Source organism: Mauremys mutica, chromosome 10 (assembly GCF_020497125.1).
Source record: "Mauremys mutica isolate MM-2020 ecotype Southern chromosome 10, ASM2049712v1, whole genome shotgun sequence".
Classification (NCBI taxonomy): Eukaryota; Metazoa; Chordata; order Testudines; family Geoemydidae; genus Mauremys; species Mauremys mutica.
In genome coordinates this window covers 68,096,645-68,168,733 of record NC_059081.1, presented here as the reverse complement: position 1 = coordinate 68,168,733, position 72,089 = coordinate 68,096,645, and positions in this window count along the sequence as shown.

The following is a 72,089-nucleotide window of genomic DNA, read 5'->3' as shown; positions in this document are numbered from 1 at the left end:
AATGGGACAAAATCTGACCATTGATCTGGCAATCATTTGTGCTAAAGATTTTTTTATGGTGGGAGCAGTGAACTAGGAATGACCAGCAAGTCAATGTGAATTTCTCTTACAAGGTCATGAAAACTTCCACTTCACACAGCTTCTTGGGTTTATCATCTTCATTTACTAACACTGAGCACCCTGAACACTTGTGTTTTTCACCTGTTTCTTTCTCCAAAATCTAGTGGTGTGGATGAGATAACTGAGTATTAGCTCAATGGGAGCTGGCTCAGGCTTTCTGTGCATTTCTGGGATGTCTTCTTGATGCAATAAGATCCTGCTCCTGAGAGGTGGTGAGCACTTGGAAACTGCTGGTCCTTCAGGACTTTTTGGTATCAATGGAACTGAGGATGCTCAGCGCCTTCCAACAGGGCTAAGCACCTCCCATTACCCTAAAAGAGAGTAGAATAAGCTAGGGAATGAAACCTTCTTCCTTTAGCTTTTCTTCTAACTTACTCTGGTACCAAACTGCCTCTCTGTTTTGTGAAAAGTAATGGGTCATGTCCTTGGCTGGTGTACGTTGACTTATCTCTATTGAAATCAATAGTGCTGTGCTTATTTGCACCCACTCAGCATCTAGCCCAAAATCTGGTATTTACATAGGTCTAGATCCTTACAAGTATTTAGCCACCTAATTCCCACTGATTTTAATGGGACGGGATCTGGGCCACAGTATCTTTCCTCCTGAACAATCCCCAGGACGGTTTACATCCTTTAACTGCACAGATTTAAATTCATCGAACAGTGAAGTGCAGAGACCTCTACAATAGCAGCTGTGTAACGGTTCTCAGTAGGTCTACATTAAGTGAAAGTGAAGTGCATCTGCTTGATCCTCAGCGGTAAGAACTCAACAAATCAGGTGGAGGGAGCACAGGTGTTCTTAGCTGTCAACATTTTAGTTCTGTGGAAATCTTTACAGCAGTTAAGAGAATTTTTAAATGTCTTTCCTGCTGCTTGGAAAGGCAGGAGTGTTTATACTGACTATTCATCTCTACAGCTGCTTCACCTGGCCTATTTCAGCAGCTCACCCTAACAAAGCAAATGGGATGAGGGGGTGTCCATCATCGTATCAAATCCACCCATGGGAGAGGACCAATTTTAGGCCATACACTTTTGGGCTTTAATTTAGTTTCATTCTTCTTTAACACTATTGCTATTCATAAAGACAAGAAGAATACCATGCCAGATTGAAGTTAATTAGAAATCTGATAAACAGAATTTGGGGGGGGGGAAATTGACCAAAAAGGGACATATTTTTCATGGAAAGTGTTCTCATTTTTCAATCAGGTCTAGGTAATAAGGATCAAGTTTAGTGAGTACACTAGAACTTAAGCTCTTGCTAAAAGTGCCATGAGGTCTTCACTACCCATGAGTTGTCAGTGTTACACAGGGGAAAACAGATATTTTCAGGTATAACGACCTTGGTTTTAGACTGAGGGCCTGATCCAGTTCCCAGTGAAATCAGTGGGGGCCTTTCCATTGATTTAATGGCAGTGGGATCAGGTCTTAGGAGAACAACAAAACAAGAAAGGCACGAGGTCTCCTCCCTCAAGCAGATAGGGTGCCTCCTTTGTCCTGAGCTCAGCTGTGGCAACACAAATGGCTGCAGAACTGTACCCGCAGTGAGAATGAGGATACATTTAAAGGCGCAGTACAAAAGGTGCCGTAGCTTCATGTTCCACAGTCACGCCCATGGGGGTTTACATCTTAGAAAAACAAATTAACTTAATCAGGCTGCTTCTCTTTTTAGACTCACTTCTCAGAATGGGACTTAGACGTCTCAGTCACTTACACCATGCAAGGCGGAGGGAAGCCAGGCCTAAATACTTTAAAAAACCTGGGCCTAGGTCTTTAGGACTAGCTGGACCAGCAACACCCACTTTGCTTTACTCCATTGTTTCCCTCTGTTTATTAAAAGAATCCTGGACATCCAGAAACCCCCGATTGTGAACCTGAACTACAAATGGCAGGCAAACTCCCTCAGTCAGGGAAGTGGCTATGATTCCTGCCATTTCGTGGGGTTGCTGCTCCCAGCCTACGATACCAGCTCTTCCATAGGCTTCTCTGCACTGAGTCTCAGCCAGCTAGCTTTCATCCCTCGCAAATCCTCCATTCCCCCTCTTGGTCTGACAGACCCAGGGGCGGCTCCAGGCACCAGCACACCAAGCACGTGCCTGGGGCGGCAAGCCACGGGGGGCGCTCTGCCGGTCACCGCCAGGGCAGCAGGCAGGTTCCCTTCGGCGGCATGCCTGCGGACAGCCCGCTGGTCCCTTGGCTTCAGCGGACCTCCCGCAGGTTGCCGCCGAATTCGCGGGACCGGGGGACCTCCCGCAGGCCGATGGCAGCCTGCCTGCCATGCTTGGGGCGGCAAAATACCTAGAGCCGCCCCTGGACAGACCTGGGATTTATTGAGTCTCACAAAACATTCAAGGCTTTTCTATTGTCCTCCGGGTTCTTTGGGGACAGCGGGCTTGAGTGGGGTCTTAGGGTGTTATTTGTATTGGGTTGGGTGGGTTTTTTGTGTGGCTTTTGATCCATTTATAATTGTGTGTGTGCTTTATTAAGTGTCTCAGGCACCTAGCTGCCCACATGGAATTGTTGTGGTTAAAGAATGGAACAGGGACTCTGCAGACCTGGATTCAACTCCTAGCTCAAGACCCCATGTGACCTTAACCAGCTTCTGTGGGTGGCATTTTCAAGTGCTCCCTACCCACAATTGGGGGCAGATTTCCAAAAGCGCTTAGCACTTGGCCACTTATCTTTTGATAATCTGGCCCTTAATCTCTCTGTGCCTCAGTTCTCCATTGGTAAAATGGGCCTTACAGTTCACACTGAGGCTGCAAAGATGGTCATGAATGTCTGTGCACCACAGAATAGTACAGAGATGGGTGCCAGCTTGAGCATCTAGCAGGAGGGTCTCATGTTCATCATTCCCATCATTGGGAATGGAATCAATATGAGCCTGCATAGGGATCAGAGGAAGTTGGTTAGGAGCCTGTGCATGGTACTAATGGGTAGATGTATGGTGCTTTCTGCCTTTGCATTGGTTGTCCCCTGTTGAACTGCACGTTATTCGCTTATTAGAGAAATGACCCTATGAAACATGTTTATCCATGTTTGTTTTCAACCCGTGTTCTCCCGGGCTGGAGTTTCATCCCTTACCTGGCTGGTTCCCAGTCCCCGGTGATGGAGGACTGGTGAAGAAAAGAAAATCCTGCCTCATCTCTTGTCTCTGCTGCACCTCGTTTGTACGGCAGATGCAGAAAGCTAGGGGCCAGACTTGACATCGGGCCCGAGGCAGGGGAAAGGAAGTACTATGCTGGAAAACCAGACCCCCTGGCCAGAACAAGGAGACTACCTTAAAATGGATAAGCCAGTTAACAAATCAGACAGGTGGGGCCAACAGCTGGAGCTACACCAATTTGCACCAGGCTTTGCTATTCAGGCAGGGGAGAAAGCAGAGCCAACGGCAAAGAGGAACACACATGGGATGTTATTTGAAAGCCATTTATTGAAATAATTGTTCAGTCCCTGCCCCTAGTCTCCCTTATCCCGGGCATATCTGATTCCGACCAGGCAGACATGCCTGATCTATCATTTTGGGGGCACTTGCTTGAGTTCTCCTACAGCACTTTTCCTGCCTCTCATTTCCAAATCAGGAGAGAATTTAGTCCTTGTTCCCTCCAGCTCATCACCTGACTGGTGCAACATGTAGTTACAGTGGCCCTGCTTTTCCGATCAAACCTCTATGCAAATAGGGGAGAGAGGGAAAACCTGGCAGCCTCTTGTGACCTGCTTGAGAGAGGGAGACACATACACACACACACAGAATCAGACTACACATAGTGTACAACCCCAGGAAATGAAGGCATCCCGTACCAACCCAGCCTGAAGCTGATCACAGTGAAATAAAGGAGCTTTCTGTCTATGCACTCGTGTGTGTCTGAGGGTAAGTGTTGGGTTTTATGCATTACGCAGGGGATGTTTTTTGGGAGCTCAAGGGGACACGCTCCAGCTGTCTGCACTGAGCAAGAGAGCGGAGCCAGCTCCTTCAAGCCACTGCTCTGGTTACTCAGTGTTTTCCTCCTCTCCAGACACCACATCTCATAAATCCCTTTGCTGTTCAAATCTGGAGCAGACCTGGAGGGTTTAAACAAATTTGTTCAGCGGTGCTCCCTGCTTCCATGCTAACAAGGATCACTTGAAACAAACTGGGAGGTGCCCTGATTCTGAGCATGCAAAGCCCAGAAGGGACATCACAGAGAAGCTTTCAAAGGGAGGGTTTGTTTAGGGAGCACATCTTTCAGCCGGCTCCATAGATACCGAATATGTAATTTCTAGGCAACCTTGAGACGGGCGGGAGGGACCACAGGCCCTGGGTTACCACAAGGTGAATACTGTACATCGGTTGCCTTGGTTGGCAGTTGGGGGAGATGAAATTGCGGTGTGAGGTCTGTTTTGTGTTCGCTCTGGCCTATCAGAACGACCAGGTTTACACTGTTGATTTCACACAGATGGAAGCATTGCTGTCAGCACCAGTTCATTCGCCGTACATCTGTCAGTAAAGACTCAGTGGTGGATGAAAGCCTGACAAAACAGATAAGATTATATAGAACTCATGTAAAAGCCCCCCACCCCATTAATCCCAATACTCCTGGAATATGTATACCAACAGCATCACTCTTGCACCCTATCTCCTGTGTCCCAAAAAGCAGTTTGGAGGCCTTGGGTTTCTGATGTGTCAGGGTGACACTTTGATCCATCCCTGTTAATGCATGGACAGAGAATTCTTGATTTTACAAAAAATATGCATCAGTGAAAAAGAAGAGATATTTCATGAGAGCCGAATCCTAATTTGATTCACTACTACAAATTCAATCATTAGAAATAGTTCAAATGTTTAACACCCTGGGAGGATACCAGGTGTTCCTGAATGTGCTTTTCGGGTAAGTTATCCAGAGAAATTACAGCCCATGGGTTATCCATAAACTGAGTTCTTTGATGATTAGTTGTGTGATTGGTCTCCGAAGTCACATGGTATTGTTTATGTTCCCTGACTTGATGATTTAAGTTCAATCAGTGGAGTTTGGCTATTACACGGACAGGAGCACTTATGGGAAAGCGCGAAGGGCTGTATTTGTGGCCCTATGTCCTTTACTGAGGTGGTTCACAGGAGAGTTGTCCCCAGATGCTGTTGTCTCTGCATCCTCGTCTAATCACCCTCTAGACACTTTGCTCCATGGTTTGGGGCTGGGGTAGATTCAAAGCCTTTCCTTTCCTTTCCGACCAGTCCCCACTCCTGCCTCCCTCTCCTCCTCATGCTGAGTGAATGGCAACTCAGTTTGCTAAACCCTGGCCTACATTCAGGTGGTTTGCACATTGGTGTACACACAGTGCTGTTGTAACCCCCACTTTGTACCACTGCCGTGTATCTACATTAGGGGTTGGCACCAGTATAAGTGGTTACCCTGGTACAAATTTCTGTAATGTACACAGAGCCTAAAGTTTAAATCTCTGACTCTCACAGAGCTAGTCATTCCCTGCCTCCTAATAGCTAACCCTCTTGCTTCCAAACGAACACCGTCAGTGGAGGGGTGTGGGGGGGAGGGGGACGTGCCAGCACTTCTGGCATGAATGGCCAGCATCGTGTGTGACTACTTGTACTGGAATGACTGACAGACCCTCTATGAATATTCACACACAAACACACGTGGTCATCTAAATGGACAACTGAAACAAAAGGGACACCAGTATGGCTGAATCAAACTGCAGGCTGGATTTGGTGAGCACACTCATGAATAGAGTTCTCCGTTACCATATAACAACATAGTCACCGCTCAGGTGAAATGGGGGCCTCTGCTCCGATCAGCCTGCTCAGTACTGTATGTACTTTGCTGAGAGCTGCATGTAGCTAGCTAGGCCTGGCTGTAGCCATCTGAGGTATTTGCAAGGTATCAAGACAGTTCCAAGTGGTAATGAAGAAGTCCTAAAACCTGAAACATTTCTCCATCTTCAGAAGCAAGAGTTTGGATTTCTAGGAACTCCACTGTACAGGTGGTATCTTAACAGTTTGGATTACAGATGGCTGCATAGCCAATAAAAGGAGATACACAGGAGCTGATCAAAAGCCCTTCACTTGTGGCAGTACGGGGTTCTACCCTTCCAGCGATCTGGGATCCCGAAGCTTCATTATCTAAGCCCACCACCAGGAATGACAATGTAGTTCAGCCTCCATAGACATACAGTTCTTGGCCTCTTTGCGGAGCTTCTCACTAATGATACTAAACATTATAACTGGCCTGATGCCAGTGACCACCAGCTCATTTCATTTCGGTCTCCAAGGAGCTTTCAGCGAGTAACAACCAGTTTGAATGGGACTCAAACCATTGATCTAAAAGTGAAAGCCGCTTGGTGCCTCATTTACGTCTGTTTTGGAAATACAATACCCACAATTCCCACTGCAATTGTACTGATGGGCGAGATTTTCAGAAATGAATCGGGATTTTCAATGCCTCAACTTCTGCCTGCCCAGCTGGAGACAGGGGTCTATAATTTAGAGAGTAAATGCTCAACACTTCTGACAATCAGGACCCGTAACTGTCTGCAGTTTGGCACCCTGCTCATCCACGGGTGAGCTAGGACTTTTCCCTAAGTAACAGGGAGCCCGTGTTCTAATGCCAAAGACCCACTAGTATAAAAGAAAATTGTATTCCAGGCTGGAGTGCAGGAAGATGCTCAACATCACAGATACTATAGGGATGGTCACTTGAAACATCCGTATGGTAAATATCAAGGAGAGCTGTGGACATGGAGCATGGCTACCTTATTAATGTGCGTAATAAGAATGAATAGAATTAAAAGGCCCTTGGTATCTCCTTTACCGGTTTATGACGTTACCAACTCTTAAATCAATTAAAGCAGCTGCCTCTTAATTGTTGATGTCAATGTTGGGTGATGGCAACAGCTGAAATCAGCTCTGATTATGAAGTTGTGTTTCAAAACATAGTTATTTGTTTGCCACTATATTCCGCCAAAGAAATGGTTTAGGAGCTCAAAAAAAAAAAAGAAAAAAGTTCACCTTTCCAGTTACATTTTAAAAAATAGACTGTAGGAAAGTGAGGCTACTAAATAATCTGCCCACAATTCCACTTTCAGCAGCTGCCTGATTCTTCAAACAGTGTACCCTGCTTTTCTCTCCTCTTGTTAAATATTTACTGTCTGTCTGAATTTATAAGGGAGATCTCATGCCCAAAACAAATGTTTGTCATTGTGGTGGTGTCTCCTCCTTCCGGGCCAGCCTGTTCTTTTGGGAGGTAACACTTCACACAGGCAGAAACAGTGTGCAGAAGAGCCAAACATAAGTCATGGCAAAAAATAAAAATTAAAAAAAAATAGTAAAAGTTTTATGCACAAAGGACGAGCAATAGATGCCCTATCTTTCAATGAGTTAGCAAGCACGCAAAGTCAAAACCCTGCTTGCTTTAAGTGGCTGCAACTCCACTGAACCCAATGGACCATGTTACACTAGGGTGACTAGATGTCTCGATTTTATAGGGACAGTCCCGATTTTGGGGTCTTTTTGTTATATAGGCTCCTATTACCCCCCGGCCCCTGTCCTGATTTTTCACACTTGCTGTCTGGTCGCCCTATGTTACACCCAATCGGAATTGGCCCTTTTTGTTTTTACAGCAGGGCTTATTAGAAGTTAACTTCCCAAATCCTCAGACTTACAGGCCTCTTTAGGCCCAAGATAATAACTGCTAAGAAAAATAAGAGCTGAGAAAGGAGCCATCTGTCGTTAGCCAGGGTTCCTTGCCCTCCCTTTGCTTTGTTACCATGTTTGCCTGCAGCAGAGCTGTGCAAAGCATTCAATCTGACAAACATGCAGTCAGTCTTGGTTCAAGTCAGGTGTGTTCATGACATAGCTGTGGCTTGCATTACCTTTTCTTTGGGTCTGAGGCCGCTGCAATACAACTAAATATGATTTATTTGTTTGCTCTGGATACCTGCGAGCACGGAGCGCTTGTCTACATGGGGACTTTGCCCAATCCCAGCAACCAGTCCCAATCCTAGTCAATTTCAAACAGGGCAGAGCTCCCTCCAGTGTAAATTGTGACTTTTTCTATTTGTGGGCTTTGCCCTGGTGCAGCTGTAACCCACTAAGGAGACCAGACAGCAAGTGTGAAAAATTGGGACGGGGGTGGGGGATAATAGGAGCCTATACAAGAAAAAGACCCAAAAATCGGGACAGTCCCTATAAAATCGGGACATCTGGTCACCCTAGTAACCCACACACCTTCTGGGTGTGGTGTTCTGTCCCATCTAGTGGCACTGAGACCATGTAGAGAGAGGGATAAAATGAGTCTGCTCTACAGGCTTAGCTAACAGCCATTTGGCTTTTAGCTCATGCAGTAGAGGCTCATGCACTAAGCTCCAGAGGTCCCCAGTTCGATCCCGCCCACTGACGACCCGGGGTCTGTTGGTGTTACACAGCCACATGGGGGGCTGACCATCAATTAGGGCAAATTCCCTTGTAGACAAGGCCTGAGGATCCTGTTTGCTGGAGCAATTCAAAACTGAACAAACATCCTGTGGGGGAGGAGAGGGAGCTGACCTTTCCCTGTGAGTGCACCATGCCAATATCTACCCCGTCTGGGGCATGCTGCTAGCACCACTGGCCAGACCCTCCCAAGTGTGCTCACCAGCATTCTGCTGCCAAATTACAGATGTGCTGGTACTCATGGGGGCGCCCATTCGTCCACTCTCTTTCCTCTAGTGCAGCTAAGGAGGCAAACACATGGGCCCTTCAATGACAAGCTTCCTGTGTGCATGGGTTAGTCTGTGTTTGTGGAATCAGACACTGCCGTGTAGCTTCTAAATGGGAAAGACGGATAACTTAACAGAATGGAACATACCCTCCTTCTTAGTTGCAAAATCAAACTGCTTTCCTAAGCTTTTCTCCCTCTCTTCTGTATCAATCCTTCCCAGGCTCTCACCTGGGTTTATCACTAATGCTGCAGGGTCTCAAAGAAAAGAGAAAGTGGGATCCACCCTAAGCAAGCAGCCTTCTAAAGTTTGAACCTTTCAACCCACAAGAGCCCGCAAAGCCTGGGGAAACAAACCAACAATCCAGGGAAATGTGTTTCCATGGAACCAGCACTTTGCAGAAAGAGGAGCAAATGCACGGTTGCTTTGCTTGTGTCAAAAATTAGATCGGCCATAGGAGTGCCATGGTGTTTTAAACTATAAAAAAAAAGAGCCTTCTGTATGAAATTTCGCATTCAGCTACTAATTGCTATTTTCATTTGTACTGTGGTGGCTGGGATCAGGGCCCTACTGAACTTGGCACTGTACAGCCATAACAAAAAGTCTTGTCCCAAAGTGATTGCAATCCAGGTTCATGGAGTACAGCAGAGTTCACCATTCTGAGTCTCGCTGTTATAAGAACTACTGGAGGAAAATTCTAACTGACCCCACTACTTCAGCTTGTTCAGAGACCCACTGAACTGGCTGAGTGAAGTTTACCAGCATGAGGCCTACACAACACTGAAGTCACTTATGACCTACAGTGAGGCACATAAGCTAATATATTTCCAAGTTCCTCTGAGTAAATAACTAACATACCCGTAACACGGGGATAAAATTGTTTTCAGTTTAAATAGCGTTTCCTTACTGTTTGACGGAGATCAGAGATTATTAGAAATGAGTAGGTCTAAAAGTTCTCTAGTGCAATGGACACTACAGGGTCATTCACACTATTACATTAAAGATAGGCAAAATACATCATTCTTTGTTGCTTTATCTTGACATGTTGTCTTTAAAAAGCCCACAGCAAGGACAGCATTACTCAGCAAGCAGCACAAGCAAGCATCTCCGCTGTCAACATCAGACAGCTGTAAAATATTACATGCTCTGTGCCCGGGTTTCCTGGACAGAGGGGCTTCCACAGGAAAAGGGGTTCTGAACTGGGTCACACAGGTCACTGCTCCTCGACCACACAGTTACTGAAATGTTTTGTGATGCTACTCAGGTCCTCTTTGAGTAAAGACAGATGCAGGTCATGGATCTGTTAGTGTACTAATTAGCAGAGTCTTTTTGCATGGTGAATTATATCCCATTCCAGGGTCTACTCCCCTATCACAAAAGTTCTCACACGTTAGTGAGCCCATCCTCAGTCATCTTGCATCCTACACGTGCAAGACTGGCCAATAGCCAGTAACCCTTCTGGCTCCTTTGCTGGTCTGTTGTTTGCAGCATCTGGTTCCAGCCATGCGCTTGTGCAGATGGAGTCCTTGGCCTGTGAGATGTCTGTCTGGGTCTTTCACCGCCAAAAAGGAAAGGAGGATCTGGCTCTTTATGAGGTAGTACTCCCACAGAAATCCTAACTGGGCTACAGAATCAAGCCAAGCCAAACACCCTTCCAGTCAATGGAATTGGGGGATGCAGATTGAGGGCATAACTGAGCTCTGAGGCCTTCTTGCATCACAGCACTTAAGTCGATGGGATCCCTATTCGATTGCACAAATCAAGTGAAAAATAATTCTTGTTGATCTCACAAAATACATAGGGCCAAACTTTGACATAAACTTCACTTGTGTAGCTGCACTAATTTCAACAGGATTGTCTGGGTGTAAACGGGGAAAATTTGGACCAAAACTGTGTCATGTCACTTTTCTGAAAGGGTCACAGTCCCTCACCAAGTTCTTTGGTTCAGATTTCCCACCCACAGGTAAGTAAGAACTTCAGCAAATGTATTCGTCGGTCAGCCACGTAAAGTGGCTCTAGCCTGTAAGCTCCCGGGGGCAGGGGCTGTCTTTTTGTTCTGTATTTGTACAGCACCTAACACAGGGGGGCCTCATCTGTGACTGGAGCTGCTAGCTGCTACCACAGTCCGAATACATAATATGCAATCAGCAGCAGTAGCAGCAGCCTCAAAAAGACATAGCAGTGTGGATAATAATTAAAGGGGGCAAAGCGGAATACACACACTAATTCCTCCAGCATAATGACCACCATGAAAGCTAGATATTGCAACAAACAATCCTCCATAAAGGGTGAAGTCCTGGCGCCCCTGCTAAACTCCCATTCAGCAGGGCCAGGATTTAAGGGCCCAAAGTGTTTAAGGGCCCAATTCTTAGAACATAAGAACATAAGAACGGCCGTACCGGGTCAGACCAAAGGTCCATCTAGCCCAGTATCTGTCTACCGACAGTGGCCAATGCCAGGTGCCCCAGAGGGAGTGAACCTAACAGGCAATGATCAAGTGATCTCTCTCCTGCCATCCATCTCCATCCTCTGACGAACAGAGGCTAGGGACACCATTCCTTACCCATCCTAGCTAATAGCCATTTATGGACTTAACCACCATGAATTTATCCAGTCCCCTTTTAAACATTGTTATAGTCCTAGCCTTCACAACCTCCTCAGGTAAGGAGTTCCACAAGTTGACTGTGCGCTGCGTGAAGAAGAACTTCCTTTTATTTGTTTTAAACCTGCTGCCTATTAGTTTCATTTGGTGACCCCTAGTTCTTGTATTATGGGAATAAGTAAATAACTTTTCCTTATCCACTTTCTCAACATCACTCATGATTTTATATACCTCTATCATATCCCCCCTTAGTCTTCTCTTTTCCAAGCTGAAGAGTCCTAGCCTCTTTAATCTTTCCTCGTATGAGACCCTCTAAACCCCTAACCATTTTACTTGCCCTTTTCTGAACCTTTTCTAGTGCTAGAATATCTTTTTTGAGGTGAGGAGACCACATCTGTACACAGTATTCGAGATGTGGGGGTACCATGGATTTATATAAGGGCAATAATATATTCTCAGTCTTATTCTCTATCCCCTTTTTAATGATTCCTAACATCCTGTTTGCTTTTTTGACCACCTCTGCACACTGCGTGGACATCTTCAGAGAACTATCCACGATGACTCCAAGATCTTTTTCCTGACTCGTTGTAGCTAAATTAGCCCCCATCATGTTGTATGTATAGTTGGGGTTATTTTTTCCAATGTGCATTACTTTACATTTATCCACATTAAATTTCATTTGCCATTTTGTTGCCCAATCACTTAGTTTTGTGAGATCTTTTTGAAGTTCTTCACAATCTGCTTTGGTCTTAACTATCTTGAGTAGTTTAGTATCATCTGCAAACTTTGCCACCTCACTGTTTACCCCTTTCTCCAGATCATTTATGAATAAATTGAATAGGATTGGTCCTAGGACTGACCCTTGGGGAACACCACTAGTTACCCCTCTCCATTCTGAGAATTTACCATTAATTCCTACCCTTTGTTCCCTGTCCTTTAACCAGTTCTCAATCCATGAAAGGACCTTCCCTTTTATCCCATGACAGCTTAATTTACTTAAGAGCCTTTGGTGAGGGACCTTGTCAAAGGCTTTCTGGAAATCTAAGTACACTATGTCTACTGGATCCCCCTTGTCCACATGTTTGTTGACCCCTTCAAAGAACTCTAATAGATTAGTAAGACACGATTTCCCTTTACAGAAACCATGTTGACTATTGCTCAACAGTTTATGTTTTTCTATTCTATTTTTATTCTATTCTAATTCTTCAGCTACCCAAGAACAGTACTGCTCCGACTGAATTAAGTGTGAGTTTACAGCCTGAAGTGCTTGTAGGATCTGGCCCCAATACCTTCAACTATAGGATAGGAATTAAATAATGTACATTTATAATCACAGCCCTTCACTCCAAAGAACTGAAAAACTCGGTTCTCTTATTTATCCAAAGAATAACCTTTGAGGTTTGTAATGCACCTTATAAAGAAATCCAATGGCTAATGTTAAAATACCTGTAACTGAACTGAGAGAGAGGGAGAGGTGAAAGTGGGCCGGTAGGGGTTGGTACGGCGTACTGGTAAGAAGTGGCCGCTGGTATGGGCCCGAACACAGCTGACATTAAAGCACTTCCTGGGGCAGCACTTTAATGTCGCTTCCCTTTTTGCGCCCCCTCCCCTCCCCCCAGGGCTGCCAAGGAGGGGTGGGGGCAAAAGGGGAAGCTGCCCCAGGGCCCAGTGATTTAAAAGGTGGCACGGGCCAGGCAGCACTGAAGGGCTGGCTGGGGGAGGCCGATTCCCAGCCCCTCCCTTTCTGCCTGAGACCCCGCCCCTTCTGCCCAAGGTCCTGCCCCTCCCACCTGAGGCCCCGCCCCTTCTGGGGGTCCAGGGCTGGGCCCCGGTACCAGTAAGACTTTAAGTTACTTTCACCCTGGAGAGAGTGTGTGTGTGTGTGCACGCATGATGTATGGTATGGTATGTATACATGCACAATGTGCGTGCAGGATCTATAGGCACTGGATAGTATTGCACTTTTGACAATTTAGATAGCGTTGGTGGCAGTGAAAGTAGCAGAGCAGCACAGAGCATGCAACATTAAGCAACATATTTCATTTTCTCTTTGGGAAGTGCATATATACAAGAACATACAGTGTGGAAATCTCTCTTGCATCATTAGTCTTTGCTTTATGCTTAAGACACTCACAGCAAGCTTGCTGTTTACTCTGTGGCAATCCTGTGGAGATGTTATAGATCATAGAATATCAGGGTTGGAAGGGACCTCAGGAGGTCATCTAGTCCAACCCCCTGCTCAAAGCAGGACCAATCCCCAGATAGATTTTTGCCCCAGATCCCTAAATGGCCCCCTTAAGGATTGAACTCCCAGCCCTGGGTTTAGCAGGCCAATGCTCAAACCACTGAGCTATCCCTCCCACCATCATAGAATACCTTTTGCCAAATGTTTTTGCTCCTTTCTTTTCCTCCTTCATTTAGCTCTGAATTGACACATCTCTTCCAGACCCATCAAACCCTTCAGAGAAACCTCTCAGCTTGTGCAGTTATTTACATGGAAAAGAGTTGATCTTCATGGAGGCTCATGAAAGCTGCTGAACAAAGAGCCAACCTCCCATTAAATTACACAGATGGCAGCAGCTGCCTCTGTAAATCCCATGGGGACAGGGTCGGCTCTAGACCCCAGCGCGCCAAGCGCGCGCTTCAGGCGGCGTCCCGCGGGAGGGCGGTAGGCAGCTCCGGTGGACCTCCTGCAGACGTGCCTGCGGAGGGTCCGCTGGTCTCGCGGCTCTGGTGGACCTCCCGCAGATGTGCCTGCGGGAGGTCCACCGGAGCCGCGGGACCAGCGGATCCTCCGCAGGCACGTCTGCAGGAGGTCCACCGGCGCCGCGGGACCGGCGACTGTCAGAGCGCCCCCCGCAGCGTGCCGCCCTGCTTGGGGCGGCGCAAATCCTAGAGCCGCCCCTGCGTGGGGGAGGGGATATCTTGGAGGAGTGAAGAATTATGTTGTTTGGGCTGGATCCAAACTGCTGTGATTTAATTGGGAAGCAGGTCCATCTTCCCAGTCAGGATTTCCTTTTCAGAGCTTGATTAGAAAGTAAGTTTGTACGGTGAGCATAGAGCCAGATTTGGAACTGGTGTAAATGGGCATTACTCCGCCGACTTCAATGCAGCTGCTGTAAATGACATCAGCTGAGAATCTAGCTCATATTTTTTCAGTGGGTGGGATGTTTTACACTGAAGCTTAATAAAAGCAGAAGGCAAAATCCTTTCTGGGCTCCTGTGTGGTGTTTGTGGACGTGTGTGTGCGCGCAGAGGCCAGCACTGAAAAGCAATCTGTGTAGCAGTCTGGAAGAGACTCGGCCCATGACAGTGTGTTACAACTCCTGTTACATAAGGATGTGGGTGTGGCTGTAGGGATCAAAGGTCAACCCCCACCGTGGAAGGGGCAGGGTCTGGATTGAAGGGCCCTTGTTACTGTGTTGTGTAATGTTTGAATAAAAATAATTGAACTGTTAAACACTAGGTCCCCATGTCTTAATAAAACGCCATGATGATGGCCAGTCCAAATTTCAATAAGCCCATATGAGCCAACAACTCTCTTAAAACATTGTGTGTGCACTTTAAAAAACAAAAACACATAGGACATGATAGATACCAACTGCCAAACTGGCTGATGTGTTTTCCCCCAGATGGAGCATGTAAAAACCCATATAAGCCTCGGATCGTACTCTCCAGCAGAACTGGCTGTATGTAATAGTGGGTTCAGACGAAATGGGGTCCCGATCCCATCCAATCAAATGGCCCTCCAACAAATCCAAGCTTCCCCTTCCTCAAATCTCCTCTGCCACAGATTTCCTGTCTGACCCAGAGCAGGTCACTCTACTCTCTGCTCTTCAGTTGCCCATCTGTAAATTGGAGACAATTGTTCCTTTCTCACCCTTTGTTTTGACCAGACTATAAGCTCTTTGGGGCAGGGAATGTCTGTTACTATGTGCATGCTCTGTAGCTACCACAATGGGATGTTTCAGCAGTACCATAATATAAATAATAGAAAAGAGATGAGTAGTGGGGATGGGGGGATATCACTATGGATACAATTATGTCACGGTGGTCACCACTGTCACGGAATCTGCAAATGTTGCCATTTATTTCAGTTTGACCATGAAAATAGCGAAAATGCCTTGAAATGCACCATTCCACCCATTTTTATTTTTTGTTATTTGTAAAAACTAGAAGTATCTGTAAAAAAAAAAAAGAAATAAACTCCCTAACATTTGTTTGCATTTACCACTGCTCACTTTGTTTACAGTCAATCACCTAGCAACAGTAACTAACGATGTTACATTATGTGGCCTTCATGGACTTTCACACGTCAGAGTCACGCATCTTGTAAAAGAAAAGATTGCAGTGATTAATTGGAAATAAGACCAGGAGAACAACAAACAAACAAATAAATTAGTAAGGTGGCAAAATTAAGTGCTAAGCAGAAAGTAGAGCAGTACCCTAAAACATTCCATGGAAGTGGAGGAAAGTTGTCTTTTACGGCATGCAAGTCATACGTGTGAACAAGAGACATTCAAAATGGCTGTAGATAGACATTTTTGAAAGCACAAAACAGTTACAGAGCTGTTTAATACCAAAACCAAGGGGCAGCTTTATAGGAGAAATGAAGTGTTCAAATTAACAGAAGCCTTTTCTGCTGCAAATATACCCTGGCACACCCTCGACGATCCAAAACTGACAGGGCTTTGAGAGAGCAAGGTAGGTGTTAAACCAAGTGCAGGTCAACTTTAAAAAGTTTTACCTACCCAAAGTGTTTGCCAGTCACACTGAAGAATTAAAGGAAAAGCTGCAGTCCTGCATTGTGGCAGATGAAACTACCAATGCTGAAGGCAGGTATGAGCTTAACATTCCTGCTGTCCCTGTCCCAACAAGCAGTGGCAGTACAGGCACTTCAGATGCAAGGGAACACAAGCTGGATTTTTGTTGTTGTTACATTGTGAAGTTTTGGAAGCAGTTATTTTAAAAGTCAGCAAAGCAATACTGTTGAAAAATGTGCAATACCATTTGATCGCATCATTGCATTTGTGACCGATAATGCCACATGAGGACAGCTTGGGCTCAAGGTTTGCACGTTTGTTTTTAGATGCGGTACATCTTACATACTCGGCACATTTGCTTAACCTTGTGGGCAATCTGTGGAGGAAGATACTTTGGAAAGTAACTGAATTCACTGTGGCTGTAAAATGTGCCTATCAGAGGCTCTAATGACCAGTTATTGGTATAATTTATAAGTAATAGCAGTAATTTATAATTTATTAGTAGTACACAATGCACAATGCAACGAAACAAAGACTGCTTCAAAAACATATCTTTTCCAGGGATAGAGATAGCAGTAGGTCATTTGGGGGTCTTTTTGATGTTTTCTTTATGCTGACATTTAGCTTTTCTATCAGCCATTGTTTCGTTGCATTGTGTTTGCTCCTCTAATACTCTCTGGGAGATAAGTGCAGGAAACTAATAGAAATCTGTGGAAAAGCAGTGACATCATACATTATTTCTGTGGTACAGCTGCAATCATACATAGAAGACTGAGGGTCTTATCACAGGTGACACTCTGAGCAATGGGCAGTGGAGAAAGACCAGATTTTGTCTCTTGGTAGTCCATCGATCTGATGATGACAAATCTGAGCAAATCATCTATTGTTGGTCTCATGGTGTGCCCTCTGATGGCAGTACAAGCCAATTCTAGAGGTGCACATTTGGCTGCGGATGGTGCATGGGAAGTTCGCGGTCAGTGGATTGTGCGCTGCTGGTGCTCTGTGACATCGTTCACATGCCTCTTGTAGATGCCGGCAGCAGTCTTCCTCAAAGGTGATGCAGGTATTTCTGACTGTTGCACGCCACTGTGTTCTGTCGCTGGCGGCATCCTCAAGGTCCCTAGGTTTGATACTGCTGTACTGCAGATTGGCTTTGATGGTGTCCTTGTAACGTTTCCATGGATGACCTATATGCCGGATGCCCTGGGAGAGCTCACCATAGAGAAGCTGGCGGGGGATTCTGTTGGAATCCATGCAGCTGACATGACCGGTCCAATGTAGCTGTGACTCCATGATCATCATTTCGATGCTTGTCATCTGGGCTCTCTCGAGGACCTCAAGATTGGGCACTTTGTCTTGCCAGCGGATCTTCATGATGTTGCGGAGGCAGCGCATGTGGAATGCTTCGAGCTGCTTGATGTGATGCCTATATAGTGTCCATGTTTCGCACCCGTACAAAAGAGATGAAAGAACAACAGCTCTGTACACAAGCAGTTTTGTTGACATCTGGATGTTGTAGTGGTTTAAAACTTTGACATGCAGACAGCCAAGTGCCTGGCTTGCTTTGGATATTCGTGCGTTGATCTCATTATCCATCACTGGACATGACACTACCCAAGTATTTAAAGTTCTCCACTATTTTAAGCTGAGTGCCGTCAATGGAGATACTCGGGACAGAAGCATTTGATCCAGGTGCAGGTTGATGGAGAACTTCTGTCTTTCCGAGGCTGATAGTTAGTCCAAAAAGTTGCGAGGCCTCGGCAAACTTGTTGACAATGTCCTGAAGATCATTTTCAGTGTGAGCCATGAGAGCACAGTCATCGGCAAAGAGTGCCTCAAGAAGGAGTTTCTGCACTGTCTTAGTCTTTGCATTCAGGCGACGGAGGTCAAAAAGTGAACCATCATGCCGGTATTTCAAATATATACCTCAATCCAGATCTTTCATTGCATGGTTGAGGACGCATGCAAAGAACAGGTTAAATAAAAAAAGAGCGAGAACACATCCTTGTTTCACGCCGTTGGTGATGTTGAAGGGGGTTGATGTGGCTCCATCAGACAATACTTTGCCTGTCATGCTGTCATGAAAAAGGCATATAATCTGGACAAATTTTCTTGGGCAGCCAAGTCGTGTTAGAATGGTCCAAAGGGCTTCCCTGTTGACGGTATCAAACGCCTTTGTCAGATCTATGAAGACAGCATACAGGTGCATGTTCTGTTCAATGCACTTCTCTTGTATTTGTCTGACAGCAAACACCATGTCGACTGTGCTCCAGCCAGGTCGAAAACCACATTGACTTTCATAGGTTTTGTCTATAGTGAGAAAAAAGACCCACACAGTTTGGCAGCATTAAAAGTCCCCCTGTCCTGCAGGAAAGGAATCTTTTTTCCTTTGGAGCCCGGTGTTATTTACAGCAAGTGGAAAAATGGGGGGGGTGCCCGAAGGAGGCATTTTGTGGATATTTTTGATAATTTCTTCTCTTTTCCTTGAAATTTCAAAAGTTTAAAACATTTTGACCAGCTACAGAGTTGGTTGTAAAATATTTTATCACATTTTTCCCCATTTTGAGGGGGGCTGAAATTTGAAATTTCAGCAACAACAACAAATGTAAGAACATAAGAATGTCCATACTGGGTCAGACCAATGGTCTACCTAGCCCACTATCTGGTCTCCAACAGTGGCCAGTACCACAACTCCAGGGGGAGGGTAGAGAACAGGGCAATTCTGGAGAGATCCATCCTGTCTTCCCCTCCTGCTGGTTAGATGGACATTTGAAACTCAAGGTGGTACACACACACTGAATGGACTCCAAAGGAACAACTGTGTGTCCTTCCTTGGTTTCCTGCTTTTTGTAAGCCTTGACACCCCACTACATTTAAAGAGACCCTGATTTCCTGTTTATTACAGCGCTGCTCAGCTTTACTAACTGCAATGAAAAACAGAGGTCAGTGAAGGAGATGAATGGGTCACGCAAGCCTTCCAGGGATGGTAAAGAAGACACACAAATCTATTTGTTTAGATCAGTGTCCATTACCAGAGTAGGGTAATTTCCATGCTACAATATCAGTGCACAGAGAAGAAAGAAACATAACAGATGACAAAAAAGGGTTGTTATAAAGATGATATATTTAACCACTGAGGCCAGGAGAAGTAGAAATGGGCATAAATTGCAGCAAGGGCAGTTTAGGTTGGACATTAGGAAAAACTTCTTAACTGTTATGCATTGGAACAAATTACATAGGGAGGTTGTGGAATCTTCATCACTGGAGGTTTTTAAGAACAGGTTAGACACACACCTGTCAGGGATGGGCTAGATCAGACTTCTCAGCCAGGGGGCCACCAAAATAAACCAGAGCCAGTGTTAGAGTCACTGGGGCCCAGGGCAGAATGCCAAATCCCAAGCCCAGCTGCTTGGGGCTGAAGCCCAAACAACCTAGCTTTGCGGGGCCCCCTGTGGCATGAGGCCCCAGGCAATTGGTCTGCTTGCTACCCCCTAACATGGGCCCTGGCATTTAATCTACTGAAAAACAATTGTGGCATTGGTGGGCCATAGAATTTGTATTGAATGTTGCGGGGGAAGGAAGAGGGGTCAGAAGGAAAAAGGTTGAGAACCCCTGGTCTAGACAATACATAGTCCTGCCTCACTGCAGGGGACTGGACTAGATGACCCACTGAGGTCCCTTCCAGTCCTACTTTTTTATGATTCTATTCTGCGCTTCCAAAATCATGCAACATTTCATGAGCCTCTGGTGTATTTTTTACTTTCCTATCTTCTATTTATCAGGAAAAGAACTCGAAACTGGCATGATGGATCCATAGAACAAAGCAACCAAGTGTGCAGTTGGGGAAGAGAACTCTGTCTGTTCTCTTCTGTCCCCCATTCAACAAAGCACTATATGACTCATTGACTGTAATGCAACTTATGAACATAGAATATCAGGGTTGGAAGGGACCTCAGGAGGTATCTAGTCCAACCCCCTGCTCAAAGCAGGACCAATCCCCAACTAAATCATATGCAAGTGTTTTGCTGAACTGTGGCCTCTGTCTAGGGCCCGAGGCTGGAGCCTTGAAGTCCAGGCTCCCCTCTACTCTCAGCGGGATGGAATTCTGGAAAGTGTGGTCTCAGGGCTGCGGAAGCATCTGGGATGGAGAAACCCCATGGGGAGCCGCTGTTTGGAGGGGTTTTTGTTTTATTTTTAATACAAAATTTCTAGTGTGTTTACTTTGGATTCAGCAGATCCCCAGCAGAAATGCCTGGGGAAAATGGCACCTCACTCCAGTCCATCCCAGGATGGGGCCACATTGGAGGGATTTTTGTTTGTTTGTTTTTAAAAACTTCCTGGGCATGGCCTTCTCCTTGCTGTGCCACCGAGCCGTTCCACTCAAATGCAGCTATGGCTAGGGCACTGATCTGTTGCTGCGCTACCATAACTCACAGCCAATATCACCTCACCCCAGCTGCAGTCCCTGATCCTTTGCATTTGCCATCCTCTCTCTTAACACTTTAGGCAAAAAACAGATGATACTCTCAGCTGTTCTGTTCGCATTTTGCCAAAATGTAGTAACTAAACTGACGCCATGTTTCCACTCAGCAGCTCCCAAATCACTTTGTTCTTTTACATTCGAAAGAGAAATCATGTGCTCGCTTAGTCTCTAGCCAAAGCCGACACAGCTGTATGATCAGATTATAATTACCCCTGATGCCCATCGCCTCGAGTTATTTTATTACTTGCCTCTGTGTACCCAGCATCGGCAACCCCAAGCATTCAAAAATCAGGAGTCAGCACCACACCCAAGTCATGAATTTTGGATTAAAAATCATGAGATTTAAAAAAATTCCTTCTTAGTTTCTGAGCCTTTGGGTCACATTTTTAAGCTTTTTCTCCACCACCATGAGAACTAGACATATATTTAATTTATTCATTTATGTATTTTGTAAAAAACACTGTGATTTTCACCTAATCAGCCCTCTCCAGAACCTTAGGCATTAAGCTAAACAGAACTGTGCTAAAATGGCGAAAGTTAGCCACTCTGACACAGGGAGCTGGCATTTGGTTGCGTGGCGACGGGTACCACTGACCAACTTGTCTCTGAATTACAGTGGGATGTGGATTCAAAGAAACGGAACATCTTTGCACGATTGCCTCCCTGCCACTTGCGCGTGGAAACATTTCCCTCTCCCTCTGCCAGCGCGGATCATTCTGTGAGAAGTAGGACACTTTGCAAAAATAAATATGATGGGCTGTGGTAGGAGACGGTAAAGGGGTGGGACTTGGCCTCCCAGAAAACCACAGCATTGTAGGAAGGAATAAACCCAAACCAAATCATTAGGGTGGTAGTGGGAAAGGAGGGGGAAATACACTATATCACTCTTTCAAACAATAGAATGAAATGTAACAAAAAGCAAGGCATATGTTTGTACTTACTGCAAATAATTCAAAATGTAGAAAAGGACATCTCGTTCGGTAAACCTAGAATGGCTGCACAGTGGAGTCTAACTTGAAACACATGTATCAGCCCATGGGCTCCCATGGAATTTACAGAAATAGCAAACTTAAATTTACTGCACTTCTCCTGGTTATATTTTAACCATCTGCAGCATCAGATTAACCCTCATGAGTCCCACAATGGATTTTCCCCCGCATTGTCTGCAGCTCTTGGTGCAAAATATTGCATGCAAGAATGTACTGCCTGGATCTTAGAGGACTTAGTCCTATCAGAGTAATAGCTTCTATTACCAGGGCTAACAGTGTAAGGGCTGATGCTGGAACCGTTGATGTCAATGGTACTTTTGCTATTGACTTTAATGGGAACAGGTTCGAACCATTAGTCTGCAAAGATTTGGGACTAAATATAAATTGCCCTTGAATACGGCACTATTAATGTATTATAAAGGGGGGGGGAAACTTCTAAAAGCTGGAAATTTAGTTAAGATTCCAACATGAACCTTAATACCGTCCCTGTGTCCCTGCCCACCTTTCACCTGTGGGTGGAGACCCTCAGTGTTTGCCCACCACTGCCCTAGGGATTTAAATGGTATATTCTTTAGCTGCAGAAGGATCTAAACCACACTTACCCTTCCAGACTCTGGTCAGGGGATGGTATAATGGGATAGCCTAATTTTGGCAATTAATTTGTCTTTGACTACTAGCGGTAAATATGCCCAATGGCTTGTGATGGGATGTTAGATGGGGTGGGATCTGAGTTACTACAGAGAATTCTTTCCTGGGTGTCTGGCTGGTGAGTCTTGCCCCCATGCTCAGGGTTTAGCTGATTGCCATATTTGGGGTTGGGAAGGAATTTTCCTCCAGGGCAGATTGGCAGAGCCCCTGGGGTTTTTTCGCCTTCCTCTGCAGTGTGGAGCACGGGTCATTTGCTGGAAGATTCTCTGCACCTTGAAGTCTTTAAACCATGATCTGAAGACTTCAATGGCTCAGAAACAGGTCTGATACAGGAGCGGGTGGGTGAGATTCTGTGGCCTGCATTGTGCAGGAGGTCAGACTAGATTATCATAATGGCCCCTTCTGACCTTAAAGTCTATGAGTCTCTGTGCTATGTACCAGGGAGTGTCAGAGTAGATTAAAGGCAGATCCTTGGGTTTGGACCAAATCATCCTCCCATTTCCATGCTATGGTCCCTTCACACATGCACATCCAGGTCCACATGTAAGAAAGAAATAGGCCAAGCATAGGATGGGGCATGTGGCTTGCAGATCCAGGGATATGGTGATGCTCCACCAACTGTCTCCCCAGAAATCCTGCAGCAGCAGCAGGTTCACATGTCTATGATATAGTGATGGTGGTGCTTAGAATGAACTTCCATCTTGAACAATCCCTTGCTAGTCTTCTTCTTTCAGCAGGGTCAGTATGGGAGGATTTGGGCAGCTTAAATCCCTCAAAATTGCATCTTTCAACCTCATTCATGATCAGCCTCATGCTCTACTTCCTTTGACCTCAGTCCTGTGAAAGTTCTGTGAAAGCAGACCTTCTTCCGCACGCTGGACGTGACCCCACCACTGCAGTTCTCTTGTTCACAACTGGTGCAAGACTGCAACTGGCCGGGATCATCTCAGCATCTCTTCATTTGCAACAAAAATCAATGGAGGTTAAGAACACACCATAACTTTTGACACTGAAAACTGTTTAGTTTCCTCTGTTCAGCTCTTGAACAGCCATGTTTCTACACTATAGAACAGGGTTGTCTGCACTACCACATCCTGCAGGGAATCTATTTAAAGGTTAATATGCACACACTCTCCTACACCTACCGACCCTGGGTGGCTGGCCCAAATTCTAAGTCAGAGCCCTTCAAAGTGCAGCAGCTACCCAGAACAAAGCACTCATCCTTCACTTTTCTCCTTCAGTTGTTTAATTGACCTAGTTGTGTGTATGCAGTTTGCCACATGCATATTGCAGATTTTAGAAGCAGGCGGGGCTCAGGGCCCAATTGCTTCCATTGACAAAACTGGCCACCTGATCCTGATCCCAATGTCCAGTAAGTTAGAGAATACTTGTATGAATTTTGTTAAATGGTTATGCACTGGAGGAGGGATTTGCTAGTGTATAAACAGAACTAGAGGGTTTGGATTTTTGCATGAATACTTTCACCGTATGGTATGATAAGTATAAGGATCAGATCCTCAGCTGGTGTAAGCCAACATTGCTCCATGAACTTCAGTGGAGCTACAGCAATTTACACCAGCTGAGAATTTGGCCTGTAAAATTTAGTGTAATAAAGGTCTGTGTTGTTTCCTGCTGGACAATTCTGCTGAGTGTGTTATTGAGAACGAATGCTGAAAATGAATTCATTTTGATGTGTTTTATGCCGATATTTCGTCAAGCCGATGAGTGTTAATTTTTGCATCATACCCTAAACTTTGCATGAAATAATTCCAAGGGTTGTACTACACTAATGCAAGGTGGTAAGTTAAAAGGAACACATTAGAAGCTGGCCATTCTGGTTACATTATGACAGAAGAAAAATGCAATATGTATATTTACATAGAATTAGGCATAGAGCAATATACACAGAAAACTGTTTTTGCCATCCCACAAAAAAGTTGAAAAAGAACTCTCATCCTCAGTTTGGGGTGGGGGAGGATCTTTGCAAACCACAATTCCAGAAAATTTTTGGTTCAGATCACAACATTTTAATTGTTTTCTTCTTCTTCTTCTTCTTAGTTTAAATTTCAAAACTGTATTTTTGAACCAGAAAAATAGAAAATGTTGAAACAAAACTTGACAAATTAAAAAAAAAATTCAAGCAGATCCTTTCCTGTGAAAAGGTTCTGTTTTGACAAATTGGCATTCTCCAACAAAAAAGGATTTCACTGAAAAATTCCTCACCATCTCAAATAACTAGGACTTGGGTTTTTACTCTGCTTCTGTGAAGTTCCATGGTTTCCTTTTATAAAATAACCATTAGCTATAGCAATGGTTTTAGTGGGTGGGAAAGTATCTTGTCTTGTTTTCTGGCAGTGAAACAAAGGGGAAAACAAAAACAAATGTTACTTGTTTAGCAGTTTTTTGTATAGAGACACCCACTCCAAATTTTCCTTGAGACCTGCTGATCATGAGGGTTAGTCAGCCAATGAAAATGTGTTACAGCCAGTGGAATTTACCCTTTGAACTTCCCCTCCCTGCTCCCGTCCATTACCCATGCACTGATGTTGGTATGAAGCCAAATAAGAAGGAAAACTGAACCAGTGAAAGTGAACGACTTTTTCACCTTTGTCGAAAAACAATTTTAAAAAAGCGAAGCTTCTCCCATCTCCTTTTGTATCTGAGACGTTTCACATCCAGCTCGTTGGATTCTCTGACCATAGGCTCTTGGTATACAGGTGAGGAGACTGCCTTGACCACAGCGTTGCTAATGATGACAGTACACAATTAAAAAACAGTGCAGGCATTATAGTTTTCCTCTGCTTCAAAATATCCCTCCAGTTTGTTTGATCATGTATTTGCTTTGCAAGCAGATGGCACGTGTCTGGCCATGAACTTAATGCTGTAGTTGAAGGGTATATCTGAAAGCTCTCAGACCTGGCCCTGTTTATCTTTTAGTTCAAGGGGCAGTTGATTTCTCATGTGCCAATCCAGCCTGGGCTTTTAACTTTCTCCACAGCCATAGCCCTTGTGTTTCAATCCTGCTTCTGGCTCTTCTATTCTCCTGGCTCTCCAGACTCAGATGCTGAGGTTCAGCCAGGGACAAAACTGGACCCAGGGAATGGACATTCAATCATTCAGGGAAGGGAGCTTTGGTGGATTATCTACTTTCCCGGCACAATGTCATTGTTTGTGTTAAGGCAGAACCTAAGGGTCCCAATCAGGGATTGAGACCTCATGATGGTAAGGGTTTGCTTGTACAGCGCATCCCAAAGAGACAGTTCGAGTGGTTAGACGCCGGCACCTTTGTGCAGCCCCACTAACATCAGTGGGCACAAATGGCCGGATTATGGCCTAGGTTACAAAAGAGTGGAGGACATAACCTAACAGTGAAGGTAAAAGGGGAGAGGTGGAGAAGATGGTGGCAACAGCGAAACAAGCATCTCTTTGCCCAAGGAGCATAGTCAGGGCTGGCCTCCTGCCTCGCTGGTGTCAGGTGGTCGTGTTTTGTAGGCATCACAGCACTAAAGATACATCAGCAAAAGTGACGCCACCAGGAAATAATTTCTCAAGGTCTTCCTGATATTGTAAGGCACTTGGGAGACCTCAGCTCTGGGAGAGAATGCTGCTTTAATTTTTTTTTAAATGATCACTGCACTTTATTTTAATTTTAAAAATAAGTAAAAGACTTGAACAGATTTGTTTGTTAGAACATAAGAACGGCCACACTGGGTCAGATCAAAGGTCCATCTAGCCCAGTATCCCATCTTCCGACAGTGGCCAATGCCAGGTGCCCCAGAGGGAATGAACAGAACAGGTAATCATCAAGTGATCCATCCCCTGTCGCCCATTCCCAGCTTCTGGCAAACAGAGGCTAGAGACACCATCCCTGCCCATCCTGGCTAATAGCCATTGAGGGACCTATCCTCCATGAACTTATCTAGTTCTTTTTTTTAACCCTCTTATAGTCTTGGCCTTCACAACATCCTCTGACAAAGAGTTCCACAGGTTGACTTTTAATATCTACTACCAGGGCCAGCTTTCTGACCTGTGGGGCCCGATTGGAATACTCGGCGGTGGTCCGGGGCTTCGGCGGCACTTTGGCAGTGGGGGGTCCGCTCTGGGTCTTCTGCGCCATGTCATAGGTCTCACCCCCACTTGGAGCTGTTGGGCTCCAATGTGGGGACCTGACTTGGTTTCCCTCTAAACTAAAATCCTAGTTTAGATCTAGTAAGCTGCCACCACTCAATCAGGAAATGTGGATTGAGACACAGTCCTTCCCCAAAATCCTAGGGGATTCCAAGAGCCCCAAATCCATGGAGTTCTTACACCCAGGAGAAACAAACCATTCCCCCTGCTTCCTCCCCCCTCCCTTTTCCTAGGAGAGATACCGGGATCTAACTACAGAGGGATACTTCCCTGCCGCCGAAGACCCCCGGAGCGGACACCCCCCCGCCGCCAAAATGCCACCGAAGACCCCCAGATCAGGGCCCCCTTAGGCGCGGGCATGGGGCCCTCTTCGGTGTAGGGCCCGATTCCGGGGAATCGGGGGAATCAGCATAAAGCCGGCCCTGTCTACTACACAGGAAAGGTCCAGTCAATCCGTGACTGAGAAACATTGTTTGAATTCATTCGTGACCTGATCCCAAGCCCACTGATGTTAATGCTTTGGATCAGGGCCTTTAAAACATGATCCTGCAACTCCACGGGCGGCGGCGGCGGCATGCTGAATCAGCACAATTCCTGACTGTCAAGTGCCAATTCAGACCTTCCCACCAGCCACCAGCGCTTGTTCTGCACAGCCAGCTGGAACCAGACACAGAATAAAGCAGAGCACTTGCAGATGTTTTACGCACTGGGTGATCACTGAACATCTCCCCTCCCATACTGGGAGCTGACCTGACCCGTGGGGCATCCCTAGAAAAGTGGGTGCAACAGCCACGCCCTTCAATGTAGGGCTTTGCATTAATGGCACCGCCTTTGCTAACCCTTCGATAACAGCCACACTTAACCCACTGGGGGTTGTTCCTCTTTTGGATATCGCTCTGGTTGCTTATGGGGGTGAGGGGACTGGCCGGAGAGGTTCCTTTGGGGTCACTGATAGCCTGTGGAAATGAGAGAATCATAAGGAGAATGGAGGGAAATTGGGGCATGTAAGGGTGGGAAGTGCCCAGGGATAAGAGGCTCATAAATACGTGGGCTGGGAGAATTGGCAGAATAAGGCTAGACCTGTCAGGGGGTAGGGTTCTCTGGTTGCAATGCAGGATGGATGGAAGAACTTTGGGCTGCCTTCAATAAAGCAGACTCACACCCTTCACTGGGGGAGTATATTTGGGCATACACCTGTGACCTTTCCACTTCCACCTAATGGTGCTGGGACCTGCTCACCACACACACACCACCACCACCACCCCAACCACGCCTGTGCCTCCCATGCCATTCTGCCACAGCAGAGTTCAATGGAGTCACTCAAGACAGAGCATGCTCAGTACAACAGGAAGAAAGCTGATATCAGGGCATTCTCCATGAAGGGTCCTCGGCTGGGAATTCACTCCCCCAGGCTTGCTTGCCAGAGCCCAGATCGGTCCCAGTTCAGGGAAAGCTGCAAGGCCCAAGTTTTCTCTCAAGCATTGTGAGGAGGGACTGAAAGCTGGAGAGGTTGTGTTGTTTGCTGGGGAGATGTACTGTGTTTGCCAGTGTGTCATTATTTTATGCTGGGGGGAAAACAGCCCCAAAAGAGAGGAGGTTTCACGATGCAGTTAAGTTGTGTCAGGATTCCCAGAATTTGGGATTACACCTATTTATGTCTCTCTAAATACATACAACAAGCCTGAACTTGAACATTCTGCTTGACAGAAATCAGAAAAATATGCAAGATTTTAAAAGGAATTCTCAACTGTTGTTTTACAATAATCTCCACCCAAAACCGCTTGACTTTGGAACTTTGTGAGTCTATCATCCCATATGATCCAAGTTTGTTCCTTGCCTGCGATTTTAATGCCAAAAAAATAGAGGTATTCTTAAATAAGCCTCCAGACCTTCCCCATCTACCCCACCATCTGTCCATCCCCAGGACTAACCCCAGCATGATCCATTCAATCTTAAATAAAATCTGAGTAATCATAGTAGCATGTACTGCTGGAATCCAAATTTATCTCTGAAGAAATAAAGACCTGATCCAAAGCCCAGTGAAATCAATGGCAGTCTCTTTGGATCAGGTAGTAATTGCCTTGCACTGGGAGAGCTATACATGATTTCCTTCAAGAATTGCAATGCTTAAGACTAATTTTCTCTTGTCTGTCTTCTGCTCTTATTTCATTACAAATGACATCATTGTCTGCAAGATGTAATTACAGAGGAATAAACATGAAGTGATTGCTATGTACAGGGGAAACAAAATATTGGTGTTGCTAAGAGAGGGCTGGTCATCCAGCACCCTTCTAGCATCAACGTTTTAACTAATCGCATAAGAAGCGCGACTGAGAAAACACAATTTCCCTCCTACAAATTCATTTCCATTTCTTAGTTTTGTAAATGGCACTCAGAGATCTGACTCTACCTAGCCCTACCATGGTGAATGGTTCCTTGGAATCTTTAAGGGCCATAATTAACTAAAATTTGGTTTGACGTGTCCTCTGAAACACAGTACCTCCAACACAACAATGTCCCTGACACCATGCTGACTGCGTTTGTTTAATACAGACACAAAGGAACAGGTTGTTAACTGATGAACTGTCACACCACTTTCTGAAGAACCCTGGGTTTTTCTTTTGTGCAGCTTGAGGGATAACAGGAGTAGTTGATATGGCTGAGTATTTATCTTTGACCTTTATTTTTGCTTGTCTTTGTATCCTTCCACTAATATCTTAGAGAAAAACATAGTATCTCTACCACAAATCATTCTTTGTGAATTAGAACTTTTCCTAGAAGTTGTCTTGTAGACATACTGTACATTGGTTTTGCTAAGGAGATATAAAACCACAAAAGAAAGGGAATATGAGGCCAGATTCTCAGCTGATATAAATGGGCATAACTATATATATATTGGTGGATCTATTCCAATTTACAGAAGGAAAGTTCTTTGGGAGTAGTTCCATTGACTTCATAGAGCTATACCAATTTACATCACCAAAGGTTTAGCCTACCCTTAACTTAGCCTTGGGCCAGTGATGTCTAAACATCACAGAATATTATTTTACAGAGTCACAGGAAGCACTGTTGAGTGCATCTCATACGATCGGAGTTTGGGTTCAGTTAGCACTCAGAAGTTTGGATGCCTAGCAAAAATTCAGGGGGACTTTCTACACTTCCAGGATGAACAAATTTGGGTAGCAAATCTCTTGAGAACAAGCAGAGTGTGAGATTTCTGGGACTTCCTGGTTTTGGCCAGGACGGAGATATTATTCCTGTGGTATGGTATTTCTGCCCTTGTCCCAACCAGGATTTGCCATGATGTTTTGGCACTTCCAGTCTCAGCAGAAATCTGAAAATTCAGAGTACGATGGATTTTATAGTGTATCTGATTTTGATATGCACCGAAGGCCTTGGAGGACATGTCAACAGGAATTTAAGCATGAAAAATATTGGGGAAAAAAAAAGAGTTACCTACATCTTCAGAGCCTCTAAGAAAAGCTATGGTTTGGGGTCAGTTTGAGTTCAGGTTATCAGTTATTTTAGCCAACCTTGCTCCCCTGAAACGCTTCAGAACCCTTTGGATGGCTCTGCCTTGCCTTGTCATTCTAGGAGTCCTGCAGCTGACTCCACCATCAGCTATCCCAGAATAAACAGTTACTACGCTGCTAACAATACAGCAACCCCAAGTTCCATGAGTCAAACCAAGCTTCACTGCTGACATTTAGAACTTCTCCTTTTGTTTGTTGCATTTGTCCCTTGATAAAATCTTGTTTACCCAGACCAGCGTTCCTATGGTAAACATTAGTCTCTGTCGTCTCCTCCTCATAGATATATTACAGAAACGAGTGTATTTGTGTAAAGGGAACTACCCTCTATTCTATAAATAATAATAAATAAAATAAAAATTCTAGTTCTCTCCAAACCAGCCAGACCATTTAAATTCATGACTTCTTTTTCAGTGTCAGTCCCATAGGCTTTACCTAAGTGTGAAAACCGATCTAGGCAAAGATGACACAAATATGTCATTATTTTTTGGATCACCATTCTTTTACGTGAGGTCAGAATGGGGTCAAATGAAAGCTACAGAAATACAGAGGAACCACAGTAAGCCTCAGGTATTTTGCTCTTCTTGCTACCCTTGCGACTTGAATGTTGTGGGCAACAAGTGAAATTCAACAAAAATGGCTAGTCCCCGTCCTGGTCTTTTGTTCCAAAGAGCGGGCCAAATTCTGATTGTCAAACTCAGTGTGTGCTTGTTACTGGACAGCATGGTCTAAGAAGCAGGCCCTGCCAAGACAGGCTTACAAATCCCAGTGACAGACTTGCCATACTCCCTCCCTCTCACCCCTTGTTTATTGACAACATGGCTGAGGATGTGTCTAATTTGGATCTTGGAGCAGGGATCTTTCTGCAGCGTCATGTACACCTTTGGCATTGTCATTATGACAATATCTATCTCATGTGGCCACCAATATAGCAGTATCTGAGTGCTTCACTCTCTAAAGTGTTTGTCCTCCCAGCATTCCTAGGAGGTACGGGAGTTCTATTATCCACATTATCAGATTGGGTAACTGAGCTACAGACACTACGGCCCAGCTAAATACAAGGTATTTAGGCACCTAACTCCCTTTGACTTCAATGAGAGTTAAACACCTAAATACTTGGATGGTCTGTGTCTAAATGCTCATGGTCACACAGGAAATCTGGGACAGAGCAGAGAAGTGAAGTCAAGTCCCAGGTTGGCACTAGACCGTGCTTCCCAGGCTAATTTCTCACTTTGGCAGCCAGAGATGTGGTGGAAGGGATGTGGAGTAGGTACACAGAGCCAGACTCATGAGGAGAAATTCTAGCTGATGCAACCAATGCTCCCATGGGGCTCCTGCATGCAGAGTGGCAGCTGCATCCTCCTCAGAGAGGGTGCAGTGTGCGGTCCCCTCGGTGACCGTATGGTGGTGCAGGGGAGGGGCTGGAACATAGCTCCACACTTGCTCGTCCCTTTCAGGTTTCTAGTGCCTGCTGGGACAATAGCAAGGAGCAGGGCCTGCACTCCCTAAAAGGTTTGTACCTTGCACGCTATACTCTCCTCAGCTTCTGCACCCATTGCATCCAGAATCCGGCCCTATAGTAAGATTTATTAGAACCAGAAGATGGGCTTGATCCACATGAGTGGACATCTTTCAATTGCCTTCGGTGAGCATTGGATCAGGTCCTATCTTACAGCCCCAAAGCACGGCTATCACTGTAACGCATTGCTTAGACAGATGGGGTGAGCTGATGGCATCTGACATGGCGACAGCAGCAGCGGTCCACAGGCCACACAATGAGCCCGGTTGACAGACTTTGAAAACAAGCCCTCTCCCCAGTTCTTCCCGTCCTACTTAGGGCCTTGTCGAAGGGCCCATTCCTTCACAGGAAAAAAAAAATCAGCGTTCACACTTGTCAACAGACTTTCCTACCCAGCTTTCCCTGGAGGGTGCTGAAATACTGCTCCAGGAAGCCCAGCACATTTTCTCTGGATTGAGGTACGAGAGTGATTCTTTTGAGCCAAACAATCCAAAAAAATCAGTCTCTGTACCATGCACAGCTCCACACGCTGCTTGAGAGGATCACATTGTGTTGCATCTGATTGTGTTTGTATTGCTCAGGAGTGAGATCACCGCTCAGATCAGAATTAACGGCTACATTTTGCTTGGTCTGTGAGCCCTTCAGGGTGTAAACCCCACTTTATGCCGTATATAGACAACCCAGTGCTGACAGCCAGGAATGCGGGGCTACATACCCTCTTCCTCCCCCTTGTGCAGGTGGGCGGGGGAAGCGCAGACCCTTGGCTTCACTCCTACACCCACAAGCCAGAGTAGCTGAGCTGTGCAATAGGGAGTGACAGTGTGACGGCCGCCATCTTGGCCGATGCAGAGACTGAACCAGAGACCTCCACAATTAAAAGCAATGAGTCTCTACAGCTTGAGCTAACAGACTTTCATCCTCTGTGGGTCAGGCACAAAGCGGGACATGTAACATACACTGACCAGTGGGTTCCCTTAGCATTTATTGTTAGTAATGGCCTGTAGCAAGTAGACAGCAGGGGAGGAATTGTGCCTCAGAGAGGCCATTGGTGCCTCCTAGGTCAGTGCAGCTTAGGCACCAGCCCATGCTTAGGGCTGATTGGGCCTTAGGCCACAATCTAGCCCTAAATTAAAGGCCTATTTTTCTTCACCGACAGGGCTGTGTTCTGGCCTTTATTTCAAGGGGCCTCTGTATCTTCTGATGAGAGACTCCAGGCATGGCACTAAAAGATCCCTTTAAAGGAACATTCGGCAATCAGAGGTTTATATGCTGAGGGCTTTGCAGACATTCCATGGCCTTGACACTCTTGAGACTGCAAATAATTCACTAAAACACTTTCAGGGCCCTCTCCCTTCAGCTAAAGCTATCCCACACCTCCCACAGAGAAAGCCAGCATTAACATTTCACACCTTGGAAGGGGAGGCAACTAAGTCAGCATTCATGTGTTTACAAAGCCCCTGGGAGCTTTGATTCAAAGGAGCTCGGAGTCTGACTTGGAATCCTATGAGCAGAGCAAAGGTGGGTTTTTTTTGTTTTGTGACTCCTGCCAGCTTTTGCTTTTACCTGTTAAACACATTCCGAGTGCATGGGAAAATATTTGGGAACGATATCATGACATTAACTGACCTGGTGTGATATTCTGCAAGTAAATTGCCATCCGCTGTCCTTGCAGGCTACAAGGGATGTTGAAATAAACTCACTCTCTCAGTGGTTTCAATATGCAAAAGTCTAGCAAGCAGAGAAGGCCCATTCAGGCTCATGGTCAGTTTTGGAATCAACCCCTATGCAGGAGGGGTTGGTAGCGATCTGTCAGGCATCCAGCACTGAGATATGCATATTTTACTCACTAATTGCCTGACAAATTTCCCCAGATTTCTGCTCCAAACAGCCATGCTCCATCCTTCCCTCCTCGCTAATCAAAATTCTCTTCCAATCCCAGTCGTCTTTCAGCACTCTCCCCTCTCCATACACCCCCTTCTCACCGGGATCCAGTCCAACAGCCCTAACATTCTCTTCACAACGGGTTTGCTTCTATCCGCAATCTCCCCATTGGCCCCAGCTACTGCCACTCTTGGTGCCTTCCCCCACAATTTTCCAGGACGGCCAAAAACACCTTCTCGCTTTGTTTTGGAGGCCTCCATTCCACAGCACCCTTCCCCGTTCAATATATATTCAATTACCTAGTTATATGCACCTATTGAATCGGTAGCGCACCAGACACCATAACAACTATGCACCAAATACAACAGTACAAAAATCAAGTGATTTATTGTCAATGACCCCTACAGGGACAAGGCCTTTGCTGCCCTGGGGCTTCATTGCTCACTCCCCAGTTACTTGGCAATGTGTTCTCGATAGTACCAGTTATTCTGGGTACCTTCTGCAAAAACATGTGGGGCTTGCACTGGGCTGGGAGGCCGATCAGATTAGATTGATCCTGATCCCTTTTCATCAGGGTTCTCTACAGCCTACATTTCAGCACAGAGAAAGCTTGGAGTCTGGCTCTCTAAAGCTTCACCCTCTGCACTGAATATTTCTGAGCTGAGCATGCTCGTTGTGGGTTCCAGAGGGAGAAGGGCTATGGGAGGGAGTAGTGTCAGGGCTTTCAATTTGACCCAGTGCCAATGGAGGGCACAGCCACACGTGCTCCCAGGGACTAATCCACTTCATTAGCCAGGCTGTGTAGGGCTTTGAATGGCCTGAACTTCCAGCTGGGGGTAGAGGGAGTCACAGTAGCCCTGTCTCAAAGTGAGAAATGTTTGGATCAGGGCAGTTAAGCCCTTGTCTGAGAGAGACATGGCCCCTAGACAACGTGTAGCAGGAAGATAAAGTTTCTTACCATTGGCACCTGGTTAATGAAGAACTGAATCTAGCAAAGCCCCAAGGCTGCAACTGAAGGGCAGATGTTTCCTGTGGGTGTCATGTCAGGAGGTTAGGTAGCTCCTCACAGCGTTTTCCCCTTTTATTCACCATCACTTCTGTCATCTCTGGGTGAGATCCAGCCAGACACTTCTCTCTTGCAGGCCCTGAGGCATCTGTGCCCTGTCTTGCATCTATGGGAAAAGAGAGATTGAAGCCGATTTAATGCTACTCATTTTGTGACCTTCAAGCACAAAGCAAAGGCTTGTGTTTTAGCACCCTGACCTGGAAAACACAGAAAAGGTGAAGATGTAAATCTCACCAAATGAGGGTCAATCCATCCTCATCATCATATCCACTCATTATACTCCACACCCGAACATAGCCACTTTATGAACTTCATGCCCTCATATCTCAATGTCTGTACTGACCCATCGACCTTTTACCTCCAATCGGGGATATTGCAGATTATGTATTCCTTATGCCATCCGATCTTAAACCAAACTTTGCACCCTCGATAATCTGTATGTTATTCCTTTATAACCAGAAACTTCTAAGCCTAAACTCTGTACTGTTCACTTTTTCTTAACATCATCTTAATAAAAATTTTATGGCTTGCAAATATCATGTGATGGAGCTTTACTCCAGCGATAACTGGGAAGGGGTGGGGGCACTTTACTACATGGTCTCTGCAGTCCTACCCTTATTTCCAAGGCTTTAACCTCTAGAAAAATAAAATGATGATCACACAACATTTGGAGGAGGGTGACATCAGCCCCATCTTATTTTGACTGCCCCTGCCAATTCTTTGAGTGTGTGTAATAAATTCCATTAGACGTCTCCCTAGACACAGACATAAGCATGCTTAGTTCAGGCATGTCTCTTAGCAGGCTATTAGGAACAGAATACTGGGAGATATATGCTGAACATATCATGTCAAAAGAGCATTCGATCCCTAGCTATAAAAGGCGGAGGGCAGAGGTGATGCTAAAAGCCTTCCCCTGTAGGCATGGAGCAGATTTGTCTGACTCATGGCACACCTGGCCATAATTAATCCATCAGACACAGGCTGAAATATGAGGGACAATGTGATAGTTCAGATTTGTAGCCTAATACCAGCCTGTTGAGAAAAACTGCTGGTGGGTGTAACTGGAAATGGGTGGTTTTTTTCCCAGCAAAGCGAGACTGTCAGGGGCTGGCTCGTGGTTGGAGATGACAAAGTGAAAAAGCACTGGTCTGAGGCCTCCAGAAACAATGCAGCTGCATGCCGACTGTATGTATAATCTGGAAAGGGGTCATAGGAAATCCAAATATGGTCATGGCTACAAGAATAAACTCTGTTGCATGATCCTCCATGGATAGCTGAGCATAAGCTAGGCACTAATAAGCCATCTACAGCCTGCTTTAAAATTTGGGGCTGAGATTTCAAAAGCTAATTAATCGGAAATGGGCATCTACAGGCTACTTGGAACATCTCAGCCTAAAGACAGAGTGGAATTAAGGGGTTCAGAAATAGACAATGAAAAGGATCAGAGGCAGGGAGGGATTTGCACGAGGAGGGATGCTGGGATGCTTGGGACTCTTTATTGCTCAGCCAAAGCTAAGGGAGCACAGTAGGGACAGACAAAATAAAGAATGGTATTGACAAGGTGGATAGAGAGCTCCTATTTCCTCCCTCTCACACTATAGGAACAAGGGGACTGTCATAGGGCATAGCAGGGCCCCCTTTGCTCCTGCCTCTGCTCTGCTCCAAAAACCACTCAGACCTTCAGGCTCAGCAACCACTGGTGCAGTTTATTTACAGTGCACAATCCCACCACCTTCTCACCACATATGGCTGGGGGAGTTTCAGCCTTAAGGGCTTCTCAGTCCTGCAGCCAGGAAGGAAGAGCTACCACTCTCCTTCCACTCTCTGCCTTCCCCCTTTCTGTCTGCCCCTCCTTGGTGTCCTTCCCCTGAGGCTCTTATGCGGCCCCAGGCTAATTAGGCAGGCAGCTGTTTCCCCTTTTCCAATCAGGCACAGGTTTCTCTAGGCAGCTCCAGTCTAACCCTCTTGATTGGAGCTGGCATGACAGAGGGCTGGCTCAGGAGTCCCTGCCCAGCACCCTGTCACAAGGACATAATTGAAACTGAAAGACAACAACTTAAACTGATGAAAGGGGATATTTTTTCTTTACGTAACGCCATTAGTGAATGGAAGTCATGGTCACAGACATTACCAAGGCCAAGAGCCACTAGGCTTCAAAAAGGATTAGACCTTGATATGGATAATAGCCACAGTTGCATTAGATAGGATAATAAAAGATTGTGGGTATAAATCTACTTGATTCAGAGCATGAGCTTCTGGTTGTGCTGGGAAGCATCTTCCCCTCTGGGGAGGTTATTGTCCACTTTGTGGTTTCCTAGATCTTCATCTAAAGCACCTACTGCTGGCCACTGTCAGGGACAGGAGACTGGATTGGCTGGTCCACTAGTCTGATCCAGTCTGGCAAGTCCCATGAAGAGAGGGAAAGACACAAACAGCATGCACACGGTGAGGAATGGGGACTCTAAATGAAATCAAAACCTGAGGATGAATTTGGGCCTTGTTTGTATTGGGACTCTTGTCCTGAAGTTACTTGCATTTGTGTCGTTAATAGCATTGCTGTCACAACCGACACAACCATTGCCAGTTTCCACACCTCTGATATGTCACCTAGAATTAGATCATCAGGGCCTGTTATGGAGGCCTGGTTTGTCCTGCTTCCTTGGTCTCTGGCTGTGTCAGAAACAAGTCTGCAGAAATCCATCTCTGACAATTACCATCCTCTATTTCTGCAAGAGTCAGGAACTCTGATCTCTCTATCATCATCCACAGTTGGGTATTGTCATGGCTGCACAGCAACACACTGCTTATGCTGTCTCCATGCTGGGTCACTGAGCTGTCTCCACCAGTACCTTTTACTTCTTCAACCTCTAACTAGACCATTTATGGGCCATGATGCTCAGCTCCTGCCTTCACAGCCAGTTCATGGAGGAGGACCACATGCACACACTCTGCTTGTCTTCTCCATTATGATTTCCAGCCTGGCTCTCCTGAATGCACACCAGAGGTTTTGGTTTCTTAATCCTCTGTCCTTGTTCTTAGGAGATAAAAATGGAGTTTGTACTTGGATTGAACAAGAGACAAAATCCACTGCCTGTGTGGCAACGTGGTCATGACAGGGATAACTGGTGATTATCCAGACAGGATGGAGCCATGCGCCGCCGCTCCATTACTTTCTGTTTGGTAAGTGGGAGTTGCCCCACCCTCTCTGTTGTGATGCAGTTGAATAAAGGAGCAAGTTCCCAGCCTGCAGTCTGGTGCGTAAAATGTTATTTTGGTAGAATGGAGTGGTCTCCTCACAAAAGCACGTATGTGCAACAGCAAAGGAAAAGAATTAGAGCCGAAAGTGCCTGCTACTGAATGTTACCTAGTTTGCGCTATAGAGAGCAAATGAATCAGTCTAATATCAAACATCTGCTAAGAAAAGTGAGAAGGAATGCTCAACAAAATCCCTTTCTCTGTGTGCAGTTGACCTTTTACAGCTTAACCTCTCCACCTACTGCTGTTAAAAGGCTGTTAAATAATTCCAGCTCTTGTCTGAGAATAACTTCAAAAATCCAACTCTCCCACGGAAACATCCACCGATATTATTATACTGCAAACTGCATGATCTCCACACTGGCATCTTTTCAGTTACCAAACGCTCAAATACAGGACACACACTGCCTGAGGAACTGATCCAAACCCCAGTGAAGTCAGCAATTAGCTTCAATGTAAGGTGGATCAGGCAGAAAGGGCCACTGTGGAGGTAACAACCATCCTTGAAAAAACAGGGCATTTCACATATCTATTTGGGACGAAGGGAAGATTTCTCAGGAGATATAATTTTACTTTAGTAGCACTATTTGCACTGTTATGGTGAAAAACATGTCATCCACTTCCATTAAATTCTCTAGATGGGCACAGCATCATGTAGCTCAAGTGTAAACATTTGCTCCAGGTTGCAAACTAATATATGAATTGTTGAGCTAGAAGCAAAAACCAAGTGTTTTAACTGGGTTAAAAGTGATGACTGCAAGATAATAAACAAACAAGTTTTTTTCCCTAAACTCTTGCACATGAAACTTTAAACTTCATGTGCTTTCTTAAAATTTGAATATGGCCATGTCTACACTACAAAATTAAGTTGACCTAACTTATGTCGGCATACAGCCACCACAGTAATTCCATGGTTTGTGTGTGTCTACACTTTGCTCCTTATGTTGGTGGTGCCCTTCTTCACCAGGACAGCTTGTATTGATTGTATTGTCAGGTGGGGCATTGCAGGACAGCTCTTGAAAGCCAGTAACAGTCGATGTAAGCAATGCAGTGTCTATGTTGACACTGCATTGACCTAACTATATCGACCTTGACTCCACGCTGCTCGTGGAGTTGGAGTTATTCAGTTGGCATAGTGGGGCATTATGTGGGCAGGAGCGAAATATATGTGTAGACACTTCCATAGTTAGGTCAACCTACGCTGTTTTGCATCGACCTAACTTTTTAGTGTAGATCAGACCTAAGATCATGTTTTGACTAAGATCTATTTTTGTATTTTGATTTGTTGCTGCTGATACCTGATCTACACTACAGATTAGGTCAACATAAGGCAGCTTTTGTTGACCTAACTCTGTAACCATCTGCATTAAAATGTAGCTCCCACTGATGTAACTTACTCAGTATACCGACTTAATAACTCCACCTCTGTGAGAGGCGTAGTGCTTAAGTCAATGTAGTTAGGTCAATGCAGTGTCAGTGTAGAGACTGTGTTGCTTACATTGACTGTTTCTGCCTTTCAGAAACCATCTCACAATGCCCCACATTGGCAGTTAAATCAGTGCAAGCGCTCCTGGTGAGGATGCGCACCACAGACACAAGGAGCGTAATGTGGACGTATAAAACTGATTCAATTACTTCGGTGGCTGTACATCAACGTAACTTAGGTTAACTTAATTTTGTAGCGTAGACTTGCCCTGAGTTATCAAAGACTAGTTAGAATATAGGAAACATGCTGTCCTGAGGTCCTGAGCCAAAGCCTACTGAAGTCAATGGACAGCTGCAACGGCAAATGGATCAGGCCAGTAATGAGGGAGAAAGGGAGCCCAGAGCCAGCATGTGTGCCCAGAGTTGGGCTTCGTACCTATGCATTCATCAGTGACCAGGCTGGTAGGCAGCTAAGGAAGTAACAAAAGAAAAGCGAAGACAAGCCATGTTTTCTGTTTATAAAGTATACTTTTCACAGTCTTAAGGTGTTGCGTACAGAAGTTTAATATTGCTAAGAGATCCACAATCACCATCAAAGTCACCTCGATAGTTACCCAGACAGATGATTTATTTAGGTGCCTGTAGCGGGGTGGTCACCCCACGCCTGCCCTGAGGGGGTTAAAGCAGCCCTAGAGAGGGCTGTGGTGGAGAAAAGCCAGGCTGATTGGGGGAAGCAGCCACACACCCCGATCAGGCCCCCCACAGCTGGCCCTATAAGAGGGCTGAGTGCCAGAAGCTAAGAGACACACTCTCTCTAGCTTCCTAGAGAGAGAAGGACCTGGCGGACTGGGAAGCTGAGGGTACCTAGGGTGGAGCAGTGCTGGGGAAGGGCAGAGGGAGCTGGGGAGCTCCATCCTAGCAAAGCCCCAGGCTGCAGGCCGAGGTAAGGGCCCACAAAAGGGTACTAGGGCTGCAGAGGGGCAGCCCAGGAATAGGCAGAGGCAGCTGGTCCAACCTCCCTGGCCGGCGATGAGTGGTTTACAGACTGCAGTCTGCCCCAGTGAGTGGGGGCTAAATGGAGACTGGCAGTAGCCACTAAGGCAAGGTGGGTATAAGGGGTTGAGGGCTGCCCTGGGGGGGCAGACCCAGAGATGGAGGGGTTACTACTGGGGGCAGAACCCTAGTATACAAGGGCACTGGGGATCCAGGAGGGACACAGAGGCCTACAGCAGGTGAGGCATCAGCCGGCAGAGGGCGCTCCAGAAGCTGAAAAAGAGCTAATTCCCTGGACAACCAGCAGGAGGTGCCACGTCGGTGAGTCTCACCCCGCCACAGTGCCTAAATATGGATTTATGCTTTAAGCAGTGTTGTATATAGTCATAAGGTTAAGGCAATAAACTCAGACTCAGGAGATCTGGATTCTGTTTCCAGCTCCACCACAAATGATGTCTGTGATCCTGGACAAGTCTCAATGAATCACTCTGTGCCTCCGTTCCTCATCTGTAAGTGAGCAATTTCCTTTGCTTATCTTGTGTCTTTATGGGATAAATTCATTGGCACAGGCCCTGGCTGTCTCTCACTATGTGTATGTACAGGTCCTGATCTCTGTGGGCGCCTTTAGGTGCTACTCTAATACAAATACTTAATGCCAATAAAGTATTGGCAAGGGAGTTTGGAGGGGGAGTGGGAAGGGAGTGGGAGTCCATTGCCGGCCCTAACCCCTTCCCTGTAGCCCCCCCTAAAACCCTAAAACCTATATACCAAACGACATTCTAAAACTACTTTCCGTAAACCACCCTTTCACTAACTAGGAGACAATGCAGGCAGAAGCCCAGCAGCAGAGTGGGGGCTATCCAGTTTATTGCACTGACTGTCGCATGTATGATTACCTGCCCTGTGGGCAGGTGGCGTATGTGTGCAGTCGGTGCAAGGAGCTCCTGGCCCTCAGAGACCATGTACGGACTTTGGAGGCCAGGGTGGCGGAACTGGAGGAGCTGAGAGAGGCAGAGAGGTATGTTGATGAGGCTTTCCGGGACACTGTAGAATTGTCCCACCTCCGCTTAGACAGCTCCTGTGCTGTTGAGGAGGAAGAAGGGCTCAGGGAAGTAGAGCAGTCAATGGGAGCAGAGGGAAACCTTCCCATAGTTGGGACCCTCCTTCCAGATGGTGCTGGGGTTACCTCTCGCACTGAGGTTGCCTCTCCGGGGGAGGGAACTCGAGTTTCTAGGAAAAGGCAGGTGTTAGTAATGGGAGATTCGATTATTAGAAATGTAGATAGCTGGGTCTGTGATGACCGGGAGAACCGTATGGTGACTTGCCTGCCTGGTGCGAAGGTTGCGGATCTCTCGAGGCATCTAGATAGACTTATGTGTAGTGCTGGGGAGGAGCCGGTGGTCGTGGTACATGTAGGTACCAATGACATAGGGAAGGGTAGGAGAGATGTCCTGGAAGCCAAATTTAGGCTGCTAGGGAAGAGACTGAAATCCAGGACCTCTATGGTGGCATTTTCAGAAATGCTCCCAGTTCCACGCGCAGGGCCAGGTAGGCAGGCAGAGCTTCAGAGTCTCAATGCGTGGATGAGACGATGGTGTAGAGAGGAGGGGTTCACGTTCATTAGGAACTGGGGAAACTTCTGGGATGGGAGGAGCCTATACAGGAGAGATGGGCTCCACCTAAACCAAAGTGGAACCAGACTGCTGGCACTAAACATTAAAAAGGTTGTAGAGCAGTTTTTAAACTAGGAGATGGGGGAAAGCCGACTGCTGCAGAGGAGCGTGTGGATCGGACACAGACTTCTCTTAGGGGAGAGTCTGATGATAGAGAATCTCCAGGTTATAGTCAGGAGCAGAGGAATGAGAAGTATAATGTAAGGGCTGGATCAGATGATAAACAGTCACATAAAAAAGAATCTGGCACATCAGAAAAAGGTAGGCTAATAAACAGGGACAAGTTTTTAAAGTGCTTGTACACAAATGCCAGAAGTCTAAATAATAAGATGGGTGAACTAGAGTGTCTTGTGATAAAGGAGGATATAGATATAATAGGCATCACAGAAACCTGGTGGACTGAGAGCAATCAATGGGACACAATCATTCCGGGGTACAAAATATATCGGAAGGACAGAACAGGCCGTGCAGGGGGAGGAGTGGCACTATATGTTAAAGAAAGTGTAGATTCAAATGAAGTAAAAATCTTAAGCGAATCCACAGGTTCCATAGAGTCTCTATGGATAGAAATTTCATGCTCTAGTAAAAATATAACAGTAGGGATCTATTATCGACCACCTGACCAGGACAGTAATAGTGATGATGAAATGCTAAGGGAAATTAGAGAGGCTATCAAAATTAAGAACCCAATAATAGTGGGGGATTTCAATTATCCCCATATTGACTGGGAACATTTCACTTCAGGACGAAATGCCGAGATAAAATTTCTCGATACTTTAAATGACTGCTTCATGGAGCAGCTGGTACGGGAACCCACACGGGGAGAGGCGACTCTAGATTTAATCTTGAGTGGAGCACAGGAGCTGGTCCAAGAGGTAACTATAGCAGGACCGCTTGGAAATAGTGACCATAATACAATAGCATTCAACATCCCTGTGAGGGGAAGAACATCTCAACTGCCCAACACTGTGGCCTTTAAGTTCAAAAGGGGGAACTATACAAAAATGAGGGGGTTAGTTAGACAAAAGTTAAAAGGTACAGTGACTAAAGTGAAATCCCTGCAAGTTGCGTGGGCCCTTTTTAAAGACACCATAATAGAGGCCCAACTTCAATGTATACCCCAAATTAAGAAAAACAGTAAGAGAACTAAAAAAGAGCCACCGTGGCTTAACAACCATGTAAACGAAGCAATGAGAGATAAAAAGACTTCCTTTAAAAAGTGGAAGTCAAATCCTAGTGAGGCAAATAGAAAGGAGCACAAACACTGCCAACTTAAGTGCAAGAGTGTAATAAGAAAAGCCAAAGAGGAGTTTGAAGAACGGCTAGCCAAAAACTCCAAAGGTAATAACAAAATGTTTTTTAAGTACATCAGAAGCAGGAAGCCTGCTAAACAACCAGTGGGGCCCCTTGATGATCAAAATTCAAAAGGAGCGCTTAAAGATGATAAAGTCATTGCGGAGAAACTAAATGGATTCTTTGCTTCAGTCTTCACGGCTGAGGATGTTAGGGAGATTCCCAAACCTGAGCTGGCTTTTGTAGGTGACAAATCTGAGGAACTGTCACAGATTGAAGTGTCACTAGAGGAGGTTTTGGAATTAATTGATAAACTCAACATTAACAAGTCACCGGGACCAGATTGCATTCACCCAAGAGTTCTGAAAGAACTCAAATGTGAAGTTGCGGAACTATTAACTAAGGTTTGTAACCTGTCCTTTAAATCGGCTTCGGTACCCAATGACTGGAAGTTAGCTAATGTAACGCCAATATTTAAAAAGGGCTCTAGGGGTGATCCCGGCAATTACAGACCGGTAAGTCTAACGTCGGTACCGGGCAAATTAGTTGAAACAATAGTAAAGAATAAAATTGTCAGACACATAGAAAAACATAAACTCTTGAGCAATAGTCAACATGGTTTCTGTAAAGGGAAATCGTGTCTTACTAATCTATTAGAGTTCTTTGAAGGGGTCAACAAACATGTGGACAAGGGGGATCCGGTGGACATAGTGTACTTAGATTTCCAGAAAGCCTTTGACAAGGTCCCTCACCAAAGGCTCTTATGTAAATTAAGCTGTCATGGGATAAAAGGAAAGGTCCTTTCATGGATTGAGAACTGGTTAATGGACAGGGAACAAAGGGTAGGAATTAATGGTAAATTCTCAGAATGGAGAGGGGTAACTAGTGGTGTTCCCCAAGGGTCAGTCCTAGGACCAATCCTATTCAATTTATTCATAAATGATCTGGAGAAAGGGGTAAACAGTGAGGTGGCAAAGTTTGCAGATGATACTAAACTACTCAAGATAGTTAAGACCAAAGCAGATTGTGAAGAACTTCAAAAAGATCTCACAAAACTAAGTGATTGGGCAACAAAATGGCAAATGAAATTTAATGTGGATAAATGTAAAGTAATGCACATTGGAAAAAATAACCCCAACTATACATACAACATGATGGGGGCTAATTTAGCTACAACGAGTCAGGAAAAAGATCTTGGAGTTATCGTGGATAGTTCTCTGAAGATGTCCACGCAGTGTGCAGAGGCGGTCAAAAAAGCAAACAGGATGTTAGGAATCATTAAAAAGGGGATAGAGAATAAGACTGAGAATATATTATTGCCCTTATATAAATCCATGGTACGCCCACATCTCGAATACTGTGTACAGATGTGGTCTCCTCACCTCAAAAAAGATATTCTAGCACTAGAAAAGGTTCAGAAAAGAGCAACTAAAATGATTAGGGGTTTAGAGAGGGTCCCATATGAGGAAAGATTAAAGAGGCTAGGACTCTTCAGTTTGGAAAAGAGAAGACTAAGGGGGGACATGATAGAGGTATATAAAATCATGAGTGATGTTGAGAAAGTGGATAAGGAAAAGTTATTTACTTATTCCCATAATACAAGAACTAGGGGTCACCAAATGAAATTAATAGGCAGCAGGTTTAAAACAAATAAAAGGAAGTTCTTCTTCACGCAGCGCACAGTCAACTTGTGGAACTCCTTACCTGAGGAGGTTGTGAAGGCTAGGACTATAACAATGTTTAAAAGGGGACTGGATAAATTCATGGTGGCTAAGTCCATAAATGGCTATTAGCCAGGATGGGTAAGAATGGTGTCCCTAGCCTCTGTTCGTCAGAGGATGGAGATGGATGGCAGGAGAGAGATCACTTGATCGTTGCCTTTTAGGTTCACTCCCTCAGGGGCACCTGGCATTGGCCACTGTCGGTAGACAGATACTGGGCTAGATGGACCTTTGGTCTGACCCGGTACGGCCTTTCTTATGTTCTTATGTTCTTATGTAAAACCTTTGGTCTAATGTGCATTTTAAATGTTACTAATATTGATGGTTCATTTTATTAATTTCTGTCTGAGGGTAATTACGTTTTATGAACTAATTACTTACTATTCGGCTGAGGGAAGCTTGTCTATTCATAGCTACTAAAAGTAATAAAACAAATCATGAATTAAAGCTCAAACAGCTCCACCAAGGTCTGAATTAATTACCAAGAAATCCTGTCTTTTTCTCCTGACCAAGACTGAATGATTCATGGTTATGTCTTGCTAAACTTTGACTAAAGTTTTGGAGGGGTATCAGTTCCTTTCTTTGTGCACATGGAGAGCCAAAATAAGCAAGAGGGTGTCAGATAAATAATAGTAATAACGAAGAATTATTCTTTGTATTACCGGAGATTCTAGGAGCCCCTGTCACAGACCCAACTGTGGTAGGCGTTGTACAAATAGAACGAAGAGAGACTGACTCTGGCCCAAACATCTAACAAACTGAGTATACAACTGGAGACCAATTGATGCAGATGAGGGAATACAAGGAAACAATGAGATCATATTGGTCAGCATGACGGTCAGCCGTGCTCTTTGCACACCAGGAACTTACAACAAAAGTTGAGAGAGAAAACTTTGAGTCAGGTGTGGAATCTGGTGACTGAGAAATAGGATTGAGTTAGCCACACTCATTCTCTTCTTGTTTTTCTGCAGAACAGCTCATCTAAGAGATATTAGAGAGACAAGGTGGGTGAGGTAATACCTCAAGAAGAGCTCTGTGTAGCTCAAAAGCGTGTCTCTGTCACCAGCAGAAGTTGGTCCAGTAAAAGATATGACCTCACCCACCTTGTCTCGCTAATATCCTGGGACCAACACAGCTACAATAACACTGTGCATCTAACAGATTCACAGGATTTCTCACAATTGCACAAAAACATATTGGGCCAGATCCTCAGTTAGTGTAAACCAACTGGGCCCGATCCTCAGTGGGTATTAACTGCAATCAATGGATCTACATCAATTTATGCTAGCTGAGGTTCTGGCCCATTCTATTTTGCCCAGATGCTTCCAATCAGCTTGTGAGAAGCCCTTTGCAATAAGCTGTTATACTGCAATGCTGTAGATCCAAGACAAAGTAGAAAATATGTTCCAGTGGATCACTCCTTGTTCAAATTTACATTCTAAGAGAACAAAGCTAAACTCAAAGCTAAGCAGTAGCAGATATGATAAAGAAAACAATCCTGGGCTGAGGCACTGAGGAATTAGCATGTACCTCAATTACTAGAAAACTGTCCTTAAAATAAAACCCAACTCCAACACATTGTTGACTTACCCACTGAACGGAGCACCCCATAATGCACACAACAACTCGATACTATCTGAGGTAATTTCTTGGCTCTTAACAAGGGAGGTGCTTTGGGAAACTTTAGAACTCTGTTCACTCAGGAAATTCTCTTCTCAAATAATGCCCCCCCAGTCCCACTCCCCCCAAAAAGGGGTAAATACTGGTTTGGATCCCAGGTGGCTTTTCATTTTGACCATGTTCATCATGCCCCTTTTTATTCACTATTTGTGAATGTTCATTTGAAGAGCTGGGAAATGGCTTTCATCTGAAGGCCCCTATTCCATGCGTGAACAAGCATGTTCAGCATGTGCTAGTCTTTGTTTTCTTGTTTAAGATGTCTCAATCATCAGATTGAGGAGAAGAAACAAAACCATGCCAGGAAGGTATCAAATCACACATCACCAAAACATAGGACTTGGCTTGTAGAGGAGTTTAGCACCTCTCACTGACTTTTGCTGGAGTTTTGGGTGCTCAGCATTTCTGAAAAAATAATCAAGCCCGTAATAAATAGTCAAAGTCAGCAGGTCATGAGCAACCTGAACATTTATTTGCATGAAGAGCCTGTCTAATAATTATCACTAGTGAATATATCCATAGAAAATATAGCCTGTTTATGAAAGAGCCATAATTGCCAACTCTAAGCTTTCAAAAATAATGTGCCAGGCCACACACACACACAAAAGTCATGATGTGGGTTTTTTTTTTAAATACCCTTTTTGCACTTTTGGATTTTTTTTTAATCATTATGGTTCATATTTTCAAGATTTTCTCCAGGACTAGAAACTTTTTTGTATCTGAAAACTGAGATTCTCATGTAATCACATGACTCCAGGAGCTGAGGGTTTAAGACAAAACATGAAATATTGCAAGACTTGCAATAACATAGTGAGTTAGCAACACTGAGATTCACAAGCAGAAACATGGGCTAAATTCACTCTCCTCAGGAAAGCCAGGATATTACCTGTCTGTATGCTCAAAATCCCAAATTACATGTCATGGTTTTAATATAGTCTTCATTGCCTGCACTAATCACTAGGATTACTACATCCAAAAGATACCAGATGTTCTAAAATTGAAATAATAATAATAATAATAGTGACTTCATGGTCCAAAGAGAGGTCTTTCAAGGGAAAGAATAAAAAGTTATTATTTGGCTAGCACCAAAAGGCAACTGGGAGATGAGTAAGATAAATGCCTTATAAAAAGCCAAAATAATAATGATAACAGTAATACTTCAGTTACATGGCATGTTTTCATTTTCAAATACTTGTACAGACATGAATATACAATTATACTTTCCAAGGATCCTTTTTTCAGTTGCTGTTGCTCAATATACCGTACCCCAGTGGAAACCTGAATAAACTCTCATTGGGCAATTGACTGGCATTATAGACCTTGCTGAATGATAAGACCTCTATTTTGGATGTAGCAGTCCTTGTGGTTCATCTAGGCAGTGAAGGTGGGATTGAAGATATATAAGTGTATATATGTTGCAGTGGTAGACATGTTAGTCTGTATCAGCAAAAAACAAAGGAGTCCTTGTGGCACTTTAGAGAGTAGCAAATTTATTTGGGCATAAGCTTTTGTGGCTAGAACCCACTTCAGATGTATGAAGTAAAAGATACAGGAGCAGGTATAGATACATGAAAGGATGTGGGTTGCTTTACCAAGTGTTAGGTCAAGTTGGGCCACTCTCTTACCACTTCAAAAGTTATTTCTCCTCCCTTGGTATCCTGCTGTTAATTGATTTATCTCGTTAGACTCACCTAACACTTGGTAAAGCAACCCACATCCTTTCATGAAGTGGGTTCTAGCCCACAAAAGCTTATGCCCAAATAAGTTTGACAGTGTATATAGGGACTTGGGGAACACAATCTAATGTTGCTACTCATTTCTGGCTTGGGCAAACAGAGTTTCAAAGTTTCCAAAAGCACCTCCAGTGTTAGTTTATGCTAAGATTATATAGGGGAGAACACACACATGCATGCACACGGTGACATATCAGTGATCCTGATTCTGCAACTCTTACAGAGGGCTAGATTGTTCATTTACAATCTGCCACAAGTAAGGATTTTAGTTTGAATTGTTTTTCGCAATTGAGCGTGTCTGGTACAAAAAAATCATGTGACTTTTCAACTTTGTTCTTTTCAATAAACGTTTGGAACAAAAGTGTTTTTGAAATGTTCACAATTCCTCCACAGTTTTCAACCAGCTCCAGCAGTAAGGAAATACCATAACATGACTATATGCATTGCATATGTGTGGCCATGTGTGATATGACAGGTCATGGACAGCTATAGGTATTGACACATTTTTCAGGAACATTGCCATGGCTTCCTTTGACCTGCCCCCTTCATCTGTTCTCAGTAGGATCAGAAGAACCAAACTGCTGTTTTGAACAAGCTATATCCTATATACATAGCTCGTCTGAACAAACAAAAGAAACGGGAAAGCTCTGTTGAGAGGAGAAGATGCCAGGGAGTGGGGGTGGTTGCAAAGTTTACGAAGTGCAGACCGTGTGTCAGTGGGGCAATGATTTTATATTAGAGGTCGGTGATGCTCTGCAGGCCACAGCACATAAAGCAGGAAATGGTGCATGTTTTATCAATTGCTCTTCAAGATCGGGTTACTTCCAGGCACAGACACTCCACATGCTGCACAAAACCAATCACATTGCCTTGCAGAGAGTGCAGGTGAGCGATGCAGCCTTGAAGAGCTGATCTGCCAGGGGCATCTCTTCCATCCATCCAATATCTTGTCTTGTGCTCTTGTCTTTCTAGCCCACTAGCCTGATGGCTCTCTGAGATTTTGGAATTCCCAGGGGACCCTGCTAATTTGCTCTTTGTTCTGCTGAAAAGTGAAGCTTTTCAGCACAGTAGCGACTGCTACTAGTTGGCTAATACGCTGCCATTGGCATAAATTACTAAACTCAACCCCTAGAGCACAGATACAGCTGCAGGGGAAGAAAGGGTCTCTGTAGCAGATGTATACATAGGTTGGCACTGCTAATAACCTGCTTAAAAGTTGGACATGAGACAGCAACCGCTGCTTGTGTGGTATTTCCATTGCTTAAGCCTGGTCTACACTACGCGTTTAAACCGGTTTTAGGAGTGTAAAACCAATTTAACGCCACAACCGTCCACACTAGGAGGCACCTTATATCGATTTTAATGGCTCTTTAAACCGGTTTCTGTACTCCTCCCTAACGAGAGGAGTAGCGCTAGTATCGGTATTACCATATCGGATTAGGGTTAGTGTGGCCGCTGATCGACAGTATTGGCCTCCGGGCGGTATCCCACAGTGCACCACTGACCGCTCTGGACAGCAATCTGAACTCGGATGCAGTGGCCAGGTAGACAGGAAAAGCCCCGCGAACTTTTGAATATTTCCTGTTTGCCCAGCGTGGAGCTCCGATCAGCACGGGTGGTGATGCAGTTAAAAATCAAAATAAAGAAAGAGCTCCAGCATGGACGATGCGGACGTGATCGCTGTAAGGGCAGGCAAATCTGTTCTATCAGCGCTCCGTTACAGAAGACGAAATTCAAAATCATTTTTAAAATATCTCCAGACAGACGCCATAGCAGGGACTCAGTGCACTGCTGCGTGGCAAGCGTAATGGAAAGCCAAAGAATCAAATGGATGCTCATGGACTGGAGGACTCAAGCTATCCCACAGTTCCTGCAGTCTCTGAAAAGCATTTGCATTCTTGGCTGAGCGCCAAATGCTTCTAGGGTCAAAAACAGTGTCCGCGGTGGGTCAGGGCATAGCTAGGCAATTTACGCACCCCCCCCCCCCACCCCCAGAAGTGAAAGGGAAAACAATCCTGTCTTGACTCTTACATGTCACCCTATCTTTACTGAATGCTGCAGATGGACGGGATGGTGCAGCACTCAACACCAACATCCTTGCTCCCCCCGCCATGGGTGGCTGATGGTACAATAAGATTGATACCCATCGTCATCATCAGCCTATTGGCACATGGGGCAGTGCAAAAGGACTAGTAACCATGCGTACTAGCATCTGTCAGGTCAATCAAGGGTGCCTGGTCCTAATTTTTCCTGGTAGATGGTGCAGTATGGCTGATATCCATCATCGTCATAGCAACAGGGGGCTGAGCTCCATCAGCCCCCACCCTTCATGTGTAAAGAAAAGATTCAAGTGCCCCTGAACTAGCAGAGGGATGCACTCCTTACTGTCCTGTCTGGACTATCATAGCAGCTGGAGGCTGCCTTCACTAACAAGTCACTGTGTCTTATTCCTGCATTCTTTATTACTTCATCACACAAGTGGGGGGACAATGCTAGGGTAGCCCATGAAGGCTGGGGGAAGAATGAAATGAACAGGTGGGGTTGTTGCAGGAGCACCCCCTGTGAATAGCATACAGCTCATAATTTCTGCAGAATCTGACACAGAGCAGCTGTGCTCTCTGGTTCTCTGATACAGTGGTTCTCTAGTGCACTTGCCCATATTCTAGGCAGGACTGATTCTATTTTTAGATACCAAAAAGGAGGGATTGACTCAGGGAGTCATTCCCAATTTTGGCTTTTGCGCCCCTGGCTAAGAGCAGCCAGGGGCACTTATGACAGCAGCAAATGGAACAGTGCAAAAGGACTGGTAGCCATGATCATCTTATTACCAATTTATGGATTGGTAGATGGTGCAGTATGGCTGATAACCATCTCTGCTATCATGCAAAAGCAAAAGCATGCTGCTGTGTAGCGCTGCTGAATCGCCTCTGTCAGCGGCATCTAGTACACATACGGTGACAGGCACAAAAGGCAAAACAGGCTCCATGATTGCCATGCTATGGCATCTGCCAGGGCAATCCAGGGAAAAAAGGCGCGAAATGCTTGTCTGCCGTTGCTTTCCCAGAGGAAGGAGTGACTGACGACATTTACCCAGAACCACCCGCGACAATGATTTTTGCCCCATCAGGCACTGGGATCTCAACCCGGAAATGCCAAGGGGCGGGGGAGGCTGCGGGAACTATGGGATAGCTACGGGATAGCTACCCACAGTGCAACGCTCCAGAAATCGACGCTAGCCTCGGACCATGGACGCACACCACCGATTTAATGTGTTTAGTGTGGCCGTGCGCACTCGATTTTATAAAATCTGTTTTACAAAACCGGTTTATGCAAATTCGGAATAGTCCCGTAGTGTAGACGTACCCTTAGTTGTATAGCAAATACAATGAGCTGAATCCTCAGCTGTGCTCAGGAAACATCGGGGGCTGGCCGAGGACAGAGGAGGCAAACAGAGGCTGCTTGTATGGCACCCACATCCCGGGTCTGGATTCCTACCTATCCTGTGCCCAGTGTCACTGAGAGCAGCCTCAAGACTGTTCTAAACTATGTTTCCTTTAAACGGCCACTACAAGACCTGGGGATTGCTGGCGGGCAGCATGTTCTGACCATGCTCCAAAACCCCCTCTGGATTGATGGGCCAGGGAAGTGGTATCATGGAACCAGCAACACTGGTTCTGCACTAACTGGTGAGCTTCTCACTCCAGAACAGTGCAAAGAGGCTGAATGTAGGACCAGACTCTGGCCCAGTAACTCCACCTGCGGATGGACTTAGGGCCAGATCCTCAGCTGGTATAATTAGCATTGCTCCTTTGAAGCCAACAGAGCTACATGGATTTACACCAGCATAGGATCTGGCCCTTACTCATAATGGAAGCCTGATACACTACATTCTCTGCAACTCCTTTCATTCTAGCCCTGCTTGGTCTCTGCCTGGCCCTTACTACTATCCTTTCCCTCTGCCCCACCCTTGCCTGAGGATCATGGTTCTACCGCTGTTGCAGGACCAAAGATCCAAGGAGTTAGTTACTAAACCAAGGACATCACTACAAGTGCTGTTTAGGGGAGATTGTTTCCCTGTAGGGTGACCAGTCAGGAAGTGTGAAAAATCAGGATGGGGGTGGGGGGGTAATAGGAACCTATATAAGAAAAAGACCCCAAAATCGTTCCCATAGCAACGGACTGCAATATCACCAAGAGAAGGTTATGGGCTCAGGGCCTGATCCAAAGCCTATTGAAGTCAATGGAAAGACTCCCACTAATGTCAAAGACATTGGATCCTGAGCTGTGAACATGTGAAACTTGCACCCCGCCCCGCACGGATCCTCAAGGCAGCTTGTTGCACCTTTGAAGGCTGTTCTGCCAGTAGCTGCAGATACTATGATATCTAATGATCATAGACTGTCATAGGGAAGCCCCGTTTCCTGGTCACATACTTTGTGATGTATGAATCTGGACATGTACTAGTGTAGCCTAAGTGGCTAGAACATGCATGGTGGGTCGGAAGAGCTGGCTTCTATACCCAGCTTGGCCTGCCCCTTGCCATGTATCAGTTTCCCCATCTGTAAAATGGGGATATGATACTGACCTCCTTTGAAAACCCCTATGAGATGTACTGAAGAAAAGTGCTCTGTAAGAGCCAGGTATTATTACCAACATCAAAACAGTTCTGCTATCAAATACCTGCAGTGAATTTTCCACACATGAGCTATGCACCAAGAATTACTTGGCAAATCATTCTGAATTACAAATTTATTTCAGACAATTTGCAAACAGAAAAAAAGAAGAGGAAATCTGACCTATAAATAATCTGTCATGAACTATTCACACATTGCTATTCCTGACACATCTTTAAGAAACTAATAACTAGAACCATTGTTCAGGAAGAATGAGATTATACTACACTTCTGTGGCATGATGTGATCCTTCCTAATTGATTTTGGATGCTGACGTATAATGTACAGCAGATATCTGGGAACTGCAATCATTTTAACATGTAATCATCCTGGTCTGTTACCCAAATGAGCTACTCCTTTGACAGTACTTTGATAACTGCCCACATAAAAGATGAGTGTGTATGCGTAAGCCAAGATTTTCAAGAGTGACTGGCGAGTTTGGGCAACTCAACTCTTGAGTGCCCATCTAGGAAGACTTTAAAAGGGACCCTTTAGAGTGTCTCGAAGCGGAGCACCCAAAATCATGAACTGCTTTTGAAAAAACTGGCTTTGGTATCACTGTCAGCAGAGATCAGTTAAACTTTCTGATCAGCGCAGACGGCCTTAGAACCATCTGTTATTTTATTTCATACAACTCCCAAAGCGCTTTTGGTCCAGGACTGCCTCTTTGCTCTGTGTTTGCAGACTGCCTACTATAATGGGGTGCTGGGCCATAACTGGAGCTCTATAATGCTACTGCAATAAAAATACTAGTAATATATTTGCCTAGCATTCAGCTGGTTAAACTAACCTAGGAAATTCAAATTAGAGGCCTATTTTAAAGCACTGACATCTCATTTAACTTTGAATTTCCAGGCCTTTGCCACTTATGGTGTAGTTTTGGTAGGTTTTGATTTTAAATACCAAACCACTCTTCTTTTTCAAAGAGGCCAACAAATCTCTAGACTATGGATTACCCAACACACTTTGGGGACGTGCAGAGTGGCAGCTAAACTGCACCGAATGGTATTTAGGTGGTGTGGTTTGAAAGGGGCTTAAAGCATCCCTTTGTGCTGCCCTGAACTGCCTTGTCCCAGCTTTATGCACACCGGTCCCCTTGCACCAGGCTGTAATGAGCACAAGTGTCTGAAAAGACTGCATAGCACAGGGGCATCCTGGCCACACCCCTTTTCCTCTGGCCGTGTCTCCTCAAGGTAAAAGCATCACTTGCCTTGTCTACACTTAGGGTGACCAGACAGCAAGTGTGAAAAATCGGGACAGGGGGTGGGGGGTAATAGGAGCCTATATAAGAAAAAGACCCAAAAATCGGGACTGTCGCTATAAAATCGGGACATCTGGTCACCCTATCTACATTAAGATTTTACATTGAGATAGCGATCTTGTAAAAAACGCACCTTCTTTCCTAGAAAAGATACATCCCCACAGGCAACAGCCATAGGACCTCAGGGTGTCCTTAGGCCTTATCTACATGGGAAAGTTGCATCAATAACTTAAGGTGTACATTTAAACAGATATTGTTAAACTGGTTCAAACATCCGTGTGGACATTCTTATTTCAGTGCAAATTGAATGGGAACAGATTTCGGTTAAACCACAACTCGTAGTCTGAAAGAAGGGCCCACACAGGGGGTTATGCTATGTTGGCATGCAAGTTAAACTGGTGCAACTCAATCTTCTGGATGTGGGAAATACATGGTAAGCCCAGCACCCAGCTAATAGTGATCCCCCTAAACGTCAATCAGTGAGCAACATCAGCCGAAGGGAACAGGTTCTGCTCCCTGCACCTAGCGTTGGCATTTAGTAATGGGAAAGTCTGCCTTCGTGAAGGTGCTTAGGACCCAGTCCTTTCCCTCGCTGTAGAGTCTGGATTTCATGCTCCCAGCCTGGATCACTCCATGAAAACTGTGCTGTGGTGGATAAGCTGTAGCAAGGCAGCAGGGATGAGAGTTTAAAGAGCTCTTCAGCTGCACACTAGCTGAACTTATACAAAGAAAGCTGTTGCCAGGTTAACTCTTAGAATACTCAGCTTCTGCCCAGAGGACAAATAATCAACTGAAGAATAAACCCACTGAAGTGCTGACACAACGTTAAGTAAAAAAGCATTCACAGCGCGGCTGTCATAAAGGGCCAGTATGAAATTCCATTGTGATTGACACTCCACAAGCACATCATTTGTTACCACTCTCAGTCTCCCCCCTGCTTTTCACTTCAAGGGACAGAACCTGCAGCAGTGCAGCACGCTAGGTTCTCCTTCAATCTGATTTCCATTCGCGCAACCTCCTCGGAGGATTGACTCACGCTGCTTGACATAAAGCACCATCTTGCTGGGCTTGTGTGAGGAAATACCATCAGAGAGTTGTCTAACTCAATATTTTTGGCAGTCCTTACTTTGTGCATTACAGTGTAGGTTTCTAGCCAAGGTCTCTGCCTTTTCGCAGTCATTTTATAACAGTCTGATATATCCCTCTCTTAGCCAATTTGAAATGGCTAGATAGAGTACAAAATGGTGCAAGGATTGTAGTAAATCTGACCTGCTTGGAATTACTTTAATGTCTGAACTGTAACCACCCCTCTCTTTTCTTTCACGCTGTTACTAATTCACTTCAAAGTGACTCCAATATTGGCTACAGCGAAATAGGATTTCAGCATCATACACAGTGGATGAGACACACAGAAGTCCTATTATGGGAGTTCCCCATTTTTATGGGAGTTCTGTGCTTCATCCACCTCTGATAGCCCTAACGCCTAGAGCTGTGAAAAAATGTTCACAATGAAACATGAGACCAGACAAAATTGGCCTGGGTTTGAGTTTGGTTACAAGTGGGGAAAGTCAGATGAAGTTCACGAAGAGATCTGGAAACTAGTTTCATGAAGCTTTTTAGTGAACCCGGATCTAGTTTCGACCAAGCCTGGCCAACCATTTTCTAACAAACTTGGACTGATCTGTAGTTTTGAATGCAGAAATTGTGCAAAATTTATGGTTTTGATAGGAACCCAGGAGGCAAACTTAGGTGGTTTCCACTGAGTTTATTTAGTTCCAAACAGAAGTTCAAGTCAAAATTCAGGATAGTGCATACCCATGTGGAGTTGCAAAACCACCTGAATCAAGACCAAGCTCTTCAGACCTGGGACTATAAATACAGAAGCACAGTAGCACCTCCATAGTTAAGGTTGGGTTGAATTTTGCTTCACTCTGTTTGTGTACACCTAGCCAGTGAAGCCCCCTACTGGGAGCCCCAGTCTCGTTTGTATGTGTCACAGAACGAGCACTCAGCAGAAGAAGAAGCGGGTGCTGTGGGGCAGGGTTGAGGTGCACTGGCAGAGCAGGGTGAGTAGCCTCCCCACAGGATGTCAGGCTCATGCCCTGTGAATTCACTCAAAAAGTTAAGAGAGAAGGGGGAGGGGAGTGAAGTCAGGCTCCTCTAGTCAGCATGAAGAAAAGGTTTCACAACCAGAACTTTTTCCTCAGAGTGACCTAAAAGCTCTCCTCACTTTCCTCTAAAAAACCCCTTATTTTGATGGGCAAAGGCTTAGGAATAATGAGAGAACAGTGGCGTAAATGCCATTAAAATCACTTCCTCATACTGCTCCGTTGCCAGACTATACCTAATAAAGCTTATTTTGTTGGCGCCCTCAGTAATACATGGCCAAGATCTTTCTCCTGCTGAATGAGGGCCAAGTCACTCCACACAATAATTTTGTGAAGAGAGAAGCTATTTTATTTGAGAAGCTTGAGGGCCAGATTGTGACTGGCCCTTGTCCCAGTCCACATAACAGGAATGGAAAAGGAAGAGTTGTCCAGTGGTTAGAGGGGCGAACCTGGAATTTGGGAGACCTAGGTTTATTCCCTGCTCTGCCACAGCCTTCCTGTGGGATTGTGGGTAAGTCACTCTGTGCCTCAGTTCCCCATCTGTAAAATGGGCCAGTAGTACTTTCCTACCTCACACAGGCATGGGGGAGATAAAATAGGATTGAGAAGCTCCGATACTATGGTAAGGGGGACTATGTAAGTACTTTGGAGTTGGGAGGGAGCAGAAGACATTGCAAAGAGCTATGTCCTTTGGTTGCACACTCACAGTCCCTATGCTCATGGGAGCACAGAGATCGCTATTTCCGTGCATAGTCTGGGGCAGATGTTACCCAAACAGGAGGAAGCCACCAGTCCAAACGGTGGTGCTCCCCACCTACTGCTTTGCACTAGGCTGCTTGGGGGCTCTCTCAGTGGCTGCACTGCTCCATATTGCCTCTGGGTCACGGTCGATCCTTGCAGGGTAGTTGTTAGAAACAGTAAGAAAGGGGCATTTTCAACACAGTAACTTGTGCAAAAATGTTGGCCAGCATTAGTGATCTCTTTTGACTTCCCCTTGTAAGGAGGTTTCCTGCCATGTTCCCAACACATGCTTGTTGTGCAATGGGATTTGTATAAAATCTACTCTTTTTTCCCCCCATGTTTTCCTGTTTTGTATTAGACCTTGTACACAGTGCTTATAAGCCTGCACTTGTGAAGGGAATTCATGCAGAGTGGCTCTAGAAGGCGGGTTACCAAAGCCTGCCTCTTACTGACATAGCTCCCTAGAAACAATAAGAGGAGTGAATTGCAGATCCGGTCTCACCTTGAGAGCTCCCTTTTACTTAAATTTCTAACAAGCCAGAGCCTGCATCGCTGTGGTGTCTACCCTTTGACATCCTTTAAAGGTATCTGGTTGCATCATAAAAGGGTGCACTAGAGAAGTGTCTGTGATTGAGCTAATGGGTTTATGACGGAGCTACCAGGTCTCTTAAAATTAAGTGGTTAATTTCTGCTGTGTTGTTCTTTCTATTATGAATTATTTAAACAGCCAGGTTTTCCCCATGACTCCTTAATTTGCAAGCGCATTGACTGGGGCATACAACTACCCATTCTGCACACAAACGGGTCGATTTTGCATGTGTATCATGAACGCACTCAATTGTGTGGTTGCATTTAAGGTGGCTGCCTGAAAATTTGGCCAGCTGTAGCCAAGGTGTCTTCTGAAAGTATCTTTCAACTATCCAAATGATCAAGGCAACGTTCTCTGCAGAGCAGCACTTACAAAAAGGAATTGAGAGAGTCATTTTCAGTATGTTACACAAATGACCTAACAGATAGATGGGGCTCCCATGCATTTTCAGAGGCATTAGCAGCATCATTTTCTAGATGCAGAAATTCAGCTGCTCCAATAACTTGCTTATTAAATCATCCTTGTTGTTGTATCCTCCACCACAAATGACCATGGGTCAGGGCTATAAATCCAGAGGGAAGATCACCAGCCACAGAGTAGTCACATTTGGCCCGGCTGAAATAGTCATATTTGGCTTGTGCACCCGCATGACAAAATCTCACTATGGTAGGTACAATTTATTCCATAGAAGGAGGAAGATATTGGTGAAAGTCTGAGAGAAGTAAGAGACAGAGGAGGTATTTATTTTGTCTGATATTAGCAAATAGGGCAAGTAGCAGGGCATTTTGCCACAATGATGTTACTGAGCCAGCTGATTCAGTGCACGAATCTGTGGTTAAGCCTTCTTATTATGTGACACTATCCCTTATGCTGTAACTTTGTCTATTACCATAGCTGATGCGTTACCAATTCTGGGTGAAAACTGACTTGCGGTACTGGGACCCAGTGCATACACATTTGCACCATTCGAGTCCAACACTGGCGCTGCCTGGGGAGGCCTTGGGTGAAGCAGCCATGCAGGGGTGTCTGTGCAACCTCAGTTGCTGTGCAAAGGCTGTCCCGTTAGCCCCACATTGGCTAGAACGAAGGTCAGCAATAGGGTGGGACTGGAGCAGATCTGGGCAGGTAGCCTGGGATCCATGCTGTGTGGATCCCGTTGTTCCACACGCTCTATAGCTGGCATGCAGGGGGATGCTGCTGCCACCAGACCAGTCCGCAGGCAGGAACGGCAGTGGCAGCACTGCAGCTTTCTATCCTATCCCCATATTGGGGAGGATGGATTCCACCTTCCCAGTCTAGCTGCACTTGATACACCTAGAACCTGACTGCTTGAGCTTTGAGGGTGAACTTAGGTTTGACGCAGAGATAACAATACTCAACATAACCAGTAAAGGATGCTGAGAGTCGTTAAGAGGCCGCTTCCACTCCCACAGAAGCCAATGGGAAAACTCCCCTTGATGTCAATGGAGGCAGGATTAAGCTCTTGTGGAATTATTTATTTCAAGTACAGGCCCTGTTTCTTTATGGCTGGTCATTGAGGTTGTTCAATGTAAACTATGGTTCTCCAGTGTAAGAATCCTATTCCTAGGATGAGAGGTGCTCTACAAATGATGAACCAGATATTGAAATAAATCAATAATAAAGCAAGATACAACTTCACTTAACAAACAAACCAGGCTAATTTTAAACCCAGTCAGATACAATGCAATATAAAAAGGGACAAGGTTACTTGTGCTATATTAATATCCAGTTCCATCAGCCATTGGAAATATTGGTCAGTGCTGCTGTGTAGCCCTCCATGCCAGTTACGGGCAGGTGTGGGCAATGGGATCGACACAGTAGCCGGGGGGTGGGGGAGAGTTTAAATCCTGATTATGCCTAAGAAAGTTGGCAGGGACACTATGGAATGCTTCATCCTAATCAAAAGATTTTTTTTTTAAATGTGGTCACCATTCATATCGAGGTTACATTTATAAGAATAGTTTATAAAGGGTTAACTCATGATTACTAGATGTTTAAGCATGTTACAGATATTTGCATGTGTTATTGATCGTTATAAGCAGCGAGCAACATACTCTGACCTACTGGAGTCTAGAATCACCTGTAATAACTGAGTAGCCATTTATTAATCATGTAATAACTCTTTAAAATTACATTGATCAAAATTTATAAAATGTGACCAAAAATCTTTTAATTCCTGTAAGAAAAAAGGAGATAAGGAATGCTAGTTGTGAGTGAGATGATCAGAATTTGCACGCACACACACACACACACCAGCTTTAAGAACGGGTAGGCAATGCATTGCCTTCAACAAAAGGAATGAGTTCAGATATGGCCTGGGACATAAGTAACAATGAGCTCATTTTCCTCGTAAGGTCCTTGATACTGATTGATGATTTTTTTTAAATAGAATTGTTTCTCTTTAACTGCTCTGGTCTTGTGTTGTACATATATTGCTTTGAGCACTATTTAACTTTAAAGATTTGCACTAAGGGCTTGATCCTCTGCTCACTGAATTCAGTGGCAAAGTTCCCATTGATTTTAATACTGCAGGATCAGGACCTAAAATCTGGCCCTGATTTTCAGAGGCGCTAAGTCCTCAGCTCCTCCAGCTGAATTCAACAGGCATTGCTGATGCTCAGTACCTCTGAAAATCAGGTCTCTTATAACAGCCCACGTACCCACAGTACATTCCCAACAACTCTTCCCAAGGTTTCATATCTGAAGCTTTAAAAAACCAACCAACCAAAAAAAAAAAAACCCTGCCCACAAATCACGATACTCATCGCAGTGAGAGCATGAAACTACAGTAACTAATCACTTGCTTCCTTCCCCATCCTTGCCGTCCCAAGTTTCCATCTATGCCATTTTGACACTGATCTCGTTAAATTGTATACCAAGTCTAAAACGTTTTATGCTAGATTTATCGTGGGGCAGGTTTTTCTAGCCACATCTTTTCTTACGAATTAGAGTGCCAGTGTACTCTTCGGCTCCAACTCTGCATGTGCCAAACTTCACTGCTGGCAACAGGATGTTGTGCGCGCTGAATTCTGGCGATAAGGGGTTAACTTGAGTCATGAATGTGCAGCTATGTAAGGGCCTGTCCCCTAAGTACTGCACCACTGTAAAATGCCACCTCCCGCCTCAACAGGTGGGGGAACCTGATGGGGCCCATGGTGAAAGGGGACCGTCCCAGCAGAAAAGGAGGGAGACACTTCCTGAGGGACACCGGATAGCTCCTCCCCCCACAGCTGGGAGTTTCTGGCACCCATTAGCCCGCTGGGGGTGAGGGATGCCCAACATTCTCCATCTCCCAAGGTTTAACCTGGAGCAGGAGCCATTTGCAGCCTCTTTTGGCTCCATTCCAGAAGCCTCACCTTACCACCTCCGAACTAGGGCTGGGAGTCTGGCCTGACAGATGCTACAGATGTAACCAATCGCCCATTAAGAGGTCAGGAAGGAATTTTTTCTCCTATGGGCCAATCAGCAGAGCACCAAGGAGTTTTGCCACCTTCCTTGCAGTGCTTTCGAGCCCCATGGGTTAAGTAGGAATGCACTAAGAACCTGACTGAGGCTCTTTGGTAAAGTGGTTAATTCATTGCAACCTGCAGCCAGTTTCCAGCATGGTTAAAAGGAAATATAATGAAAGGTTGTGACGTTACACCCCATATTCTTCATAGAAATATGGTTATGATATGAATATGGCAGCACTAAGATATACTTTACGCAAGATGGCTCATGTATCATATCATTGGAAAGATTATGATTTACTGAATGTGATTATCCAATTTGTATGCCTGGATCATTTCTGTATCGAAAGTTAGGAATATTGACTATGTAACAATTACAGCTGTGTGTGTATTTGGGAGACACCCACCAGACAGTCGGCCATCACAGCCTTGATAGGCCATTAGGAAGAAACAATAAGACTGTGAAGATACTACTCTCTCTCCTTCCTCAGAGGCAGGACACAGCTCTGACACTACCAGGTCAAGTGGTCCTGTCGCTGCTACAAAAATCACCTTGGACACTGCTGGTGCTTTTCCACTGTAGAGGAATGGGGATCAAATAAAGGATTCCCACCTTAGGTAAATCCTTTTTAAGGGCTGGGAAGGGGGTTGATCTGGACTCTCTTCCATTGCCTACCCAAGAAGGAGGACTGCTGAAAGAACCTGAAGGGACAAAGGAACTAACCTGAAGGGAAAGGCAGGAGAGAGTCCAGACTGAGACAGGGGTTCAGTCGGTAAGAAGAAATAACTGGAACGCTCAGCTACAGAAACTCTGCATCCTGCCTAATTCAACATTTAGGGGTGAGAAATTACATTTTGTAACCTGTTTCTTTAGCGAATCAAGCTTAGTGTGAGTGTTTTGTTTGATTTGCTTAGTAATCTGCTTTGTTCTGTTTGCTATCTCTTATAATCACTTAAGATCTGCCTTTTATAGTTAATACATTTGTTTTTTTTATTAATAAACCCAGTTTGTGCAATTTCTAAATGGGGGTGGGACAAGAAGTTGTGCATCTATCTCTTCACATTGAGGGAGAGGGCAAATTTTTCTGAGCTTGCGCTGTGCAGATCTTTCTATACAGCGCAAGACAGTACTATTTTGGGTTTATTCCCCAAAAAGGGTGTGCACGTGAGTGCTGGGAGAGTCCTCTCACACAGAGCTGACTTCAGTCTGTGTCTGCAGCTGGGTGTGGCCCTACCTGTGTGTTTGCACTGCAAGAGGCGGGAGAGCCTAATTCAGCAAAACAGGGAGAGGGAATCCAGGCTGGTGGAGCAGGAGTGGCTCAGTGAAACCCCAGTACATCAAGTGGCATCCCAGAAGGGGGGGTCCCGTTACAATGGTTCCCAGAGGTAAGACACCTGGGATTTGGTGAGGGGCTTTGGACTCATGGGATTAGGTGAGACCTTGTGGCCTTCGTGAGCTGAAGTCAGACCTTGTATCCATCAGAAGCCAAGACCATCACCCTGCTACACTCCGTCCCCCCATGTGAGGACTGAGAGAGCTGTGTCCTGGCATGTAGGCTGAGCAGAGGCTACCCTATTACGGGTTATATGGCAGGAATCCTGTCACCCCTGCACTGGAACCAATTGAATGCCTGGTATAAGGGGGTATGGGGATGGGTGGGTAGCGCTGCTCCCATGTTAACATTTAATAAAAGCTGCAGCCTGCCACTTAATTCCATGCATGTCTCCTCATTCCACCGCTGTGCCCACAGCAACCAGAGTTTGTGCCAGTAGCCCAGTCAATTGTGCTGGTGCAAGTCCTGGTTTACACCACCATAACGTGTACAACAGAGGTTTGCACCAGTTTAGTTACATCTGTGTATCTACATTGGTGCCCATAAGACTCCATTTTGGTCCTAAAATAGACTAAAGCTATGCAGTATCTTTCATATAATCTAAGGCACTTCCCAACCATCTGCTGGGTTAGTGATGATGTCATAAACCACCAAATTAGACGCCATTTAAGTTTTAATGTTAAAAAGTGTGTGGGCTTATCTGCACTGAGGATTTTTGCACCAATGCAAAACTAGATGTTGCACTGGCTTGCACTGGTACTGTGCAACTAAGAGTTTGCATTAGTGCAGCTATAGTTGTGCAAACATCTGTAACGCAGACAGACTGTGACAACAGTACTGGAACAGCAGTGAACAAGATGATAATGTACGGGTTTGCCGTTTCTCAGAGAGTAACAAACTGTTGCCAATTCTCACAATAGTATTATAACTCTCAGGCCATTTTGTTGTTTTTCTTAAAGCCTCAGCTCCTGGAGTCAAGTGTTTATGTGAGAATTTCAATTTTTTTGTTAAAGGAGGAAGTTTGTAGTCTCCATGGTTGCATAGAAAAGATAGAAGACCTGGACCTGAAAGGCTTCCACACCAGAAAGCAAATAAAAAGAACCCAAACTTCAATTTTTTAAAACAAACAATTTTTTGGCACCTGGCTCAAACCCCAGACTTGGAAAGTCATGAAATATTCTAACAGATCCACAGGTGATCTAGGCAGATTACAGATTGATTCATGACACAAGCTACCCCCAAGGCAATGCATTTCAAGAAATAAGGAGTTCTAACTAGCAACAGCCCTTTCATGTCCATTAAATGTCCAGAGCCTCCCAGTCCAGATGGAGTGCTCTCTTCAGCAAAACCTATCTAAATTGGGAATGAACTAGTGTCAGTCAAAAACAATCAGCTGTTTTTCACGGGAAACTTTGGAGAGAAAAAGAGTTTCCTTGTGAAAGACAACTGACTGTTTAAGAATGAAAATCTGAGACATTTTGGTAGAGACAAACTTTTGTTTTTGAAAACTGAAACAACAGGAGCATGGTGGAAGAAGCTGGTTATATGAAAACGTAACCTGCCTCCCCCAAATCTCCCTGGCCACTGCCACGAATACCAATTTCCAGTTAGGATATTCCATGAAGAAGGACATCACAAAGCGGTATTTATGCACACTTTACAGCCCGTTGATGCTGCCTGAGTGTAACTTCAAATCAGGCCCTGTAGTGTGATGCTTAGGCCTGCCCTCCCCGTTTGTACTCCCGGATGTATTTTACTGTCCCAGTCACAATACCTCTGGAAGCAGCTGTCAACACATAGGTCCCCTCTCCATTGTACTGTGGGCAGTGGCTCAATGCCAACCATTACCACCCCTTCAGCACGGGATCCAAAGTTGGTACAAACATCTCACTTATTGGTCAAATCCACTTCTTCCTCCAACCATGAATCTTTTGTGGAAGGCCAGAGCTCTCTAGTAGGCACAGTGACTGCATTTAAGGCAGTCCCAGACACATTTATTTTGGTGTTTACTGAATGGTCACTGAATTAAGGCTCACATGGAAAACGCAAGGAAAGGAAAGTGGAGAGAACAGGATAAACGCAGCTTGATTTCCATGTGATCCAAGGTCTTCAACCAGCCCATTCCTGTACTCAGTATCTGCATGCAAGCAACCATGTTGTGTGTTTGAGTCAGCCAGAATGACCCTTGAACAGAGCAGGGCTGTGTATAAGACTCATCACCCCAGAGCACCCCCTTGTGGCATAGTGTGCCATTGCAGCCACTCTGCCTCAGCTTCGCCACCCTGCTCTTCAGTCTACTCCAGCCATGGATATGACGTGACTCACTGGCCAAGCCACTTTACAGAGTTCAGTCCCTTCCAGGATAACTGAGTCCTTTAGACAAAGGACAACGAAAGCACAAAGCAAAGGAATCTTCAGTGCAGCTGGGCTCAGCATCCAGACACCTTCATCAGAACATAGGAATGGCCATACTGGGTCAGACCGAAGGTCCATCTACCCCAGTATCCTGTCCTCTGACAGTGGTCAATGTCAGGTACTCCACAGGTAATGAACAGACAGGTTATCATCAAGTGACCCATTCCCTGTCACCCATTCCAAGCTTCTCGCAAACAGAGGCTAGGGACACCATCCCTGCCCATCCTGGCTAATAGCCATTGATGGACCTATCCTCCATGAATTTATCTAGTTCTTTTTTGAACCCTGTTATAGCCTTGGCCTTCACAACATCCTCTGGCAAGGAGTTCCACAGGTTGACTGTGCGTTGTGTGAAAAATATATTTCATTTGTTTTAAACCTGCTGCCTATTAATTTCATTTGGGACCCCGTAGTTCTTGTGTTATGAGAAGGAGTAAATAACACTTCCTTATTTACTTTCTCCACACCAGTCATGATTTTAAAGACTATCATATTCCCCCTTAGTCGTCTCTTTTCCAAGCTGAAAAGTCCCAGTCATATTAGATACAATTAACTTAGGTTTGAACAGAGACTGGGAATGGTTGGGCCATTACACTAATTGAATCTATTTCCCCATGTTAAGTATCCTCACACCTTCTATGGGTCATCTCCGATTATCACTTCAAAAGTTTTTTTTCTCCTGCTGATGATAGCTCATCTCAATTGATTGGCCTCTTACAGTTGGTATGGCTACTCCCACCTTTTCATGTTCTCTGTATGTATAAATATCTTCTTGCCGTATATTCCAGTCTATGCATCCAATGAAGTGGGCTGTAGCCCACAAAAGCTTATGCTCAAAAAAATTTGTTAGTCTCTAAGATGCCACAAGTACTCTTGTTCTAGTCATATTAATCTCTCCTCATACGGAAGTTGTTCCATACCCCTAGTCATTTTTGTTGCCCTTTTCTGAACCTTTTCCAATGCCAATATATCTTTTTTGTGATGGAGTGACCACATCAGCACGTAGTATTCAAGATGTGGGTGTACCATGGATTTATATAGAGGCAATGTGATATTTTCTGTCTGATTATCTATCCCTTTCTTAATGATTCCCAACATTCTGTTCGCTTTTGACTCCTGTTGCACATTGAGTGGATGTTTTCAGAGATCTAGCCAACTTTCAGAGAACTTCCTTATCAGTGGATTCCAGCTGCACTTGCCTGTTTCAACCCCCACCAACAGCTACCTGGGCTTTGGTCAACCTCACAATCCAGTGCAGGCCCATTCTGCTACAAAGGGCTCTGGCCAGCAGAGTATTCAGGCAGTTCCTGGCCCTGAACCAGCCTTATTGCCCACCCACCCTTGCCAGAGCAATTGTCTGCTCTCCTCCCTAGTCAGCCTCACTGCTTGGCTTTCCTCCTCTTAAGGCCAAACCCATATGCAGAGGTAGCAGGCTGGGGCTAACTGAACAGGGCTGACTGGCCCTTAGAGAGGCAGGCCAGGCCAGCCCATTATTACAGGCTGCCTGTTCTGTCTCGGTTAGTATTGGAGGGATTGTCAACACTATGAGCGAGAATGGATCTCACCCTCACCGCAAAAAGCATCAGAGCCAGCCCTGGGCATTGTACTTCTCCCTAATGTCCAGCTCCGGTCAGCCTTAGACATGCCATTACAGCAACCTAGATGACAATGAGTTCTCTGTGTTATGGCGATTGGCTCTACAGATGGCAGCCTGCAACTTTATCTACTTCCCCGATGTCAAGGAATTCCTCACGTCAAATGGCCAGACAGAACAGCTGTGAAGCTTTTGCCTATTGCTGCTCTGTATCAGCTCTTATCCACTGTTGGGTGTTGGTGTCATTTTTGAAGCCTGATGGGATTAGAACCGGTTTTAGCCATTTTTTTGGCTGGACTCTAATATGACAATGAGTGTGCGTGCATGTCTGGAGGGAGGGAGGTGGAAAAACTGGGCTCCTGTGAGCTTCAAAGTGCTGATTCAGGAGACCACAAGCTTAACAAAAGGGGGGGGGGGAAAGTTAGTGTTATCAAAGGCTGGCTGGCTTGCAGCAGAAACGAATCCAGGGGAGGATGAGCTGTCTGAGCGTTGACTTTATAAGGAGATGTCGGAAGGGTTCAGTCTGGAATGCTGTGCTGCTTTTCAGTATTGCTAGGATATAATTATTACCAGATTTGTTTTTGTGGGATTCACATTCCAAACTCTTTCCCCCGCCCCATCCCCCACTAAGGAAGCTGCCCCTCGACTCCTGCCATGTGCTGCAAACCCCACTGGGGATGCACATTTCCATGGGTAATAGTGTGGGAGAAATAATGTAACTGGCCTAGTGAGATCACTGTCATCTTCCGGAAACCAACCCCCTGCAGAACCGCGTTTCCATTACTGCATGCCAGGGGCTTTCACGCTGGCTCCTGGAGGAGCTTCCTTCTCCTCGGACACTGTGCCAAAGTAGTGTGCATCCTGCATTCCAGACAGGGGCCACGGTGCAGATAACTACCCACCCACAGCGAGCAATAAACCTTTCTCCCTGGACTGGTGTAGACACACACAGAATAGGAGGGAATCTCGCTTCAGTTCTGACATTTGAGCTGATGTGCAAACAGGCAGACTGCTTACATGAGGTGGCAAAAATGCAGGTAGTATAAATACTGGAGTCCTGCCCTCAAGTGTGAATGAGCTGAGCTGAGCGCATGATCTGAAGGGCAATAACTGCTCGCCACAGGGTTGCTGTCTGGCCAGGGAATGGTCCCCTCCCACTCCTGATGTGTCCCCGATATACCCTCTTGCCAGGGGGCAGCATAATGGTTATGCTGTTTGCCATCCAGGGACCCCACATGTGCATGCGGGGAACCCCCAGCTATGGCAGTTTTAAAGGAGTGGCACAAATGACGGGGGCTGAGGACCTGGCTTGTAACCCCATTGGTCTCCTCCAGATAACGCCTGTGATGTTTCCAGGTCATTTCCATCCTTTTTAATTAAATCGTTAAGCTCTGTGGATGTTGTTTCCAAGAAGTGCCTTTGGTCTGAATCCTAGAACGACTATCTCCTCCTTCCCTGCCCCACCCCCCAGCTTTTCCAACATGTTCACCGTGTGAAAAAAATGAAGGGGTAGGGATGGGGGCGTAGGATTGTCTGTGGTAGCTGCATTGGGCAATACGGAAGAGGGTCCCGGCTCTATGCCAAGTCAGGTTATGTAACCGTCTCCAAAGCAGGGCTTAAGATATTGCTTGAAAAGAACTGGATAGAATTTCACACAATATGAAGCACATGTACAGCAAATAAAGCTGCTTATGCCATTTTTTTTCCTATGGGAACTCTCCAAGTGTTCCAAAAGAAAGAAAAAGTTTCTTCCACACTCTCCCCACACTTCATATGACTCCAGTTTGAAGTGGATCATACCTCTGCCTCTGATTTTTAAGAGGCACAGAGGGCTCAGGATAGAGGAACAATTACAACCCTGGAACCTCTCTACTTGCTCTGCAAGTTCCCACAGAGAGGGCTACCAGCCAGACCTGCTCTGAGTGGAACCTTCCTAGGGATAAGAGGGCTGTTCAGTCTCCAGGGCCTCTCTGATAAGACTGCCAAAAACGGGCTGGTTTCATGAGAGCTCTTCGTTGTGTTCTGGTAGCATGCAGAGTTTTCAGGCCAAGATCAGTGCTATTGTGCAAGACACTGGGTGTACTGGAGCTGGTTGGAAAAGCTTTATTGTCTGTGAGAAATTTAAAAATCCTCAAAATTTCATTTTTATAGGAAACGGCCAAGCTTGATAACCCTTTTCTTTCAGTGTTTGAGAAGCCCAAAAAGGCTAGGTTTGGGTTTTCCCCGAAACATTTGTGCTTCTTTGCTACAACCTCCCCTCCCCCAATGTACATGCATGAGGAAATTCCAATTTGTAAGTTTCCATTTTGCTAAAAAGCCATTTTTCATCAAAAAGGGTTTTGCTTAAACATTTTTTGGCCCGCTCTACTGGGTGCACATATAACAAAGAGCATCTCCGTTCCACAGAGCACCAGAGATGACAGGTGGATACAACTTGCAGATGGGGGAAGGCAGAGGGAACCACCAGGTAACAGTGAGACTACTTAGATTAGTGTAACGAACAGAGGTCTCCCATCCAGTAGAAGCTGATCTGTGACCAAGAATTCATTTCATATAAGCCACTGAACAGCTATTCAGTGGTAATGACCTACCTGAGCAAGCGGTGAAAGGGTCACTCTCTCAACCCCTCTTCCATGTGCACCAACAAAGGTACAAATGACTCTTACGGATGCCAATTTCCTCCCACACCCCTCAGCTGGAGGTGGGATGGGCCCTCTTGTTGTACAAAGCGGGCAGGGGAGGAGGGAGATATGTGAATCCTACAGAGCATGCATCCCCATATCCGTGCCTGAAGAACATGATCATATGCTTTCCACTGCATAGTTCCCTAGCACAAAGCCAAATCACGGGGCTGGGCTCAAAATAGACAATTTCCCCTTTAGTACAAGAACCAATTGCCAGATATATTTTTTCTTTTTTTAAAGTAAAGACCAAGCTCCATCCACATGGCTCATGGAGAAGGAATTTTAATTTAAGAAATGCATCTGTACTTTGAGTGTAACGGGTGGTCATTATATTTTTTTGTAGAACCTCATGCTGTTATTGCTAGCCATCACAGCAGTGTCATACAAAGTACATGCACATTTCATTTACTTGGTGGTGTTTTTAGAATCCAAGTGTAACCAACTAGCATAGGTTAATTTGAACTGGCAGGTCGGGGGCTAGAGTTTAAGATTCTTCTATGTCTCAGACTTGTAGCACAAGAAAAAAGTCACAATGTGATGAAAAAAGAAATCAGAAGTTTGCACCACGGGGAATCTGGCCCAAACTGGTGAAGCTTCATTGTGGATCTGTGACTGTTTATACCTGCTGAGGATCTAAAACTACATATTTACCCATGAAGCTGCAACATGGGTTTTACAACCAGTCTGTGCATTAGAGTCCAGGACAATCTGTAGTCTCCAATGATCTTCACCTATCTGTGAAACAGTCCTACAGACATGGTGCTCAGGGAGGGGCCATGGTGTCAGGGAACCAGTTGCTGCAGGGTCACTCTCCTAGCCACACACTGGGAACAGCTGATTTTGGCAGAGGCTGCCTGATTGGTGGAGCTAAGCTTCCACTTGACCCAGCAGCAGCCAGAGCTCACAGGCTGCTCAATGCTGTCCATGACGCAGCTGGGCCTGATCCTCCTTCCTGCTCCAGCTCCTGCCTTTCTCCATCCTTGACATCCCTGGCTCTAAGCCCCAGCTCCACCTCCTGACCACATCTCTGGCTTTCAGCTTCCAGTCTGACCCTTGGCTCGGCTCTCAATGACATCTCCAGGTGTCATGGGATCCTGATTCTTGACTATGGCTTGGCTCCATTCTAGCCTCCAAGCCTGCTCATCCCCATGGCTCTGACCACTAGTCCTGACTGCCCCTGCTCTGGTCATGATCCTGACAAGGTTTTCAGAAGCAGATGGTGATTTCAGGCGACTGAGACATCTAAAAAGATGCCTGATTTTTAGGAAGTGCCAAGCACCCACCCTCTTAAAAACAAGCCAAAACCACCCACCCACAACAGGCCCTTTCTAATGAAGTCCAAAGTTGCTCCTCCCCTCCCTCCCCCCCCCAAAAAAATCACTAATCATGTTTGAAAACCTAGGCCAGGACTTTTACCGTCTATCAGCTTCCAGAACCCACTGGGGAAAGCAGCAATAAGCTAAACTCCTCTTTCAAAGACGGGTCCAAACTTTTGGGAAGTCTGAATCCAAATCTAGATCCCAGCTTTGCAGCTCGGTCTCTTCTTTACTCGATAAAAAGGCAGATTCGGCCCGAGAGAAGCTGCATGTGAGCTAGTGGGCCAATTCGGGGTCTCGCGAAACACCTAGGGAATTCAGTTCCCAGTTCTTTTCAGGTCTCTGCAGGCCTGATTCTCCTCTCACATTACAGTGAAACGACTCCCAATTTATGCTAGTAGCAGTGAGAAGAAAAGCTGCAATTTCCAAACTAATTACATTAATTGTCATAGGGATTGGGAGTCCAAATTCTTTTGGCCACTTGCCAAACACCTCAGCCAGAAGCTCTAGGACTTGCTTTGTCTGTCTGTAAAATGAGGGAGGATATCTGCCTCACAGGAGTGTTGCGAGGATGGCTTGTGGCTCACCCTGGGGAGTTGCTAGATGGGGACAACGCCCAAGGGATTTTCCTTGCTGGTACTACTGTGCTCTGTCCTCTCATGCCTTTTGTGGTGAGCTCCCAGAAGCTGCCTGCCCCAGTGGAATGCCTCTGGGAGAACACGCCTGCCTCTCCACCCCCACAATACAGACTTAGCCACGATCCTGGGGCACTTGTATGATGCTTTGAGCACATGACATGCGATATAACCGTTCTGAATCCCTCCGTCTCCTTACAAAGGAGATAAGATACCGCAAAAGTATTTAAAAAGTCATTTGCAACTGCTGCTGGGGCAGCACTAGCCCCTAATGCATGTGTGCAGGTAGGGTGACCAGATGTCCCAGTTTTATAGGGACAGTCCCGATTGTAGGGTCTTTTTCTTATATAGGCTCCTATTACCCCCCACACCCTGTCCCGATTTTTCACATTTGCTGTCTGGTCACTGTATGTGCAGGGCATGATGCACAGCTATGCTGACTGGCAATGAGAAACCTTGGAGGAGAGTGGAGAATGGAAAGGAAGGACTCCTGTATGCATACTCCTGTCAGGAAGGTTGTTTAGACTTTCTCCTTTAAAGACAAAGGGATGCAGCCAGGCTGGTGCCTGCTTCTCCTTCAGCTGCTGCACTGGGTTGTAGCTCTGATGTTGTAGTCAGGTTTTTTTATGTAGAAACTCTGCCCTTTGCTCATGAGCCCATCCTGCCAAAGTCATTCCAAGAGCAGGGTAGTAAGGAGCTAGCAGGTTCCCTGCCTCTGAACAGATCTTAAAGCCACCCCTTCTTAGCATGGGACAAGGCTTTATTTTAATATTTTATTGCATCCATTTATTTAGTCAGTGACAAGCACCTACCCAGAGCTCACAGTGCTGGTACAATCATTGTAAACAAAAGAAAAATGTATCAGATCAGAAAGACACCCAAGTAAACTTCTCCCTTCGCTTCTGTGCCAGAGCTCCAGTCAGCCATACTCCCCTGGGTAAATCTTGGAAAAGTTGCGGAGGTTCACTTTGCAAGTCCCCATCCCGGGGTTCACAGCGCCGCCTGCTGGCAATCCTGGGGATTAGCTCTGCCAGCCTGTGTTCTCCCTCCAGTGGTATCTTATCATAGAATCATAGAATCTCAGG